This window comes from Mchenga conophoros, linkage group LG1, assembly GCF_057382185.1.
Source record: "Mchenga conophoros isolate Kocher_MC1m ecotype Shallow Benthic linkage group LG1, M_conophoros_male_GT1.1, whole genome shotgun sequence".
In the NCBI taxonomy this organism is placed as follows: domain Eukaryota; kingdom Metazoa; phylum Chordata; class Actinopteri; order Cichliformes; family Cichlidae; genus Mchenga; species Mchenga conophoros.
Genome location: NC_140526.1, coordinates 25,646,362 through 25,718,450, shown reverse-complemented (window position 1 = coordinate 25,718,450; position 72,089 = coordinate 25,646,362). Strand labels below are relative to the sequence as shown.

The window sequence follows — 72,089 nt, the reverse complement described above, 5'->3', positions numbered from 1 at the left end:
TATACTGTAGGTGGAGAAGGTAGGCGTCACAATTGGCTCTATCACTGATTTCTGAATGGTAACAATACACAGTCTAAGCAGCTTTGTGAAGCTGTACTTCTGCACAGCGATGCTTTGAGTCTGCGAACAGTACAATTCCTATTAATGTGAATGTTGTAAGTGTGGCAGATATATGATCATTGTCAAACTGCAGAAATCTTCAGTGACAAATCACATGGCTAAACAGCATATATATACACACACAGTCATGTGTGTGTGTGTGTGTGTGTGTGTGTGTGTGTCTTGCTTATTTTTCTGTAAACTCTATATCTGTTACATCCCATTTGTCATTCTCCTGTCTTGTACTTAATATGGGACATGGAGCACTAATCTTCCCCAGGGGACACGCAGTCACTTGCTCTATTACCTGCCCATTACTGGGCAAGTTTCCAGATATATGTGACCATGCTGTGGGTAGAGCTAATCCTGTAATGACACAGACAGTTAATTGATTGCAGTCTGATCTCTATCCAAGGCTCTCCTGCAAAATGGAAATGTGGGCTTGTGAGAAAAGAACTTAACCTTCTCTAGGTGAATTGATTTGAATCCATCCAGGCTCTGAAGCGGATAAGCAGCATTACTTCTATGACATTTTGTCACCAGAGCTGCACAGCCGTGCTGTCGTTTCATGTAAAGAACATGTATTAAAATGTAGAAATGTGCCAAAACACACAGTGTTGAATAACCAGACATATTCTTCAAGATTCCTGTGTTTTGCATTCATTACCAGTTCCATATGGCATTATACATGATGCAAGATCAAGCAACGCTCTACTTTAAAGCAATAAACCTTAGTCTTCATCAATTATGCACCAGTTTTACGTCAACAAATTTGGACCACTCAATAGAATCTCTGTTCTGCAAAGCCTGGTGAGTTCACCGTGCATTGATCCCCTTTGACAGAGAAAACATCGTCTATCAAGCAAGAAAAAAAACTCCATTTGCAAAAGCACTGTTCAAAATTACAAATTTTAAGGCTAAATATTTGATAAGACCAGAAATAAAGATGTCAGAATAATTTGAGAGGCAGAGCCTACACCATCAACATTAGGCTGCATGGATCCAACAGGCATTAAATCAAAAACTAATGTGAGCAAAATTGATTTTAATGAAATTTTACACATTTATAAATTCATACAGAAACCCCCATCGGGGATCGGGCGCTTTCATATTGACTTGTGCAATGCCTCTAAATCAGGCCCTGTTACACTGACAGATTTGAAGTCTTGAAACAAAGAGGTCGTATCTGCTATAGGCTAGCAGCTTGCCCAGGCTATACCCACATCTCGGCCTGCAGCCGACCCCCATGACCATAAATTGGATGAGCAGTTAAGAAAATGGATGGATGGATGGATGGATGGATGGATGGATGGATGGAATTAGCTGTACTGTCTGTCTTATTGGCCACTTGCACTTGGAACTTCCTCCCACTGCCTTCTTGTCTTTTGTATGTCATTTGTCAGCACAATGGATCATCAGATAATGGCATACAGACTCTCAGACTACTCAAAGGCACTCGTGGTGTTGCTCTCAGCTGCACACCTCAAATGTGTAAAATTGCGAGGAGAAAAAAAAAAGCTTCTGGAACAGGTTCAGGACTTGGTCATCTCCACACAAAAAGCCAAGGCTTGTGTAGTAGCCATGCTTGTTGTATCGTTGAGGTCGAAATGTCCTCAGTCTCCCCTCAAAATTTCCCAGTGCAGAAAAGGGCTTTCAGAGTCCTGTTTGATGGCCTAGCAAGCATCTCTTATAAGGATACGGATGTCATCGAGTGATGGAGAACACACTGAACACGATGGCACGATGGAATACAGTTTTGACATAAACATCCTCTGTGTTCTGGTCTGAACCGCATTTTCTTTTGTGCTTAAAAGTGCATGCCGACTGAGCCGCTCAGTCCCAGCCTTGTAAAACACCAAAGCAATTTGAGGCATGACGTAAAATCCGGCATGCATTTATGCCTTAAATAGGTGTGACCTTTAAATACAGGAAAATGTGTTTCTACGTAAGGTCTTCCACAGTCTTTAAACAAGGCTCATTCCACTGAGTCATTTCAGAATAAAGCATATTTTATTTTACAAAAGTGGCTTAATAAATTTATGGCAAAATATCAGCAAGTGCTTCAGTAACTGTGGCTGGATCCATTTTTTCTTTTTCTTATTCTTTTTTTCTTTCCTGCAAACGTTTTTATCACCCAGTAGATGTTCTCTGAGCTGTGTGCAGTGATTAATAATACCTCTGTGAAGGGTTACCTCAGGAATAACAGATAAGAGATGCTGGTTAGTTCCAGTGTAAACTGTGAGGGTTCAATTAACACTGAAACAAGTGTCCCTGTGTTGCTGTGCAGCATAGAACATGATTGACAGATGGATGTGCAGGAAAAAGGTTACAGGGGCTTTGGAGGCAGAGGTAGAATTATGGGACGGGAGGGGCCGATCAGGAGGTGGCGAACACAGATCACGCTCAAGATCGTACCGCGCCATCCATACCAATGGGTTCATACAAATCTCCAGTTCAGTTCAGTGCACACATGGATGCATCTGCAGGCGTAACACAATTCAACACAAGGAGATAATGTTTCTTTTTCCCGACTTCCTTTTCTCTGCAGATCAAATTTACAAATGCACAGAACTAGACATGCATAGGCACAAACAGGTGAGATCGTAGGTTAGAGGAACCCAGTGTGTCCCTGGTTACAGAGTAGCCGGGCTGGGTCATTGTCATCTGTGAACTGTGACTCACGCTGACATCGTCGGGATGGTCAGCTGTGATGGGGTGGCATGCTGCGACAGGCTTTAGGTGACTCGAAAGGAGAATAGCAGGGGATGTCAGTTTACAAGAAAAATAAAAGCGAGAAAAAGACAGACACGGACAGAGCACAGACAGGAAAATTTGCAGAAAGATGGGGAGGCTTTTTTTGCAAGGAAGGGTGAGCAAAACAGATGCAAGCGTTACATGAGAAAAAAGGCAGGAAGAAGGAGGAGGAGGAAGAGGAAAGGTTTGATATTGCCAGGGAAAAGCACAAAAAAGAGAAATTGTGGCAGAGCTACAGCAAAAGCGAGACAGACTAAGAGAGAGGGGGGGGAGGCGGGGGGGGGGGGGGGGGGGTAGAAGAACATATTTTTATTTGAATAAAAAGCCCAGTGTCAGGATGAGCTGAATAGTGAGCCACGGTCTTGTCATCATGTCCCTTTTTCTTCCCAGAACACCCTGTTTGATGTGTACAGAGTAATATGGCGAGCAGTGGGGAGCATCCAGAGCATCAAAGAGAATTTAAACCACACACTGGCCCATTACGGTGTGCTTGAATGTGTGTGTGCTGATGTCTATGTCTCTGTAACTTCATAATAGCGACTGACTGCAGTGCACATGCAGCATATCACAACGCTTGATTGTATCCCTTAGCTGTATTGTGACAATTACCGACCAGCAGGTGTTCTTAGCATGATGTCTTAACTACCAATCAATACTAACCCCCCCGTCTGCTCCATCATTGAGTCTAACAGTGGAAGTAATAACAATGAACTCCTCTTGATGATCCATGACAGTGACAACCAGACCAGGGACAGCTTTGTTTTCTGAGAGGGGCTCCTTCATGGTTACTGCCTTCACGCATCAGTAATAACACCCTGCTCTCTGGTGGAGGGAGGAGGTGTTGAACAGTGTGAGAAGAGAAGAGGAAGTAGAGAGTCACTTGTGTCTGGAGTGTGGTGATGGATGGTCCATGCTGTTTGGCTCAGAGCTCACATGAATAAACATATAAGGCTGCGTTTTGTTGCACAGCTTGGAGATGCAATGAGATGATATTAAAAAAAAAAGGGGGGGTAAGTGGAAAAAAAGGTGATTTGATTATGGTTACTGCGCCAAGGAGATTGGGTTATGGCTGAATTGCCGATGATGTTTTGAAGGGTACAGTCCTGAACCGTGGATATTTTTTTTCCTTTCCCAAATGAAAACACCTCAAGTGACTACACCTTACTCCTTTACTTTACATTGAGATTTTATTTTAAAACTTTTGTTTTGCCTCTTACCGAAAACACAGTAGGTGCAAAATGTATGTAATCACCTGATCGATAGTTTCAATCGACATCTCTGCAGAAGATTCTCCGACCTTCTTGCAGTGCCTTACCGCTCTGCTCAGTGAATTATGGACATTAATTTTCCTTCATAATTATGAAAAATTGATTTTCTGGTGTAGCTTCTCTGCATGTCCCCCAGGCAAGGCCCACACTGAAACTCAATCTTGTTATAGTATTGGCCGACAGTTCAAGGCTGTCGTCGTACTGGACAGCTTGCAAGGATTAGTATTTGAATGTGGCACACTGGTGAAAAATGACTGTGCACCGTCAAAGGAATGATATCGACGGGGTATACGTGACTCTTCGTGCTTGCAGATTGTTTTTAAAATTTACATTAACATTGACATTTTTGGACACATCTGTGCTCTGAAACAAGATTGATCTCTGTCCAGATCATCCAGATGGTTCCTTTTTTCAGAGCCATGTGAAAAATCAGTTAAGGATCAGTCCCGACCATAGAATGCACATAGCTTCAGCTGTGCGGGGCAGAAGACACCCAGATCTCCCTCTCTCTTGCCATCTCCTCCTTGTCTTCTTGTGGGATCCCGAGGCATTCAACCTCAGGAGTGGCTGTGTTTACAGGAAGTAGAGCAGGTCATCTACTAATCCGAAGGTTGTTGGTTCAATCCAGTTCAATCTATCCTTGGGCAAAATACTGAACCCCTAGTCGCTCGTGAGGCATTCATTGGAGTGTGAATGTTAGATAGAAAGCACAAGCACAAAAAAGTGTGTGTATGAATGTCTGTGGGAATGGGCAAATGAGACATGTCGTTTAAGTGCTTTGAGTGCTTGAGTAGAAAAATCAAAATACTAAAATACTTCACCTAGGAGGAATCCAGGAGGCATCCTAATCATTTTCTACTGTAGAAACATCTACAGGTAGAGAAATGGAGGCCACAGTCCTGACTACTCATCATTGCTTTTGTTACCTGGGCTGAGGTCACCAACGGGTGTCTGAGCAGACTCTCAGCTTTAACATCACATTCATCAGTTAAGACTGTGTTAGCATGCTGTTTGTGCAGATACTGACAAGAGCTGATAACCTGCTCGGTTCAATTCAAATCAATTGTACTGACCAAAATTGCATAAAATGTTTAAAAGACTTTAGATGAGGGAAAGATATTAAAAAAACCACTAATAATACATTTTTAAAAAGTCACTTAGTTATTAAAATAGACATAGATTAAATAAATACACAACCCATCATACACATCCCCACAGAGATGGATATATAAACTTAAGTTGGAGAACACTGCACCGTTTCTTCTTCTCCAACTTAAACTTAAATCAGCTGATTATTGCAAGTGAACAGGAAGAAAAAAGAGTCGTTATTTATTTTCTTAGTAGCCACCATCACACAGATATCTTTTGAAAAAAAAAAAGTAAAGCAAGTAACAACACAATTGTAATTGCACTGATTTAATTTAGCACACTAATGCATTGCATTATTGCATTATAAGAACATACAATGTAATTCACGTCATGTGCCAACCTGCTGTTCTGTATCAACCTGCAGAAAATAATGACAGGAGAAAATGACAGGAGACTGGTCAATCACTGAGCTTCTCAGAGTAGTTCAGGTGCATGGTATAAAGAGTAAAAAAGTCTACACAGAAGTAAAAAAAAATGTGGTGGTGACATTGTTAAGTAGAAATATTTTACCTGAGATGTGGTTTGAATCCTCAGTGAAAACTAAATTCAGCACTGTCGTATTTTTGGCAGTGAGAAGTCTGTGCTTGTCTGGTGGGAGACTAGAATGTGGGGAGAGCTACAGGAGGAGCACAGAGAGGACACAGCAGCAGTTGATTTTAATTGTAACACTTAATATGCAATAGAAGTTTATTTCGAGGGGTTGAAAAAAATGCTTCAACTCTACTGAAATTACTTTGCACACACCTTATCTACACACTAACCCTTTTATCAGCAGCTCAGATGTAATTGGTCAAATTAACACAGTAATAAGTAAAAAGCCTGTGTTTATTACTTTGTCAAGGATTCTTTTCAGGCAATGAGTCTCTAAAGTCTAAAGTACATATCACCAAAGAATGAGTGTCTTCCTATGTGCTGTTTTGCAAGGCCTTTAATCGTCAGTTATTTGTTGGTGGGTGTTTATGCATTTGGTTTTGTGTTCAGTGAGTTAAATGCACGTGGGATCACGTTCAAGATCTTCAAATAACTCTGGGTTGTTTTCACAGTATGCTTTGAGTCACTGTCCATCTGTACTGTGAAGCACTGTCTAGTCAATTTTGCTGCCCTTTGGATGAATCTGAGCAAGAAGTGTAGCTGTACGCACGTCAGGCTTCATCCACCTGCTTGTCTTTTGTCACATCATGAATAAGCATGTGATCTCTGTAGAAACCACACATGCCTGTGCATCTCACTGCTTCTGCTGTGATTTAGATTTGACACTGTATGATCCGGATTATGAGCCATTCAAAGGCTTCTCCGAGCTACTTTTCTCTCGTCATTTTGTTAAAACTTGAGCTTAATCTTAAGCCAAATAAATGGTTTGCGCAAGTGCCGTTCTATCAGGACAAACCATGTCAAATCTAAAATAGCATTAAATTGAAACACACCAAAGTAAATCAATCTTGTTTCTTTAATCTCAGAGAGCACTGTCATAAAAGTCCTCGCATGTTGCATCAAGCCTTTACATTACTGCCATCTTGTGGCCGCAGTCAGCTGTTGTCATCAAAAGCTGCGCTTATTTCGTGCTCATTGGAGACTGTAACTCTCACTGACATACCACATGTCTGTCTCCTGTTAGCAATGATTGGAGCCGAGAAAGCTAAAAAGGTAGTTTGTGCAAGCGCATTGTGGATAAACCCCTGGTATTTTACGGTAAACTGAGGGGGGAACAGACTGTAAGACTAGCTAACGCTTGTCTGCTTTCACTGTTCTGAGATCGGTTACAATCTGCACTTTTTGTGGAATCACAGTTAGCATTAGCAAGTAAATGATCTTCAGTGATTTAACATTGAAACAGAGTTTCCTCTTGCTAACCACCTTGGCTAACAGGTGTGATGGAGAGAAGATGGAGTTTCTAACTGCTAACTGCTTTAGTATAATAACAAGGAAAGTTGTGATGATGATGGAGAGAGGATGGCAGCTCTGATGATGTCCAGACTGATAAAACAGCCAGGTTGAACAGGTGCAGGCTCAGCAGCAGTTTCACATTGGCACCTATAAGAATCTCTGAATTTAATATTTAACATTTGACCAGTTTCTCTGCCAGCACTCCACCTTCACCGGTTTTTGATATTTTAATCCCATCCTGTAGATGTTGACAGTTGACCATATCAAACACTAGCCAAGCCTTTTAATTCAGCTGATTTTTTATTATTAATTAAACACATTAAAGTATTGAAAATGAGCTCAACCTTAAGCATATGCAGCACTAATATTAATTCATTTAAAACTGATGGGGAACATTTTAATAATTAATAATTAATTTTACTTTTGATACTTTATGCATAATTTTTCAGTAATACAGTTTTATGTGTACCAAGGTGTTTTCATTTCAGTTTGATTGCTTCTTTTCCTAAAGGAATGGTTTGAAAGATTCATCCACCACTTCCCACTGTCAGCTAATAGTAAATCACTTTTGGTGGGTGATATTTGTTTATATTTATTTAACTATAGGAGTAATAATATTTGGCAATTCTTCAGCCAGGAAGGAGTGCAGAAATGTGAAGATGTCCAAGTAGTGAATAGTGAATGAAGATGTTTTTGTTTGTGTTTATGAGGGAAATGGGACGTCTCTGCTTGCCTTTCTGTAAAAGTCATCGCGCGCCACTGGTTTCCACCATTTGGTGCAACATCTGTATTTTTTTTCTCATGGTTTTCTCTTTAATGTAGACTGAAAGATGGCTGGTTATATCGGGAAGGCTTATCATCATGGAAAGCCTCCTATGATCAACCACCATTGTTTTCTTCTGTGAACTTCTTGTGTTGCTGCAGTGCATTTTCTCAACATGTTTATGTTTTGACTGCATGTTGAAGGTTCACAGCAACATCTTCCAGATGTAAACCCTGCACTCAGAATCATCCCCGGCTTAATTTATGAAGAAATAATGAGTGCACACTACACACTTCATCATGCAACAGCTTCAATCTGTTGAATTAAAGCTTCCCTTTAATTGAATATTGATTCTGTCATTTTAAATCTATTGTAATTGATTGTTTTTGTATGGTATACTAAAAATTTCCACAACTAACACTATTGATTTATTTTCTCTGATGTACTGCTATTTTAATTTGAAACCAGCTTTAAGGTATTTATTGGTCAAATGGGAGCAATAAACACAACACTGAAACCTTTGAACTTCTTTAATGAGATATAGAAACTTGTCAGTTGCCTGTTTACACATGAAGCTATAGAGAGCAACATGCAACAAGTTGCACATTCATTAGGAGTTAGTTTAGCTACATTTCGTAAACTAACAAGTGCTAAGTGCCAGTCAAAAGTCTTAATAACTTTACTCATTTAGAAGTTCGTCTTTGTTCTCTTTTCCCTTCTTTTTTCTACAGAGTAGAACAAAAAACAAATACTATATAATACAATGAACACTCTCAGTGGAGAGCTCCTAATGTACAAGTTTAGCTGAAGTCAGTTTTAGCTGTTAACCCAGTGTTGAAACTTTGATCCTTTTTGCAAGGGCGATAAAATGGTGATTACAAGGTGATGACAGGAACACTTTGAAAGTCAGTTTTAACTATTGCGGAAACAAAGCGCTTAAAATTCCAATAAACACCTCGCTGTCTCAGTAACAACAAAGCTGTGCGCTTCACAAAAGCAGTGCGCTTCACAAAAGCAGTGCGCTTTGTACTGTGTTTAATCGCGCAGGTGTTAATGTTACTGTGACCACGCTTTCAGATCATATTGTTGGCTGGACTGTTTAAAAATCCGTCTTCCAAATTATTTGCTAATTAATGCATGAATTATTTTAATTACAACCTCATTAGCACACCTGATTATGTTTAATATATCGTGCTGATTATAGTAGGACATGATGTTTTGCTGATTGTGACAGCACGACAGCTGAGAGAGTGAGAGAGAGGCACCGGGGGACTCAGAGGACATGGCTCTGTGGGGTTTTCACCCTATGCCAATAGGGTTAACGACATGCAGGTCAAGACACACTTAATTCTGGTTAATCTCAGGCTGCTGCACCTGAATTATAAATAACATTTTGTCACTTAGCTCTACACGGACACACAGGTAGGTTTTGTTGTCCAGTTTTATCTCCAACCCAAAAGCCCTGAAGGGATGCTGACAGAGATGAAAAAGAAAACAAAAAAACACAAAAATATAAACCAGAAACAGTATCCCTGTTACTCTGATAAACTGTCAGCCTTTTCCATATGGGACTATTTGTTTTGTATAAAGTAGCTGTCTGTTTCACCTGTGACAGACACAGAGTGGATGCAGACAGGAGAGAAGAGGCAAAACTGAGCTGCAATGAAAACAACTGCAGATAAATCAACTAAAAGAATAAATAAATAATAATTTTTTGTGGTACCTGTGGGTCACTCTCATCTATTTATAAATGTGGGAATGGGCAACAGCTTTAAAGAGAAGGGCTTACATTTATGCACAAGTAAACTAGCTACAAAAATGTAGTACAGAGAAGCTCTGATATCTGTCTGCTGAGGACACTGCTAATTCAATTCAGTCCAATATAATTTATATAGCAATAAATCACAACAACAGTTGCCTCAAGGCATTTATATTGTAAGGTACAAACCCTACAATAATACAGAGAAACCCCAACAATCAACCAGCCCACAATGTGCAAGCACTTGGCGAGACGAGGAAGAAACCTCCTCAGACTCAGGGAAGGACATGGGGGGGGTTCAGCTCTGAAAGAGTTAAATACACACATAAAGTCAGCAGCCAATGTAGGTGAGGCCAATCAGGAGGCCGACCACGCGGAAGGCAGTGGCAGCGACCAAACAGGTCCAGGGGCCGGCCACGCAGAAGGCAGTGGCAGCGGCGAGAGAGCAGGTCTGGAGGCCCAACTAAAGACTTGGAAGGTGGCCAGCAAAGGCAAGGCAGTACGAGCCAAGCTGGATCTGATGATGGTGTAGCAATTGCAGGACCAGACGAGGCTGGACCAGACGAGGGTGGAGACACAGAGGCTGGACCTGATGGCAGCGCGGCGGCTGCGGAACCTGCAAGCGGCGATGCTGCAGGCGGCGATGCTGCAGGCGGCTATGCTGCAGGCGGCGATGTAGAAGTCGCAGGGGATGATACAGCAGGTGACGGCTGAACAGACTTCTCCGGACCATCAGCAGACATGAGGATGTGCTGGCTGGGTCCTCCAGGACCCCCAGCCAACGAGGCATGGTGCTGGACGGGCTCCTCGGGCCCTCCAGCCAACAAAGCAGGAAGCTGGCTGGGTTCTCCTGAACCCCGAGCCGACGAGACTTGAGGCTGGACGGGCCCCTCTGGCCCTGCAGCTGGAGCAGATGCAGGGCCAGAGGCAATTGGGACCCCTGGCTGAGGGTGAAGGTGAGTGACTGACTGAATGGGTGAAAGCACTGGGGCCTGAACTGATGACAAAGTTAATGATTCCTCTACAAGCTGAGCTACTGACTGGGCTATGGACTGTAACAAAGTTTGTCTGGTTGTGGTAGTGACTGAGCGGCTGACGGGGCTGAAGACGGGGCAGGGGACACTGAAAACTGAGCTGAAGGTGGCTGCTGGGCAGGGGACACTGAAAACTGAGCTGAAGGTGGCTGCTGGACAGCTAACTGAGCTGAAGGTGGCTGCTGGACGGCTAACTGAGCTGAAGGTGGCTGCTGGACGGCTAACTGAGCTGAGGACTGAAACCCATCAGGTTCTACTTTCTCCAGGAGTCCAGAGTTGTCAGGTATCAGACAAAAAAATTGTCAGGTCTCAGAACACAAGGTACCAGAGAGAAAATCTTCCTGCAGGTGGCGGTGTTGTCATGTCCCACCCAGTGTTGCCAACTTAGCGACTTTGTCACTATATTTAGCGAGTTTTCAGACCACCTTTTTTTCTGAAACGCGACTAGCGACAAATCTGGCGACTTTTTCTGGCGTTATTAGAGACTTATTTATGACGACTTTTTGACGTGAAAGCGCGTATCGCTCTTACTCTCAATAAGCAGCGGGTGCTGCGGTGGGCACCTCGCCCGTGCCAAAGCACTCACAGGCGGAGGATAGTCCTCCCCCAGCTGCTATCAGGGCAGGGCTCCTGCACTGACTGTAATGCAGTCAGTTCTTCTTTTACTGTTATGTTGTTTTGTGGACCACAAAGTTTAAAACTACACACACACACAAACACACAATAACTCCACCAGAGTGCCTGTTTCGGGTCACTTTTGCCGGTCCAAGCCCGGATAAAGGAGCAGGGTTGGAATTGTGACATTAAAAAAACAATAATTACTAAAAGAAATTTAATTTGTAGTTCTAAATAAATTCTAAATGCATTTAAGACGTTTTTTACTGACTTTATGTCTCTTCCACGATGTTATTTCTCTCTCCAACAGTGTAGGTTACAATTACATTAGCATGACAATTATGCAAATTAGGCGATGACATCATTTAGCGACTTCTAGCGACTTTTAGGACAACCAATAGCGATTTTCCTTACTGAGGAGTTGGCAACACTGGTCCCACCCGAATTGATTTCCAAATACCAGAGGTGGGACCAAGTCATTGTTTTGCAAGTCTCAAGTAAGTCTCAAGTCTTTATCCTCAAGTCTCAAGTCAAGTCTCAAGTAATGTCAGGCAAGTCAGAGTCGAGTCTCAAGTCACTGGTGTAAAAGTCCGAGTCAAGTCACAAGTCTGAAACTTTGAATTTCAAGTCCTTTCAAGTCTTTAAAAAAAAAAACGTAAAAAGAATGTTGCAGTTATGCTAAATGTAAATATTAAACCATGTAATTTTAAAATCTGTGTTTTTCTCAACACATGACGAAATAGTGAAGTTAGAAAATATACACAAATTGTGAAATTGCACCTCTTTAAAAAATGCAGCTCAATTAAACCTAGCTCCAAGAATAATTTTCACCGACAGTTCTGAGATAAGCTGCATGTTATTCTTGGATGCGGTTGTAGGACCAGCTTTAAAATCGCATGACAAAAATATCATACATATTAAAAAAAAAACTGCATCACCAACGTAGCCTGGACAACATTTGCTAGTTAGATGAAGTCAGCTATCTCATCGTAGCATATTTATATGCATATTTATAATCATACGGTTCTTGGAGTGAGTGCACACACTCGTGAAGTTTAGTAACTTCAGGTCACTGCAACAAGCCCAGGTACAGTTTACCGACGGATGGGTACAGGACCTTGAAATGCACCGTGTAGAACGAAAGACCATCGTACGTATCATAAGTTTACCAGTCTCACAAATTGTCGTCATAAATACACATTCCTTAACCGTTTATTAATATAACCTTTGAGCTCAACGGTAATCAATTAGTAGTGGAAATAATTTCTGGTAGCATCACAGAAATGTAGCAGTGACAATAATACTGTATGCTGTAATCATACTGGGCAATTAGTGATACAAAAACCCTGTTTTATCCTGTGAATAAAACTATATGTTTTTGTCAATGTACCATAATAACAGAAGCGAAACGCAATATTGTGTCAGGACAATTCATTATTTATGCACAATAAACAAAGGAGCATAGCGCGACAATTTCTGTTCAGCGCCAGACTTGCTTGTAACCTATATCACTAATTATGTTAAGAAAAATGACGTATTAACTACTAAAAAACACTGACCTTCGTGTAAATGCTTGGAGCAGACTAACCTGTGAGCTGGAGTGTTCTGGGACGTTATATTTGATCTTTGAATGGCTGCAATCCAGTCGCGTCTTTGTTACTTCGGAAACATGGCTCGAACAATTTCTCTTCAACGACGTAATCCGATAACAACCGATCTCTTTACCCGTCGGCTTCCCGTGGCTGTCATGCGACCGGCTATTGCAGTTAATAATACAACAGCTTCTTGACATTTTTGTGTTTCTTTTTATCGCTGTATAACTGATTTTAATTGAAAGCCTGCGTGCGCTAGTACCGCTTGCCACGAGTTCCCAGAATCCTTTGCGGTTCTACCCGTGAATGACGTCACATTTTCAATCTCTATATAATATGCATGTTAAATTTTATATTTGGGGTAAAATATCAAGTCTTTTCAAGTAAACCGGTTCAAGTCCAATTCAAGTCCCAAGTCATTGGTGTAAAAGTCCAAGTCAAGTCACAAGTCTTAGAACATTTTTTCAAGTCAAGTCTAAAGTCATAAAATTAATGACTCGAGTCTGACTCGAGTCCAAGTCATGTGACTCGAGTCCACACCTCTGCCAAATACGTCATCAACGTGTGACAGTGGGAGAGCGTAAGGTCATTGACCTCACCGGAGTTTTACTGCGGTTCAGGCTCCTAACGACACAAGGGCTGTATTCCAATTCAGGGTCTGCAGCCTTAAAGTGCGCAGCCTTAACAGTCCACAAGGGCCGCGTACTTAAAGTGAGAGGCTTGTGAAATGGGACGGTCTAGCCTCCGTCGCGCTGCCCTGGATGCCTAGCAACCATGACACTAACAGCTGGAAACGTTTCATACAGCTTTGTTTGACAGAAATGAAGGAGAAAATCTTTTGTTCATTTGTTTGTTTGTTTGTACATGAGCTTTGATTTGATAAGTATCTGAGGCTGACTGTGAAATCATGATTATTGGGCTTCACTTCTGTACTGAACAATCATTTAAGATTACCTAGTAAATAACAATTAGCTAATGTTGTTCATGAGACTAAAGTCATCTCACTTTGGTAATGTAAATATAATATGGCCAATATTAAAGTTATAATTTCAATCATTATTAGTTATTACAGCAGTGAATGAACTCTGTTTCAAATACTGAGCTTCAGTAAAGATTCAAGCTGCATTTATTTATATTGTTTATATTTCCTGTCACCTTAAATCTTCACTCAAAGACAGGTTTCTTTGACACTGTATATATAACTGTGTTATATATATGAGAGACACATATTGTTCTTTTAATATGTTGGCATTACTAAATTTGTCTCAGTGCTTAATTTAAATATCCATAAAATCATCACATTCTCTGTAAGATTAAGGTCAACTATTGAACGGCGTATATTTTAAAGTAAAGGCTTTAAAACAAAGTTAGTACAAACATCGCTAATGTCACATAACTTTGCCGACATTTGGCCAACAGTAATGTTTTAATGTTCTTCGTTATTAAACATTCGCACATAAATAAGTAACATAATATTCAGTACTTACTTTTAAAAGTTTACTCTTCGGCCGCCCCTCTTCGGCCATTTTTTTTCCGGCAAAATTATCCACACCCACCGCCGCGCTATGCATTCTGGGATATGTTGGGCCACGAAGTCTACACTGCCACATCCTTAAAATTCAATTAAATGAAGGACGCATTTGAGGACCGCATTTCGAGCAGCCTTTGAATTGGGATAGCCTTCGTCGTGTCGCTGTGACGTAATTGGCCTTAAAATGCGGCCTTTAAGGCTGCAGATGCTGAATTGGGATACAGCCAAGGTAAGTTTAACTTTGGTCATGTCCAAATTCATGGGCTGCATCCTCCTGAGGCCGCATTTGTAGACCGATTGCATCACAGCGACGCGCCGAAGGCTGTCCAAATTCGTAGACTCCTCCGAATGCAGCCAACAAATGCGTCCTCCTTTTCCCCGAATTTGAAGGATGGGTCGGGTGTGTCCTTCGTGGCCTACCATATCCCAGAATTCATAGCGCGGCCCAGCCAAACTCCAGTTTCCAACAATGGCGGCTGCTACTAAGTTTTAAAATCACTCATACTAATCTTTCTGGGTCACAAAATAAACTTTTAACATATTTTCAGGTGAGATGTATGTATGCTATGTAAAAATCAAATATCTGCTCGGTTTATGTTAAAATCCAGTGGCACCAAGGTATCATACAATAAAATAATGTGATTAATACATAAGTAAAAGAAATTCCTATACATGCTCCTTCCTGATTTCTTATGTTTTAACATGTTTGTTACACGTACATGTTTCCAATTTCAAATGTTAACACAGATGTTCAGAGTAAATACAGACTGTAGTTTTTTACATGATGATTTCATTTAGTTTGGGGAAACAGCTCTCCAACTTTACCTCATGTAGAAAAACTCATTTCCTTCTAAACCTAATAAGTGGTTTTGTCATCTAGCAAGAACTGCAATCAAGCATTTGCAATAACTAATAAAAAAAGCACTTGGGACAATTGTGTTGGTGACAGCTTTTGTTATAATATCAATAATATTTATATGAATATGGGATACTGTTACGTGTTTGCATAGACTTTTGTGAAATATGGAGACACTCCTGGCATTATGTGAGCAAAGTGAGACTCATTTTTTAGGGTTCGTGGAGATGAGTGTGAAGATCCAAACAATCCCTGTCAGTGATGGAGAAGCTTTGATGAAAATATTTGGTAAAAAGTTCACCAGCATGAAGGAAATGAAGTTTCAAACTTTCCTTAGGAGGAGCCCAGCACGCCTGCTTAAAGAAAAGTAAGTGTGGCGATTTGGATGCTTGCAGTGACTGCTGTATAGAGACCATCCTGCTACACATGAAACACATCAGAGTCATAATTGTTATTTTAGTCACGTGTTTGTTTATTATCCTTATTGTTTTATCTGGGACTGTTTGCAGACATCTCAGAGAGAGGAGACACCAGCATCTGAACAGAGACTCAAACCAGCAACCTGCAGCTCCCTGCTTGGCTGCTCCAGTTTTCTCCTCACTCATGTTGCCCACCAGTGATTTCTAGCTGCCCACCCACACAGCAGGCTAGAATATGCGCTTAGCCTCAGCACCCAATACTTGGACATGTTTTCTTTATTAAATAATGAACCAGACCCCAAAAAGTAAACAGCTGTTATTCCTAGGCAACGGGAGCAGCATTTGGCAATGCAGCACCTGACATTCCTGACCATGTGGGCGGAGCATGCATGAAATGGAATGTTCAGTAGAACTGTGCAACACAAGCACTTAGTTACAGCATGTTTCATTGTATCCAGACACAGCTAGAGACACATCTACAGCAGCATCTCTGTGCAGGACAAACGACAGTTGACGAAGAAAACATCGAAAACTTCACTTCACTCCTCTACAATACGTTGGCTCCTTTGTTTAAAAGGCCAAAATGAATCGAGGGAGAACGAGAAGAGAATCGGCGAGTGCTTCACCATACAAGTCAGTACAGCTGATTAACCTGCAAGAGGAATTTCAAATGATACAGGCTGAAAATGTCAAATTAAAAGAAGAGGCAGAAAAATCAAGAGGAGAAGCTAAAAATTCAAAGTTTGAAACTGAAGTAGTATTGCAGGAATTACTGCATGTGGGTCTCAAACTTAAAGGAGAGAAAATGGGAAAACAACAGGCAGAAAACGAGAATGAAAACATGAAGAAAGAACTGTTGGAAGCTCAAAAAGCATTGGAGGAAGAGAAAAGCACAGCACAAGAAGCCAAAAATAAATATCAAACTGCAAAGAAGGAGGCAGAAAATGTGATGCAGGAATTACGGGAGGTGCAGGAAGCTTTTGAAGAGGGGAAAAGGAAAATGCAGTTGGCAACACAAGAAGCTGCAAATGTAATGGCTGAAGCTGAAACACTAAGGAAGGAATTACTGCACGTAAAGCAACAACTTCAAGAGGAGAAAAAACGTAAACATGAGGCAGAAAATGAGATTGAAAATTTGAAGAAAGAATTGTTGGAAGCTCAAAAAGTGTTAGAGGAAGAGAAAATTAAAATACAGGAAGCAAAGAAAGAAATGGAAGATACAAAGAGTTACACTCAAAACATGAAGAAGGAACTGATGAAAGTGCAAGAAGAACTTGCAGAAGAGAAAATTGAGGTGAAGGTATTCAAGGAAGAAATGACGGTGACCAAGAAAGACTGCAAAGACGCACTTAAAGAAATACGAAAGGACAAAAAGGAAGCTAAAGAGCTCCTCAAACAGAAAGTGAAACTGGCAAAACAGCAGCTAAAAGAAAAATTTAAAGATGCCGAGGAGCAGCTCAACAAAACCTTAGAAGAACGGAAGGCAAAAGAAAAAGAAAAGAAAGCCAAGGACAGGAGGGGATTCTGGAGCAGACTGCTGAGAAAGAACTGACCCAGCAGCATCAAGTTTGAGGAGATCAATAGTTTCTTCCTCCTTCCCCCTCTCTCCACCTTTCTTTCACCCCATCCTTCTTCTTGGGACGTTTGTTTGTTTTTTTAAAAACTCTTATCTAAATACATGTACTGAAATACACAAATAAAATTTCCATAACTTGACCTCATGTTGCCTGCTTCTTTTCTTGTGTGTCTGTGGATGTAAAACAGTAACACACTTCCTGCTCTGTGTGTCTTTAATTGTAAATAAATGCAATATGTTTTCATTTTAAAATGCAGTGCAAAAAACTTCTGCTCTAAATCTTTTTTTTTTAGCAAAAAGCTTCTTTTTTGCCTGTTGTGGACGTTTTCCATTTAAATAAAGCCTGCAGACGAGCGGTGAGCGGTAGCTAACATTCTTTAATCAAAACACACAAAGAACAGACAACCAAGCTTGATGAAGTCCCTGCATGACTGCGGGACAGACGGTCAGCAGAGTCTCCCTGAGCCTAGCATGGCTCTCAGTTAAATACCTTCTCCAGGAACAAAAGGCAGTACACAGCTGTTTCACACCTTAACACTAGAATTACTGAGCCTTTTTTCCCCTGGTGCGAGTCCCTACTACTAGATTTACTAGCCCTGCGCAAATTTGCGTAAATTCCCCTGGCACTGCGTTGTCTTTACAGTCCCTGGCACAGCAGCTGCAGCAGCTTCAACAGCCTGCGTCTGTGCTAATATTTCCTTGTGCTACATGAATCGGCAACGAAGTTCCTGAGGTAGAAGACTCAGAAACAATCTTCTTTTGCCTGTCCACCCTGTACATGCCTTGTACAAAATGTAGGCATTCACCGCCACCAGGTCCAGGATATTGTAGAAAACCGCTACTGACCACCTGCGTGTTGCTGCTCTTATGGAATACATCCACACAAGTTGAGTAAGTTCACGCCAGACTTTATTCACCGTGCCCCATAACGGCGTTTTGCGCTGCAGCAGTCTGTGCGACAGTGACAGTGAAGTAAAGAAATTGTCTGTTGTGACGTTTCTCCCATCATCCAAAAACGGCTCCATCAGTTTCATGACCACGTTCTCTGCCAGCCTCTCTCCCTTCTGACGACTGGGGTCTTTTCCCAAGTAAGGAGATGCACTGCAGACATATTTGGTGTCCAAGTCCGTGGCCATCCAGAACTTGATCCCAAATTTGTCTGGCTTGGTTGCGATATACTGTGTGAATGGACAATGAACCTTGGTAGGGAACAGCTGTTCATCTATGGTCATGTGTTCTCCTGGAGTGAAACTCTTAGCACAGTTCTTGTTGAAGCGTGTCCAGATGTCGGAGATCACCGCAAATTTATCTCTTTTCACCCGTTCTGCCCGCGTGTCCTTGTCATCAAATCGAAGGTGTTGCATAATTGAAATGAATCTACAGTATCTCGGGGCATTGTCTCTTTGATTACTGGCACCAGAAATCTTTTTGACCAGCAATCCACAATGGCACCAACAGGACACAGGATTGCTCTTACAAACAGGATTGAAATGAATGCCATCAGTTCATGAACTGACAAATTCCAGTCCGGCTCTATTCTGTGGGCTTGATGGACCGTACACTCCTTGATGGTCTGCAGCATTCCCAAGTCTAACAGGCAAAGGAAGCTTTGGAGCATACTTGTAATCTTTCGCTGTCAGAAGATAAACAAATAGAGAATGGTAAATTTACATGGACCTCACTCTAAATGGGTTTATATAAATATCATATGTAATATGGCAGTGACAAACCTTAGCAGACTCTGTGGGTCCAGCTTGTACAGTGAAGCACGAGCGATTTGCTACTGCACTGGACATTCCAATGTTTTTTCTTGAGAACTGAGACCTGACATTTTTTTGTCTGATACCTGAAAAAAAATTTCTTGAGACCTGACGATGTCCTAAAATGTACACCGTACCAGAGGTGGCAACAGACACAAATTCAGCCTCTGGGGAAGCCCTGGGGAGAATCTCCGTCTCTGTGTAGCCTGACTGGGCAGACAGGTCCTCTATGACTGCTGCCTCAACTAACACCACAGGTGAAGGTGGAGGTGTGATGGGGTGAGGATGGCGAGGGTGCAGCTTCTTCTTTAAGGGTGGATCGAGTGATTTGGCAATAAATAATGATGGGAAAGGCCGCTGGTGCCGAGAATACCAAGCGGCGATGGCTTCCAGGATGGCAGCTGAACTGTCCTTCCCCGGATTGCCCATGCTAAACAGTTTGAAGCTGAGCCTCGCTCTCAGATCAATTATTATTTGTTTTAATCTTTTTATGTCCATAAAGCTGACAGTGGAGGTAGGGGACAACAAATAATGATCAAAAAACTACATCCAGTTGCCTCTTGAAGTGATCCACAGAGTGAAGTATGCGCTGGCAATAATCCCTCAGCTGTGCGAGATACTCCTCCTCTGAGGCAAAACATGAGTCCGCTGGATCCATTACTGGTCGCGTCGATCTGTCAGGGCTCTGTGTGCGGGCAGACGGAGATGAGGATCCAAATGCAGGACTCGAAGACAGAATGCAACTCAAAACCACAGCTTTATTGCTGGCATGAAAACAAAACATGAACTAAACACGGAATGCAGAGACCAAAAACACACAGGTATAATCTGAGGGTACGACGCAACAATGAGGAAGGACAAACACAGGGCTAAAATACACAGGGACGTAATCAGGGAATGGAAAACGGGAGGGAGACACAGCTGGGAGAAATTAGACTAACGAGACAGGGGAGCAGTAAAACTGAGCACACTGACAACAGACTGTGACTATCAAAATAAAACAGGAAACACAAAACCGATCACAAAGACGCAGACTTAACACTAAACTAAATCTGCAATAATATCAATAATCAAAACAGTATCACTAAATAATCAGAACATAAATCATAATTCAGAAAAAACACCAAAACCTAAGAAACAGAAAGGGCTGGGTCAAACTGATCCAGAACCGTGACATTTTCTTGAAAATGACAATACATTCACTGTACTCAAATATGGCCTCCACGGTCACCAGATCTCAACCCAGTAAAGCACCTTTAGGTTTTCGTGGATGTCCAGCCGAGCTGTGTGATGATATCATGTTGATGTGGGCTAAAATCTCTGAGAAATGTTTCCAGCACCTTGTTGAATCTATAGCATGAAGCATTAAGGCAGTTACATTCATATTATTTATTCAGTCTCATTAATTTCTTTGTTTGTTTGGTTTGGGTACTGTTTTTCTGTGGCAGGGAGCTGGTAGGAGGATATCTAACTATATCATGCTGAGTTCAGAGGAATAGTCTTTTGCTTCCTAAACAGCATAATAGTAGAGTTCATTTAAATTGGTTAGCTTCCTTTCAGTGGGCTTGACGTCAGGACTTTGTAAGACCAGTCCAGAAGCTTAATGCTAGCCTGCTTTTTCAACTTCAAACAGTTTGATGTGTGATTAGGATCATAGCTGTTGATATGAGATGAAGATGAAGAATTTGGAAGTAGTCCTTCTTCATCTTCATGAAGATGACTTGATTATGTCCTTCTTCATCATGTGGATGCTACCACCATCTTGCTTGACAGCTGCTAATTTTTGCACTTTGCATCTTGTACATCTTGCAGATGAGGACAGAATCATTACACGCCATATGAAGAAGTAATTTTAAACATTTCCTAAGTGCAAGAGTAAGGAAGTTTTTAACACGGATTTTCCAAACATCCTATATTTATTTTGAATGTTTGCACTATTTTTACTTTACATAAGGAAAATAAATAATTTAACATTAGCCCACCTGATGCTAATAACTAATTCTGTATCACTTTTGCTGCAGTTATCTGTAGTTTTCAAGTCTCACACTTGAAGGTTTGAAGGTGTGTCTTGTACAGAAGTTGTTTTTCTTCGTCTGATACTTTGCAGTCCATTCTTGTGCAGGGTTCTAGTGATTATCTTCTTTGAGACTATAATTCCTGGCTTGGCTAAGTCGTTCACTCGTGTCCTGGCAGTTGCTCCGGGGTCTTTAGGCACATCTCTCACTAGTTTTCTTTCCAGAGTCTTTGAAATGTGTGACTTCCTACCTCTTCCAGCATTGTTCTGTACTGTGTGGCTCTCTTTTCGTGATGCTTATCACTCTAGTTCTTGAACTTGAAAACATTGTGATAACTTTGTATATCCATCTTCTGCTTTGTGAGCAGCAACAATTCTTTTTCTCAAGTAAACTGATTTCTTTTGTTTTTGGCATGATGCTTTCTCAAGTGACTGTTCAAACCCCCGTTGAACACAACCTTCACATTTAACTTGATTTTAGAAGCTTTGAGCATTACAAAGTTAAAGCAGATCATTGCGCAGCAGTAGTTTTTGCTATGGGTCAACAAAAATGTCAGTTTTTCAGCGCCTACTAATATTGATCCTGCTAATTTTTGTGTTTCTGAAATAATTCTGTTATTGTGTGCAAACAGAAATGCTTTAAGCTTTGTAAAGAAAGCTAAAATTCTGAAATGAAATCATAAAATAACCATGCTCATGGTGAGTGAAAGTAAACTTCTGACCACAACTACTCATGCATAATGTACCCTGGAGTCAGGAAGTCGCCAAAGGCAATTTTATTAACCTGTGCAGTGGACCACGGCACAGACCTTCAGACTGTTATAAGTGCTGCGGCTTGTGAGCGACTGGAGTTTTGGGCAAATGTTGGGTTCATATCATCTGGCAGGGCTGCACCTAAATCTACACTCTTGCAGCTTGTGCTGACATATGTCAGGTGTAGGCTTAGCCCGTGTTTTCTTTGCACTAGTCGAGACAGCCATCACAACTGAGACAGCTGCGACAGCTTGCAACGGCACTGATTTAGTCAACTGTGCAGGATCCAGTCACAAAACTTCACAGATGTGTTGTTGACATCAAAATGAAGGACAGATCAAAGATGTGTGTGGTCCCACCCATGCATACTAAAAAGCACTTAGTAAGCAGGCAACAGAAAAATCCCATTATGTAATTTATAACTCATATTTATTTGGTTTATAAAGATATTTTTAACTGCCAAATTAGTATGGCAGCCTATTTGAAAAAAAAGACATGAACATTTACATAATTTTTTATATTTTATATCGTGAGAGGATGCCACCTGTGCACTAAATATTCCCCAGTTAAAGTGAAAGCGATTGAGAACGACAGCAATGCAGTCATGAAGTTGTAGGCCACATAAAATCACAGAGCAGAGTGAGTGGATGTTGAGGTGCATAGTACACAGAGGTCTCCAACTTTCTGCACAGTCAGTCACTACAGACCTTCAAACCACATGTGGCCTTCAGATTGGCTCAAGAACAGTGTGAAGAGAACTTCATGGAATTTGTTTCCATGGCCAAGAAGCTGCGCACGATCTGATATCGTCGTGTTGGTGTTGTTCCCAGATCAACATAGTAAATGTTGTTCCAGGATCAACATTGCAAGTGACCAATCAGAATGTTGCAACTTTTTGCGACTTCGCAACAAAAAACTGTACTTAAGTTGCGAGAAACCGCCTCTGGCCGCCGATCAACGGACCCTGACCCTGACCCTAACCCTAACCCTAGCCTTTTAATAAACGCTAAGCAGAATTGATATTGTCCTTGCAACATTGGAATTTCATAAATGCACAAATGGCTTGGCACGCCAAAGAATAACGTCACAACAATGTGATTGGTCACTTGCAATGTTGATCCTGGAACAACATTTACTATGTTGTTCCAGGATCAACACCAAGACAATATCAGATCATCCAGAAGCTGCATCCAAGCCTTACATCACCAAGCAGAATGCAAAATATCGGATCCAGTGGTGTAAAGTACGCAGCCACTGGTCTCTAGAGAAGTGGAGACGTGTTCTAGAATGACTTTTGACATTATGTGGATTAGACAAAATCCAAAATAAATTCAAACTTGTGCGCCTGATTCTTGTTAAAGTCCATAGGGATGTATGCTGTTAAAAAAATTCACACTAAACAAAGAGCATTTCAAAGAAATCATTCAAAGCCCCAAATTACCATGACATAATGCTGATTATGAGTTTATGTAACCACAACTGTACGACACTTTAAAAAAGGCATCAACAACATCATTTGACACATTAACCTGGGCAGTCAGTTGTACTGTTTGTAGGAATTGTAACATGGGTGTGTGTAGATTGAAAGGTATCTGGTTATATGTCAGCAAGCTTACTCGTAAAACAATAATAAACTAATTCTCAAAAAAATTAAAGGGACAGTTAAACTACATATCAGATCTTAATGAATGAAATATTAAAGTTTTGCTGACATACACTGTCATTTTCTTAAAACAAAATAAAGTAACAAGGGTCAGTGGAAACCAAAATTATCATTCCTTTACGGGCTGGGTTTTAGGAGCAGCATGGACCTCATGGAGATAAATCTGACAAACCCCAAAATCGTAAAAATATTGCACCAAAGTTTAATGATAATGACATTTAAACATTCAACTTGCCTCCACCTCAGCTCAGGTCTTGACACAGTGAAAATTACTCAAATGTAAATGACTGCCCTGATGCATTTTTTCTTGACAGGTAACTTATTCACATCCCATTTTTTAATAAGGCATTTAACACCGCGTGGGGCTAATGCAGTATTACACAGTGTTCAGCGCCACCCCTTAACTGCATATTGATCCTATCTGTGCAATTTAGAACTGCCTCTCTTCCCTCCAACTTGCATCCACAATGCAGCCTGAACACACAGTTATATTTACGCATAGACGCACTGTGTGTGTGCGTTGGGGGGGGTTCACACTCGAATACATGACTAATAGACTGTCGACATAGATAAATGACTTTTTAAGCAAAAGAAAATTGCTCTGTGTTCCATTCACTGAACAGTAGTTTCCTCTCGTCTCTCTCTCTGTGTTTCCTCTCAGTCTTTCTCCACCTTGTCCTTTTCCTTCTGCCTTTTCTCTGCTCCCTGTTCATCATATCTCTATCTCCACACCCTTGCAACGCTGGGTCCTTTCTGTTCTGCCAGTTCTCGTGTTCTTGCCCTGCTCTACTTCTGCTCACTTTTCCACCCGTGTTGCCAAAGCAACAAGTTGCCGAGGTTTGAGAGGAGAGTCGCCTCCTTTCTTTTTCTTCCTTTTCTTCATTTTGTGTGAAGGAGGAGATAGAAAAAGATCTGGGACATCACAATAGTGGAATTATGCAAATTAATCCACCCAGTGACAATGGATTAGAGCGGCCTCTCTCACAGCTGACAGAAGGGGTTTAGAGTGAGCTCTGAGAGTCACTTTGAATGATTCTTGTCTCACAAATCAGATTCACATTCACGCTAATATTTCTGTGTCCACCTTTTGCCTTTCTCCAGCCAGGATGTTTGAATGGCTTCTGTATCTGTGCACCATGTAAGGAGATCTGACTTTCTTTATAGTAGATGCTGACAGAACCTTTGCACTGAATAAGAAGACATTACTATAGCATCTCGAGTAACCAGCATATACATGTTTATGCGTTTGCCCACTCTGTGCATGAGTGCTGAGCTGTGACAAATTAGAGTTAGAGGAGTGCATCCAACTTATTTGTTCCCAGAAGAAAGAAACCAGACATACCTCCTGCCTCCACACATCACTTTATGTACTTCACATCTCATTTCCACCTTATTCTGCGTGCAGCACCTGGGTAATATTCTTTCAATGATCCATATTTTCCTAACAACTCGCATTAGAGCTGCATTTTACAGAAATAGGATGGTTTGAACTGGCAGCATTTTGCACAGCAAATGCAAAATGATTTCTCTTTGTTACGAACATCGTGGGCTCTTCAGAATCCATAACAATGCCAGCACTGCTTCTTTTATTTTTTTAAAACGTGCCTTTGTCAGGAAACGTGCCGCAGGTGGCCAATTTCAATAAAGTTACTAATCGCACACGGACGCTGTTGTGTTATGTTGCAGTCTGGGCAAACACAGAGGGAGAAGCACAATAGAAGAGATCAAAAGTCATCAGCAGCCTCACAACAATTTTTTTTTTTTACTGTGTGAGCATTTATTTTTGCCTTGTGTTGATGCTTTTGGGTGTACATTGATTGTGCATTTACACTTTTGCCTCTCCAAGGAATCTCTCACTGCCTCTTGGGGTGGTTTGAGAAGGTAGATCTTTACACATCCCATGTGCACACCATAGGTGTTTACACTTTGGCATTTTATACTGAAGTTCATTAAAGATTTAAACAAGACTGAGACCTGGCCAGGCTAGCTGCACTCTGAGGCTTTACTCTGACAGTTAGTTGCTCTGCCTGAGTAAGCACTGCTAACATGCTGATACTTAGTATAACATAAAGTTAGCCTCATAAGTACGCTAAACATGGAAATGATGTCACTTTTTGATCATGAAAACTAAACATTAGGTACAGGTAATACAAATATTTTCACCTAGCTGTGACTTGGTGACCATTAAACCTTAAATTTCATTGAATTCCAGCAGTCTGTAGCATTGGCAGGCTAATCGTTACCACTGCAAAGCAGGGTTACCGAGTTAAATGAATCTCAACTTTGAAGCAACCAGCTGAAGCCACTACCAAAGTTCTGATGACTGACACACGATGGAAGGGGGAAATACACAAGTGGATTACCTACACAGCTGGAGCCTGTTCACTGAAGTCCAACTTCAAAGTGGTGTGTGATGAGCTAATGGGATGGGGCTTTAGATTTAGTAGGCATGGATGTCTGCAACAAATTTCATAGCATTCCTTGAGGCATCCATCCATCCACTTTATTAACATCTTATTCAATTCAGGGTGGAGCAGGGGGTTGGGGGATGGAGGCTATCACAGTTGTCACAGGGCGAGAGGAAGGGTACACCCTGGACAGGTGGCTACTCTATCACAGGGCTTCCCAGAGACATTTCACGCAAAAAAAAAAGCCAGAGCCAGACAGGAGTGCTTTCAATTTAGCAGTCCATTTACATTCCAACCCTCAATAATGGTCATGAACTTAGGGTAGTGAAGGAAATTGTGGATGTAAGCAGCTGAAATGAGTTTTCTAGCACAGGATGTCTGAGCTAAGCCTAAGAGAGCTCAGACATCTGGAGGGAGCGCGGAGTGGAGCTGCTGCTCCTTTAGCTTGAAAGGAGCCAGCTGAGGTGGGTCGAGCGTTTAATTAGGAAGCCTCATGGGCGCCTTTCTTTGGAGGATTTCCAGGTGTGTGCTGGAGAAGACCCCTGACTAGACCCAGAACCTATTGGCAGATCATACAGTCTGGGGGCACCACCAGAGGAACAAGTGATGCTAATGCTATCTAGCTTTTATAGCAATATTAAGTTAGGTAACGGGGGTCGTGCTAAATCTGGCGGCAGTCGTCACTGTGGCACGAGTTCTGCTGAATCCTGAACACGAGACTGACAAAAAGAAAAAAACACTTTAACAACATAACTCTTTAATTCATCACCGCACAGTTCATGTTGTTTTTAATGTTTTCAGTCATTATTTTTTGCCATTCATAATGTCTTCAGAAACAAATCTCTGAATTTCGTTCACACAGTCTTTGAAGTGTAATAACAGTCATGGTTAAATGAAACCAACATGGACAATCTCCCATCACACTGACAGGAGCTTAATGATGTGTTCAGAGAGTGGAACGCTTAACGTGACTCTTGCTGTTCTAATGAAATTAGTGGAGGAAGAAAATAGGAAAATATTGGATTTATCAAGACAATAGCAAAACAAAAAAGGAGGGGTGAGTGGAAATAAAGACCTATTTCTCATAACAGCCTTGCTCTTTCTGTCAGTGAGGAAAATGAAGGGCACTGTCTTGTTTTTGTGCTTTTGTTAACTCCTCCTGTAGTTTCTTCTGTTAACGTTCTCTTTCTAACTTCACTTTTATGCAAAAAAGAAGAAGAGAGCAAAAGTTGCTGATCATGGGCTGTATATAAAAGATGGAAGTATGCATAGTGACAGCACCCGTTGGTTTGTGAAGCCTCACACCACAAACAAGTGGTGGATCTCGCTCTGAAACCAAGGAAACATATGGTAGTCATGTCCCACACCTTAAGGTATACTCTCAAAACAGGACCACAGTTTACAAAATGAAAATCAGGTTATATTAAACAGCTGACTCGGATGATAAACCCACAAAGGAAACTGATGATGATACACGAGGTGATTAGAAGAGTTGCTTTCTTCATAAATACAATTAGGTCCATATATATATGTTTAATGAAACACATTCCAGTTATAGTTATGTAATAGACATGGACATAATGTGTAGACGCTCAGCTTTCATTTCAGGGTATCCACAATTAAATTGGATGAAGGGTTTAGGAGTTTCAGCTCCTGTGCCACCCTCTTTTTAAAAGGACCAATAATAATTGGACTCAAAGACTATTTCAAGAGCAGGTGTAAACAATTCTTTTGTTATGTCATTAGTAATTAAGCAGATAAAAGGCCTGGAGTTGATCTGAGGTGTGGTGCTTGGATTTGGAAGATTTTGCTGTAAACAGACAACATGTGGTCAAAGGAGCTCTCCATACAGGTGAAACGAGCCATCCTTAAGCTGCGAAAACAGAAAACACCCATCAGAGAAATTGCTGTAATAGTAGGAGTGACAAAATCGACAGTTTGGTGCATTCTGAAAGGACTGGTGGACAGTGGTGGATGATCGCAAAATCATTTCCAGAGTGAAGAGAAACTCGTTCACAGCAGCCAACCATGTGGACAACGTTCTGCAGGAGGTAGGCGTATCAATATGCAAGTCTACCATGAAGAGAAGACTACATGAAAGTAAATACAGAGGGTTCACTGCAAGGTGCAAGCTATTCATAAGCCTCAAGAATAGAAAGGCTAGAGTGGACTGTGCTAAATAAAATATTTTTTAAAAAGCCAGCACAGTTCTGGAAAAACATTCTTTGGACAGATGAAAGCAAGATGATGAGAAGGCATGGAACAGCTCGTGATCCAAAGCACACAACATGGTGGAGGCAGTGTGATGACTTGGGCATGCATGGCTGCCAGTGGTACTGGGTGACTAATGTTTATTGACAAAAAGGTCCACAAACAAACAGCAAGAAAAGGCCTGGCAGAGCAAAGGTGGAAACCCAGCATCTGGCGATGTCACTTATTTTTCAGTTATTTAATTTGTTCAGTTTCTTCTTAAACACCCGAAATGAAGGGATTGCATTTTTTAAATGCTTTAATTTCTCACATTTTTATGCAGTCTTTTTGTCCAACCCACTGAATTAAACCTGAAAGTCTGCACTTCAACTGCATCTGAGTTGTTTCATTTAAAACCACCAACCGTCCAAATAGCAATCGACCTGCTCTGCCTCCTGAGCCACAGCCTCCCCAGATGCATTTGTCTGCTCCTTTATTTCCCAAAGCGTCGTCACAACAGATGGATTCACACAGATTTTGCACCAGATGCCACCCTCACATGAATCCAAGCCTGGGACCAACACCGAGAGTACACTGACTTGTAACCCACTGAGGCTGAGTTCCAAACAGATCTCAAACCGGCTATCTTAACCACTCCACCGTGGAGCCAATGTTTTATCACAGCGAAATGGAGGTTTAATGCACTACTGGGTTAGCATCACTTTTTTGTGCCATTTTCTGTACAGCGTAAATGAGACTCCCTCACAATTAGCACCGCAAGGAAACAACAGCAGTGGCACGATAATGAGAGAAGCCAAAAGGTTTTACTATGAAAACTATTGTTGTGATTTAAGGAACCAACAAAAACAGGCAAGCGTAATTACCTAAATGTCACCTCTGCTCCTCAGTGCTGTGGATACACCCAAAAGAGATGTTTTTTTCCAGTATTGCTTTGTTTTAACTCCTATTTGATGCACAAACGATTGTATCTGTTTAGTGTCACGTGCAGGTTCCCCGCCATGCTGTGTACAGTACCCGTATTAGCATTTTTGTGTATGTGCACTAATGACTGACGTTTTTCTGATGTTTATACAGCATTTCTTCAGCTGATGTCCTGGAATGATCTGTGTGCTCAAGTAACTCGTTTGGTGCTTTGGTGCAACCTGACAGCAGGTTCCTGGCATCATGATGCAGTGCGTGCTGCATGCCTTCAGGTGTACATGTATATTTTCATGAGATATCAAACAAGATTAGTACCATTCCTTCTATGATGAAACAATTCCTTTGTGGAAAGTGTGCAGAGAGACTGCAGGCTGTGTTGACTGAAAAACAAGGGCACAGGTGGCACCATACTAAAGAGAAGGCAGCATGAGAGAAGGAGGTAGCGGGGTAGATAAGAGGATGCTATAGGAGGAAGTGAGAGAGACTCAACACTTGTATTTTGCTCTGCATCTGGCTATACCCTCCCCCCCTTGCTTCACCGAAGGTCTGATAGGGAGCAGATTTCATAACAGCCTAATAACACCCTCCAAGAGGTCACAAGATACAGCTATTCTATCTCCGCAAGAGCTGCCATCATCCTTACCTCCACAATCCAGCCCCTGTCAACAGCCGTCAACCCATACAACCCCTGAGCCGACTGATATTGACAATAAAACAGGAGGCAGGATCAGCAGGTTGCGTGAATGTGTGCACACATGCGTGTAAGTTTGCGTGATGGTGAAAAGGTCCAAAGATTGGACACTCATTCCAGGCACCACCACTCAGAGAAGGGCTCAGTGTGCACCTGGTAGCTATACTCTCACTCGGCAGGATAAAGACAGATTTCATGGAGGCATGGAGAAGAATACAGAGAGGCAGCAGCACTGAAAGAAAAATGTATAATGATCCCCGTTGTCACAGGCGTGACTTTTGGACAGCTCTGGTTAGTCATACTGTGCTGCAGAGGCGAGGGAGAGAATTGCGAGCCTTGTCATGCATCATAAATGTAATACCATATGGGAATGTAGCTCGCGCGCACACGGCAGAGAATAGGAAATCTGTGCTCCACATGAAGAAGAATGCATTGCCTTTTATGAGGTAGTGAAGGACATATTGTGTGGAAGGGCCTCATAAACATATGCATGTTTCTCTTATGAGTTTTTCCGGGATTTGAAGGAAGTCTGCACAGAATGACGGAGCCGGATTAAGAGGCGGATAAGCACAGATACTATTTACATTGAAATGGCTCCACTGTTTGAGAAGGAAGACGATGAGCAGGAGAAGTGGGAATGGAAATAGATGGGAATGAGATGATGTGATCGGGAATCTGAATGTGAATAGAAATGAGGCTGAAGGTGCAGACAAAAATAATCAGGTATAGGACGTTTGCGCTGATAGATACAAGATCAGCATGCATGGCATTTCACTCACCCCTACCCCAGAAGGGCTCTTCAGTGGCAATCTCATTGCTGCCTCTCTTTTTTCCCCTTCTCCTCCTAATATTTGCCACAGAGGTTTCAAAGAAAAAAGTGGATTTTGCGAGTGTGGAGGAGTTTTCATCTGTCTCTGGTGGGATTGTTAAAGCAGACAGTATCTATAGATCTTTTGGGGGTGGGGGGGTCACAGCATTCAGAAACCTCCATTTGTTCGTGCCATCATCCACTTGGTAAAAAATAAAGGACAATCAATGTGTGTGAATCAGCTTGTGGCAAGAATCTGGACCCCTGCACCTAAGGGTGAAGACCCTATCATCTTTGCTTGCTGCAAAGCTCTGCAGAGGGAACGGCGAAGCTTAAGACATCATGCCCAGATTTGGCAGCGCTTACTTTCAGTATATCTGCCTATTTCTCTGTCCTCTCCCTGAGACTTAGCAGCATCTGCAGTGAGACTGATCAATAGATCACACCAACAAGAGGTCTTGAGGCCAATTAGGCTGGGCAAGATGGGCTGGGGCCAAGCTGGTGTCAGGCTGTGTGTCAATACTGAAGCTTGTCTGCCCTTAGGAAGAATGGATAAGGAATAAAGGCAGACACATATTACTCTACACGTGTGTGTGTGTGTGTGTGTGTGTGTGTGTGTGTGTGTGTGTGTGTGTGTGTGTGTGTGTGTGTGTGTGTGTGTGTGTGTGTTTGTAAGAGACAGAGTGTGTGTCCTGTGCACTGCAGTTCCTGATTTACATTAAATGATCATCACCCGAGCAGAGAGAAGTTCTAGCACATTTTAAGCCCTCGACCGCACCCTGTTCTCAGTAAATGCCTTCTTTACTGTCAGGTCTGCTCCTACATACCAAATAGAGCAGAGAGATGAAGGGCCACTGATCAAACATTATTGTCCCGCTTTCTTGCACAATACTTTAGCACCCTCTGTCGGCATGTTCGGTCACAACAGGGTTTGAGGAAAATGAAAAAATTGAAAGAAAAATCTCCCATCACCCGACCTGTTTATGCATCCCAGCTTATGCAAATGATCTTCAGTGTGCAAATTTTCAACAAGCTCCTGTCAGAAAACAACTGTCATCCCCTGAACCCAAACCATTACAATATTAGTTTAATTTACCCTCGACTTTAGCAGAAAATTACTCCAAGTCTTCGCAGTCCTGAGCTATAATTTATCTGTGTCTGATGCCTATCTTTGATTAATCATGAAGGTGAATTCATTAACCTTAATTGCAAAGTTTATGTGGTGAAAGGCCATGGGTGTGGCGGGGGAGGTAATATCCAGTTCATTCAGTATTGATTTGCAAAAGACTTCTAGCCGAGCAATAACTGAGAACTGTCTCTCTGTCACACACACACAGACATATATACATATACATACAGGGACACACAGCCTAACGATCTATGACAATCAAGTTAATTAAAGGTACTTGGAGTAAAGACAGAATTAGTCACCCTTGAGCCAAGCACTTTAAATCTTAATCAGACATATGCTAATTAAACCTCATTTCAGCAAATAGCCTCAAACTTGGATAGATGCATGTGTGTGATGCTGTTATATGGCCCTACTGTTTGTTTGTTTTTTTAAAAGTGGACATATTCACCATGACATCATCAGTTTTTTTATGGACCTGAGTTTTGTAAGTTTTATACTGGGTGGTACGGTGGTGTATCGATTGTCACAGCAACAAGTTCCTGCTTCAGATCCTCCGCAGTCCAAACGCATGCATGTTAGGTCAGTTGGTTCATCTAAGTTGGCCGTAGGTGTGAATGGTTGTCTATCTCTCTGTGTTAGCAGTACAACTGGTGACCTTTCAAAAGCGTGCCCCGCCTGCGCTCTATGACAGCCGTGATAGGCTGCGACACTACTGCAGCCCTGAAGGGGAGATGGATGGAAGCTCAGGAAGTCATGGTTAGCAGTGTCGACGCACAGCAAGAAGCTTCTGGCTTCCGTCCTGGTAAGAGTAGCAACTTTCAGGCTAAAAAGTGAAGCCGACAGAGGGAAGTACCAAAAACCGCATTTGGCTCCAAAAGGGAGTCTGTCTCCATGGAAACCCAAAATAGCTTTGCATCATTAAAAAGCATGTTTGTGGGTGCTGGTTTAGCCCACAGGTTGGGCAGTTGAGGTCCAATTGAGACCCGATGTCCTTTGCTGTGTGTCTTCTCCCTCTTTCTTTCTCTTTCTCCACTTCCTGTCTTTTAAATAAAGGCATTTACAGCATTGTTTTGGTCTCTAGAGACACTTGGGATCAGGGGATTGGCCACTTTGACTGACAGGTGTCCTAACACAGGCAGATCAGTTTCTACTAATTTATGATTCTGTATATAAGTCATTAAAGTATGAAAGGACTAAGGCACAAGAACTGGTTCACTCCACTTCTGTCTGCTGCAGGCACGGACTGCTACAATTTAAGGTCTTGCATAGGCTCCATCTGTCTAAATTGAAGGTTTCAAGGATGTTTCCAGGGGCCGATTCAAGATGTGACCGATGTGGCCAGAATTCTGCCTCATTGTCACATATGTTTTGGACATGTCCTAATATCGCTACCTACTGGTCTAAAATATTTAAAACTTTGTCTGATATTTTTTAAAAACAGCTCCCCCCAGACCCAGTAATGGCACTATTTGGTGTAGCTACAGTTAAAAACTTAAATAATAAACAAATTCATGCTCTGAGTTTTATAACATTGCTTGCAAGACGCCTTATACTTCTAAATTGGAAAAATAAAGCCCCCCCAACTCATTCTGCTTTATTAAGAGACACAATGTATCATTTACAGTTGGAGAAAATTTAATTTTCATTAAGAGATAATGTTAAACAGTATTACCTAATTTGGCAACCCTTTATAGATTACTTTAATAAGTAAAACTGAGAGGTTTGGCCTCCTCTCATATCTGCCCCAAGATTATATATATGGGTCTACGCAGGTGTTGTTTTTTTTTTTTGTTTTTTGTTTTGTTTTGTTTTTTTTTTTTGGGGGGGGGGGGGGGGGGGTTCGTTTGTTGTTGTTTTTTTTTTGGTTTTTTTTGTTTTTTTCCCTCTCTCCCTCCTTTGAATATACTTATTTAGGATAATAAATGTGTATGTATAGACATAGATATGATTGTTTATATAATGATAATTATATTTTATGTAAAAAGGATGGGGAGAGGAAGGAAGGGAAGGGGAAAAAGAGGGGAGGGGAAGGGAAGGGGGGAAAAAAGAAAAAAAAACTATGTCAATGTAAATGAGATATATATTTTGTTGCCTGATTTGAATAAAGAAAGGAGAGAGAAAAAAAGTATGAAAGTATATGCTAAAAAATGTGGTACACACTGAATGAGTAAGATTATGATCCAGTAATATATTTTTTCAGAAAAAGACCATTTGGCTTAAGGAGTACTTTGCTGTAGTTACCTTTAGTGAAGTTGGGCTACTTAACCAGGATTATGACTTTTACTTCAGGAAAGGGTCTAAATATTTATGTCGCCACTTTACTTTACTGTATTTCTTTCGGATTCAAAATTTGAATTTCCTCCGTGCACACCGCCCTGCTCCACTTAAAAACTCTTGGAGACAGCCTTCCTCTTACAGTCCAAAGAACTGCATGTTAGGTTAATTCGTGATTCTGAATTGCCCATAGGTGTAGGCTGCGAGAGTGTGTAGCTGTCTTTCTATCTGTGATCTTGACCTTTCTGGGGGTGTATACCCCACCTCTCACCCTACGATGGCTGGGAGAGGAGTTCACAGTTTTGGAATGAGAGTGTGTTGGAGCCCGCTGAGATCCTAATGGGTATCGCTCTTTAAAGAGCTTCTGCAAAGATGACTTTTTCCAACCCTGGCAGCAGCCTGTGGAGATGAAAAATAAAGCCCAAAGCTTAAGTGCAAAAAAACTGCAATTCTTCTAATAACCACTTGGGATTGGCTCCCAATGTGAGTCAGTTCACATACACTCTTTATAGCAGAAATAAACATGTTTATTGCTGATACAAAAAGAGGTTTTGATCTCGCCTTCAAAACAACTCCACAGGTGGTAATTTGTGTGTGTGTGTTTTCCTTTTTATATTTTATTTATTTATTTATTTCAAAACTCATTATATATATATATATATATATATATATATATATATATATATATATATATATATATATATATATATATATATATATATATATATATATATATATATATACATTATATTTTAAAGTCTGTCCATTGCCCAAGTGCCCATTAATCTTCATATAATGAGCAACAGAAGGTAAAATTGACTTTTCTGATCTCCTTCTCCGCTCCAATGAATAACAGGCCTATAGACTTGCAAACTTCTATAGCCATTTGTATGTTACTGAAGATAAAGAGAGTTAAAGATAAATCTTTTCATTCCAATCTTCTGTCTTTTTATATGCTTTAAATGCAATATCAGAAATGAATTCTGAAAGCAGCCACCTTGACATGACTTTCTGCCCAGTTCTTTTGCTGTAGTTTGTTGAAGGACTTGTAGCACAAGGTATACTGCGACACCAGATGGTATGAAGAGGCCAATGCAAAAAATTAAAATAAAATAAAGAAATAAAAAATAAAGAAATATGCCAAGGGAAATTAAGCTTCTAGCTTGTTTTTCAAAGCTTGACTAACCAGTTATGTCACAACAAATCCTACTCCAGGCAAAAAGCTTTGGTGTTGCTGCTTTGGCATCGCAACTGCTTTGCATGTCAGTTCAGGCTGGGCAGAGCAATCCAGTCATTCTCAACCTGAGGGACTCTATACCAAGAAATTCAGCTCATGAATCATGCACACCCAAGGCTCCAGCATAAAATCACTCATTTTTTCCATTTTTTTCCACGAGACGAAAAAGTTGGACAGTTAATGCCAGGAGCAATTGCAAAAATAGGGATATTTTCTACCTTGTAATGCTTTCAGGAACTACCCACTTCACTCACATTCTGTGAATAGATAGGAGATTGGGAGCATGAGTTAGGTGCAAAGTAAAGAAGAATGGAAGAAATGCACACCTTAATTTCTCAGAAATAATTTCATCTTGCTTGTGACCTCATTTCCTGGAAACTGCCTAGCCTACAGAGACGGCCTCTCATTACCAGGTTCTTTTTTTCTAATCTTATTAGGGTTGTAAAGTTTTACAGCACAGAGGTCTTAGTGACATACAGTTCACCACAACTAAGCTGTTGCTGGCAGTCTTATTCTGTTTTACTCCAGACCACTTAAAACAAAGAACAGGTAAGCTTGTTTGTTTAGTACCACACTTGTAGCCAAGAATAATATACCATTCATTCTTTTATGGAAGCTTCAGACATAATTTTAGAAGTTTTAGGGCTGCAGTTTACATACTCTGATCGTACAATGAAAGTTAAACATTACTTCAACGCAAAACAAAGTCAGTACTGCCATTCTGTTTTCCACAGTCGATCTGATTCTGTTAGACGTGTGCAGACAAGAGCACAAGCTGAAAATATGTTGTTGGCAGGGAAAGCAACAACATAATAGCAATGCTAAATAATGACTCAGGTAAGCTGCTAACATTCCTGTGGACTAAAAGACAATGGCCTGAGGTCTCGTGTAAGTGCGTTACATTAGTGTCATTATCCTTTAAATGCCTTTCGACCAACACTTAGAAAAGAAGAAAAGATTCACTGAATTGCTGTATTGCAGCTCAGATCCTTTCATTGAATTAAATTGAATTGTGTGACTGATATTTGCATTGAGAGCAGTTGAACCAAACTGGCCAGGAAGTGCAGGTGCATCTTATAAGATTATATGTAGTAAATATAAGATTATGTGGTATCAAAGGGAACTGTGAGTTTATTTTTATTAGTTTATATTTATGGTTGGGCGGGGTCAATTTTCAGAAACTTTTAGTGAATAGTGTTGCAGATGTTCTTCAACAAGAACCCTCGAGGAAAGACGTGGAGGACGGAGACCGTTTCAACTTCAAGTCCTTCTCATAAATTATCAAAGAGAAAAGCAACGCAAGGATTTTCTATCAGTGTCTTAATAATGATTTATAACTAATCTGTGCAGTCATAGCAAATAAATGCTTTTGAAGATCTGAAGAGGATCTGAAGTGAAGCAATGACGATGTGATTCAAGCGCACACTTCCTGCTTTAATTCCAGAAAATTAACTTTTTTGACCCCTCAGCTGTAAAAAACTGATGGGGTATTGATGTCGTCCTGCCATGGAACTGGACGGGCGGGCAGGTGGAGGGCGGCATGGATACCCAAGTTTGTGAATATGATAACTCGAGAAGGAGGCAACGTAGGATTTTGAAATTGATACCATAGGTGCATCTATAGTATAAATCAGACGTCAAGTGTTCTGAAAATCTTGCAAACAAAATCGAGGATGATGTCACCTTGGATTTTTAAATTGATATCGTACATCCATGTAATAGGATGCTGAGGGGGAATCCTGACAGCCATCAGAATTTTTTTTAAACTGCAGCCATTTTAATGAGCTCAGTAGGCAACGCCATTTTACTGCATTTGGAGATGACTCAAACACATGGTGTAATTCAAGTGGTCTGAGAGGGAACTAGACTAGTGCACTTTTTCTTGGCTCTGTTTCCAGCCTTTGTAAAGTAAACACTGGCTAATTTTTAACCTGAAAGAAGGACGTGCCCATGGCGCCGGTTTGGCTCAGTGGGTGAGCAGGCGACCATATGCTGTATGGCCGCAAAGCAGTAGGCCAGGGTTTGACTCCAACCTGCAGACCTTTGCTGTATGTCTTTCACTCTCTCTCCGCTTCTATCTACACTCTCTCTATCCAATAAGGGCTTAAAGTCCCAAAAATAACATCTTAAAAAAAGAAGGAGGACACGCCCGTGCTCATAGTGAAGGATGGGCAGGGGTCTATTTTGGGGCATTTCGTTGTCATGCAGTTTTTGATTGGTTAATTGTTTTTCTGTTTGATTTGTTTCTAATTTTTTTTTCTCCCACATTTCTTGAAGCTGAATTTTCACACTTTACATCGCATTTTGTTCACTTGTATTGAGGCACAATGACAAAACATGAGCTGTTTTCCAATATATTTAAGGACCTGACCATACATCTCTCCAAAAAGATGCCACAGTGGATAAGGGCCACATTGTTCATGGGGCAGCAGAAAGAAACCCCGCTGCACTGAGATCTCTGCTGTTTCTTTTCTTCACAGGCTGAACGAATAGTCTGTGAAAGCTGGTCTCACCAAACAATCATCATGAAGAACACAACAGAAGGTGATTTATTCTTTAATAATAACATATTTGAAGCTCCACCCCCTCAGCAGGGGTTCATTTTCAGTTTCACTTTACAAATGAGACATCCTCTTCGTGCATTTTTATTAATGCAGTGATTTACCACGGGCTAAGTGCCTCCATCCTCAGTTCTTTCCCTCTGCCCAGCTCATATAAAGGCCCTCTGGGCTTTTTTTTTTTTTAATGGGATATTTAATTTATTTTTTCCATTTATTTTTGTTGTTGTCGATGGTGTTGTTTTGTATTTGTGTTTGGTTTAATGTGCATACATGGCATTGAATCTGTTTGATATGAACAACTGTTTCAGTGTTTCTGCACTTTGCCTTATAGGTAATTCTCTCCATTGTAATTGCAAATAGTTTATTATTAATTTAATTACATTGCATTGGGAGCTCACAGTTTTACTGGCTAATAATGTCATCATTATTGTTTTCACCTAGACCACAGACTCCTAAGTAGTCCCTTTTCCTATCCGTAGCTTATCTTGGCATCTTTTCTTGACCAACAATCCATTCTTGTGTTTTACTAAGTTAGTAATTAAATATATTTTCTATTAGAGAAAGGTACAGTTACTTTATGTGCATGCCTTCATCCAGTCAAATTAACTTGAAATGGTTGGTTTGTTCCTAGATTTGTCATATTAAAAATTACAGTGGTTGATAGCAGCCTGTCCACTGCTGCTCAATTTTTCCTTCCCATTTTCTGAAATTCACTTCCGACTGGAGAACTTGTTTCCCCGGTTTCAGTTTGACTTTGCACTGATGTTCTGCAGTATGTCAAACAGTTTAGCAGCTTTGGATTACTTGGTAGGAATTGTGGGGACTCTCTGAATAAGACTTTACGTTTAAAATGCATGAGGATGTAAAATAAGAAAACCATGATGCTCTTTCTTTTTAATTTTTTAGATGACATATATGCATACGCACTGTCCAAGACACTTACAAAAGTCTCATCACCTTTAACTGTGGGACTCTACGCTTCATGTGAGAATCGAATCAACATGATCCTCAAACAAATGCAAGGTAGGTTTGTCTGGCCCAGCCTACCAGGCGCTAACGACAGGATGCTTATTTTGAAGACAAACACGACTAAATTCTCCGTGTTTTGCATGTAAATACAGTTTTGAATCTGTTTCTTTATCGCAGTGCCAACAGATGGCTGTGAACATGATTGCAGTGTGTAGAACTATAGCATGGTGACTATAAAAACTGCAGCTTTCGCAATAACGCTGTGGTGTATAACAATATAACATTTGCTAAACGTGCTGTTTTGTTTTTGTAATGAGTCAAAAAATAGAGCTCTTGCTTCCTCATATATGAACTGACTATAGGCAATCTTTTTCTCACTTTACAGACTGACTGAGCTTTTTTACCACACTTAAGCTGTTGTTGTAAAAGAGATAACATGACATCAAACATTCCACAAATGAGGACATAATCCTGTTGAGTATAGTTTGTATATGCAGGCATTTCAACATGTAAACAAATAACACGAGCAGACTTAATGAAGCAGGTTTATTAGAGTAGCATTTTTTAAAACGTAGGTGTTTTATGGATTTGATACTAACATAAAATACTCGTAGAATAATGAAGCTTCAAAATGTTGCAGACAGATGATATACAGTGTTATTCATTAACTCTGTATATGATGGATTATTGTGTATATTATATTTTCTTGTAATAACCAGTAGACCAGTAGACATGTATTTTGTGGAGTAGGCATTCGACAGTGTCCCTCGGAGTGTCCTGTGAGAGGTGCTTCCGGAGTATGGGGTGTCTGGCCCATTGCTACAGGCCATTTGATCTATATACAACCATTGGAAGAGCTTGGTCCGCATAGCCAGCAATAAGTCGGACTCGTTCCCAGCGGGTGGTGGATTCTGCCAGGGCTGCCCTTTGTCACAGATTCTGTTCGTAATTTTTATGGACAGAATTTTTAGGCATAGCCAAGTGGTGGGAGGCTTTCACTTGGGTGGTCTCAGAATTTCCTCTCTGCTTTTTGCAGATGATGTGGTTCTGTTGGCTTCATCAGGTGATGGCCTCCAGATCGCTCTGGAATGGTTTGCAGCCGAGTGTGAACCTAATAGGACTTGTCCTTGTCAAATTAAAACAATGCTGAACCTTGAGCACCACTTATTAAAAGATTTAAGTGACTGTATATATACAGAGCCTGTATGCATACTTGTGTGGATCAGAGAAAATCTTAAATAAATTCAAACTTGTGCACCCAGTTTTTGTTTTTAAAATCATTAAAGATGAATGCTGTGCTTGTTCCACCCTGGAAAAATAACAGTTCAGAGAAACTATCAAAAGCCTTAAATTACCATGACATTCAACTCTGTGACCACAACTCTGTGCCAAATAACCATATTTCTGCCTTTATTAATATTATTCTTAAATGTAACTCAACCATCAGATACCTGTGTCAGTATTCTATTTGTTTTGTGTATTTTCAGTGTACATGAATTCAGAGGCTTCAAGGATTGAGCAGGAATATGCAAAAGGATCCAGGCCTCGTTCGGTTAAGCCTTCATTTATCGGCTTTTTTGCACTTATTGGACGACTGCTCTTCTACAGGCCAATCTGGACAAAGGAGAACCAGCAGGAACGAAACGTCAGATTCATTTATGTGCATTTCAGTGCTTGGCATTTTGCCGGTAGTGACCTGCTTTGGGCCGGTATAGCTATACGGCTGATTGAGGCCATGCAAATGAACTTTGGAAAATTACAACTTTTACTCTACCGTGTAGCTCAACATGATGAAGAAGAGGAAGTCAAGAACAAGGTTTGTCTCAATAGAGCTACATTTTTGTCTAATTGTTGAGAGCGGCAGATTATTTGCAAAATGCTAACATCAACCTGCTAACATGGTCCTACTGACAATTTGATCCGATACAGATACCAATATTTGGTGATTTAAAAATCTGATATTCCTATATATTGGCCAATATTTTTTTTCATTCAGAAACACAAAATATAGATTTCGCTAATATAATAACATAATGTGTAGCTATTTTTTTACATACACTCCACCCGACTCTGCTCATACTATCTGCTTAGTACAATGTTTCCCAACCACTGTATGTGCCACAACAAATGATCAGGTGTGCCTTTATCTGGTTCCACCTGATTAGTACTCTAAGTGTACTCCGTGAGTAACGGGCAGAGCAATTACATTCTCTTCTACTAGAGGGCAGTACAACTTCCTGCTCTAATTAAATGGGTTGTCAACTGCCAGTAAAACAGAAGAAGACGAAGATGAAATTACATAATAGTCATGCTGTGAGTGAGACAATGCAGTGTGCAATAGCAATAGATAAGTATTTGAAAAGAGAAAATAGACAATCTGACCTGGGTCCAGGAGAAAATTCTGACCCAAATTAAGGCCCTAGCATGAGTGGTGGTCAGTAGAAAGCAAAAATGGTATACGGCAGAAAAACCAAGCCAATTCGTGCCGTGTGATTTTTCTAATGTGAAATATGTGGCGTGGCTCCAAAAGGTTGGGAAACACTGGCTTAGTGTATCTGTGGCATTCCAAAATGTGTTGTCAAGTTCCAGAGTGCCCTCTACTGGGCAAACTATGCAATGTCAACACTCACAACATTAGTGGAGGGTGCTTTGCGCATCCTTTTTACTTTTTTTAATTTTGCTTTTTCAACCATTATAAATCTCGATAATGACAAACGTGCCAATAAAATCCGCTTGACAATAATTCTAGAGGTTTATAACAACAATCTTTTTTATTCTGATGTTATAAAGATCATGTTCAACATAGTCATATCTTAGTTAAGCCTGTAACTATAAACCAGACTTTTCTATGCTGTCTGTTTTTAACACTGGTAGAAAGAATTCCCAAGAAAAAATGTTAACCAGAAGGTGTGTTGGTTTTTGAGACCAGGTAACTAGTTCTGTAAACTGTCGAGTCTCATGAAAGTAATCACAAAAAATGTTTTGACCTGATCCATAGAGGCATTTAAATATCTTTACCAAATTCCATCAATCTAGCCAGTAGTTCTGGAGATATTACCCAGAACCAAAATGAGAAATAAGACCTCATGGTACAGAAAATGTAAGAACATGAACCTCATTTGGCAACTCTGAATCCATGTTTAAAAGCATGATAATAATGTATGTATATATGTATGTTTTTCTCTATTTTGCTTTGTTTTTGTTTTAAAAAAAACTCAGATTGTGGAGGATGGTCCTAACCACTGGAGTTCCAAGAAGATTTGCTGCTGCCCACTGTGGCTTTTTCTCCTTTCCCTTCTGGTGGTACCACTTATCATCCTGATTATCCTGTTAACGGTTGGCTTTCCCAAATTTGGACTGAAACCAGATGAGGAGGTGGATGACAGCAATGGCCAGGTGGGTGTGCTGGAAGGCCTGGCAATTGCCACATTAGGGGTCCCTGCAGTGAGCATACTGAAGTTTATCATTCTGATGGGGAAGAACTTCATCTTCAGCCAGACACTGAACATCAAGAGAGGGATGGACAATGAGCGGCTCAGTGGTCAGTTGGGCTTCATGAACGAAGTCAGGATGGAAATGTGGTGTTTGTCCCGCTTCATCCAGTTTATGGAAGTGTTCGAGAGGAGAAGGATCCGAATCGTGCTGAATATCACTAATCTGGACCGCTGCTCTCCTAAGAAAATTGTTGCAGTCCTGGATGCTATGAACATTTTGCTTTCAGATGAAGAGAGCCCATTTATTTCCATTCTTGCTGTAAATCCGGAAGTCCTTGTAGAGAAAGTGAACTTTGCAGATGGATGCTTGAGCAAAGAGGACAAAGCATATGCATTGCTGAACAGCATAGTGACTCTGCCCTTCACAGTCCCACCACTGTCCAATGATTCAAAGCGCAGTTTACTTTACAGACTTAGTAGCAAGTCAAAAATTCAAGAGGATTCTCCCACGGTTGAAGTCAAACACAGAGGAATTCCTTATTCCTACGATTCCTCCAATTCGTCTCTAGAGAAGGTTACATCTGAAGCAAAGGAGATGTACCCTCTGATCAATACAAAAGCAGCAATGCTGGATATAAAAGATGAACTAGATAACTTAATCAGAAGCATCCTAAGCAGCAATGACAGGAATCTAAGCAAGTACATGCTAGATGATGTCATGTCAATGAGAAGAGTGATCAACTCTATTCGAGTAACTGTGATAATCATGAAAGCCTTAAACCTAGAGCTTCCTCAACCAGAATACATTGCAGCATGGGTGATCCTAGCCAATCACTGGCCCTGCCGACTCAGCTGGATCCTCCAGTGTGTGGAAGATGCTCAACAAAGGGCAGATATTGATGGTGAGGCTGGGCCCAGCGATTATGATTCAAAGACCTTATGGCAAGTCTTCAGTGTGTCCCAAGCAGAGCTGTATGTAATGAGTGGACAGATTGAGGACTTCCTGGAGCAGGATGGAGATGCTGAGCTGTTCGAAAATCTTCTCAAAGTAGATTTCCAGTTCAAGGTAAAAGACTTGAAGACATTTGAAGCAGCAACAGTGAACCTAGATCATTCAATTAAGAATGAGCTGGCTCACATCAGAGGGACATCCAGGCTGAAAGATTCTGGTTGGATGAGGAACCTAGCTCCACTGCCAATCACAAAGATCATTAATATGAACACCGAGGATGTATGTAAAGAGGTAAGAAATTCCTTAAAAGCTATGTTCTGTAAGATTTCAGTCTTGGCTGACCTCTCGTGACATCTTGAGCAGCTGATTTTCAGTAATGCATAAGAAAACACACCTGTTCAGACAACTGGTTCAATGCTTTATCATCTCAGGGCATCACATAAAGTCATTCTATTAGATTATCTGCATCCTAGCATCCATCTGTGATGGGTTTAGAGTGACAGACCCATCTTTCCGTGCCAAAGGACATCTTGTGCAAATCCATGAGATGCCAGCAACTTCCCCAAAATGGCAGTATTAGATGGTCTGGGACTGGGACGGTGTTCTGGTTCCTATATAGTCCAGTCAAACTTGTGGTTTGATAATAATGAAGAATCAGTCAATAAATACCCCTTTTCTTTTTTTTTAATCAGGTCATATATAACCTCAGTTTTTCACATGGTGCGACACTGGGCTAGGGTAAAAGGAGTTTTACCTGAAAGATTAGAGTTGTGTTGCCTGCCTGCAGCTCTTCCCCTAATAGCTCACTTTATTGTACCATTACTCAGATGCTGTATAAAAAAAAGCAGCACAGTAAATAAACATTTTGCAGAAGCGTTTCTAATGAAGGCTTGCTTTTACCACTTTGTGATAAATACACTGAAAATCCTGACTGCAGCACGCAGTATTTTCATTAGAAAGAACTTTATAAGGCACAGATATGATGTAGAGAGAATGAACAGCAATGACACTGGTGTGATTAAATTACCAACTGTAATGAGTATTTAATTGCATGCACCATTTACTATCCTTCCTGCTTAGGTTGACTGTAAACATTTAACATTGCTATATAGAGGGAAATGCTAAAACGTAGGCTAATTACGCTGAAGGGCTTTTGCTGAAAACAAGCAGTGTGGTGTTATAAATCAATTAAATTATTTCAGGAAGGATAATATTGCTCAGTTTCACATTTTCTTTTTTTTCCTAGCTGGAGAGGATGCGATACCCCAGTAAGTACATCGACATTGTGAAAAGCAATGACCTCAATGGGTCAGCGCTGGTCTTCGGCGATGTGGAAGACCTTAAAGACCTCCTACAAATGACTTTTGGTGAATGGGCAACATTCAGACTGCACTTCTTGGGGTTTCCATCACATCTGCGACCACAGTACAAAAACATGGCAACAATACCTTCTCACTCTAAAAACCAGTTATCGAAATTCCACCCTCAGGTTTCTCATCATTATCTGTCTAATCCCAATCTGGTTAACATGTAACATGGAGTCAATCTGTCTCCAGGAATTTTTTTGTGCACATATAATTCTAACATGTTTATACTGCTGAATTAATTAAAAAGCCAGAAAGGGCTTTCAAATCTATATGCTATGTGAAGCTAGCTAGCAGGTAATTAGCAGGTTATAGCATAAAGGCTAAACACTTGTTTGTCACAGAACTAATAAAACCCGCAAATGACTTTTTCATATTCCCAATTTTGCATAGATCAAACAAGCAGTATGCCTCATGTTTATTAGTTACTTTGAGAGCCTTACATTTTTTTTTTAGCAGAGCTAGCTGTTTTCCCTTAGTTGCTCCTGGTCTGTTTCCTGTGCCAGCTTAATCACGTTTCTGGCTCCAGCGCCTTATTCTTTGCACCCAGACATGGGTTTGCTATAGATTCTGGCCAGAAAGAAGATAAGTGTTTCCCCAAATGACAAACAAGCCCTTTATGTCCCCATTATCTTATCTGATTGCTTCTGATTTTATTGATGAACTCTGCTTTGTTTAGAGGTTAGATTATTTACTACAGTTTGTCAGGAAATCATCTGTAAACCAGTTAACTGTCCCCCACAGACCTCTTCTTGAGCAGGCTATTTGTGGCTTTTCCATTACAGTAAGCTGAACAGTACCACTGTGTTTAACATCTCAATCTGAGTTAATGGCCGTGTCACTCAACGCTGTGACTTCTAAACTCCTCTTCAGTTCTCTGCGAGATCTCATTTGCTCTCTCCTCAAACATGTTCGACCTGTTCTCCACAGTGCTCTCGTGGGATTTTAACTCTTCACGCCCTGTACTTTCACCTGCTGCTCGGTGCCGGGCTGAGCCATTAATCTTTAATCACAATGAATTGCCTTCCATTCGGTTGTGCTTTATTTGTAATGAGTAGTCTATCTGAGCTGGATAGTTTGAGTGTATCACTTTATCCTAAACTTTTTGTTAAATACATACAGTTCATTAGGTTTAGGACGAAGTAGCTTATGGAAACCAACCGCTGACTTGTAGCTCAGACACAATAGATTAAAAACAGCAACAAGGAAAAGTCATTGGTTTGGGTCATTGGGCTCTTTCTTTTCTTTTTTTGCTTTTGATGACCAATAGCAAGTAGCTGCTGCAACCAGAGGCTCAGTGTTGCAACATGCTCAACCTGTGGAGGACTGCATTTGTCCACAAGGCGATTGCACAAGTCACCTGATGGGAAGCAACCTGTCTCCAATCAATGACTGACTCAGATTGAATGCAATCACTCTCAAACAGACTGGTTGAAGTTTACAAATAATTGTTATATAAATGCAGAGAGATTGCCAACACATTCATCATCAGCTGATAAGCACAAGTCATCTGCATTGGATCTTTTTGCAATAAGGGATTTAACTCAGCTACTTGCCAACTGGTTGTATTCTAGTTATGGCCCTGTATAAAAAAATAGGTTGTCATTTTGCAGTTAAATTGCTGTCTATGAGCAACTACGTCACTGTTTGTGGATGAAATTATATTTCTATTTACAAGGATCTGGTTGGACTCTGAATAGAAGAAGTGAATGTGCCTTTCTGTGTATGCAGATGGCAACAGAACTGCAATTTTCTCCCATTTATCACAGATTGTATGCATGTATTTGCCAACTTGACAGCAATCAGTCACAAACTGATGCAGACTGAGAGTAAACTGACTTGATGCACCAAAGTCACTCTGAGGACAGCGACTGACTGCAAGTGGTCAAAGCAATGATTTCAAAGACAAGATCGGAAAGTCATTGCACACCATCACAATAATCCCAGTCGTGCTAAAGTGTGACTGTAGCATTACAACAATCATACAACAGTCAGGTGTGAATATATCATCCTAGCTTGTTTACACCTTATAAAATTTTAAGTAATGTATGAGTTAACATTCATGAAAGACTTCATTTCAGTCTAAAGCAGCCACACTGCGGTTATTCAGGCATGCCTTATTCCATAATAAGGACCACATTTGTTAAATAGTAATTGAGCAGTCTGTTAAACATGAACTCTTTTTAGTAAATTCCTTGTCAGACCTTACCTAGAAATTAAACTATTTAATTTAGTGTAACCGAAATGAATAATTACACTCGTAATGTCAATTTGAGGAAGATGACTTGAGCAAAGCTAACTGTAGTGTTGCCTAGATACCATTTCAATGTCATCTGCTCCAGTGTCAGGTGGCAAATGTAAAAGTAACATAATGAAAGCTGTGAAGAGATTTTACTAATCATTATAATGTATTTATATACTAGGGGTGCAACGATATTCGTATCGATATTGAACCGTTCGATACAGTGCTTTCGGTTCGGTACGCATATGTATCGAACAATACAACATTTGTAATTTATTTTATCAATTTTCCTTCTGACGATGCTGTCTGTGTTGAGCGCTCAGTGAATCTGTGTTCGACTACTCCGCCTAGGCTGCACTGTGGAGCGCAGATCCACTGAGCGCTCCACACAGACAGCATAGTCAGGAGGAAGAGTGCAGGGCAAGCTAGCGAGACAGAAGTTAAGCTCTCAGCAACATGGACCTCCCCCACTCTCATTCAGATCTGGCGTTTGGAATTATTTTGGTTTTCATGTGACGTATGACCCTGAAGGTAAGCGAGTCATGGACTAAAGTAAAACAGTATGTTGGATGTGCCATGCAATGCTCAATTACATTGGTGTGAACTAGTGTGTTAGCGCAGTTAGCTCGTTAACGTGTTGGCCGTCTAGCCCCATGCATGGGGCGATCGGCGGTAGCTCGTTAACGGAGATTTGCCGTGTTGTGGCGTTAAGGTCATTTCAACGAGATTAACCTGAAAGCACTAGTGGGAACACAACGAATATGACTGCACATTTACGCCGACATCATCCTAGTGCAAAGACAAAAACAACAAGCATGCTACTAACTTTAGCCGAGTCATTTAGACAGCTGTTAGCACATGATTCTCCTTATGCTGCTGAGAATATAGCCCAGAAGAAGCGGATAGTATAGCTTTTATTTTGGAAAGAGCCATTTCTCTGTAATAAACTCTCTTTTCCAAAGATGAGTGATTCCTCAATCAGATACAGGGCTTGCAATATCGCTAGCCCGACGTCCCGGAGCTAGCGATTTTTTCAGTCGGGCTACCAAAATCTATCTCTTCCCTGCCCGTCAGGCTATTGTAGGAAAAATATATGTCAATGCTTTTGCATTCTTTCAGAAATGTAGCTGGGTAATTATGTCATTGGCATCGGTGAGCCACTGTCAATATGTGACATATTGAAGTCGCGTTTGAATTTGCGCTTGTTTTTTTGCTTTCACTTTGCAATCGTGCAAACTGTGTATAGAGAGCGACAGCACTGATCTGTGAGTGATGATAATTTGTGCACCAATTCCTCTGACATCGTCTTATTAATCGTTAGCTTACTATGCAAACATGACAAGTGAAATCTCCTGCAGCAAGCTTAAACATATGAGAGGTTGATCGCGCAGAGAATCGCTGAGCTTATGTGAGTGCGTGTGTAAAAGCAGCAGGAGAAGTTATGACAAATCAGACTATAAGGCAAAAAGAAAGTGCAGCTTTATGGTTTCATGGACAAAATAATTTCTGTGGCTGCAATATGACGAGCTAAATAACCAGGGCTGCACATAAGTGGTCCGCAGGTGCGCATTCGCTGTCAAAATAAAAAACACGCACAAGGGTTAGGGTTAAATTTAAAAACTGTACTTTTGAGTTAAAATATATATTTATAATTTTAATAAATGACAAATTAAAAAGGCATGAACATTTTTTTTGTATCGAAAAAATATCGAACCGTGACACCAAAGTATCGAACCGAACCGAACCGTGAATTTTGTGTATCGTTGCACCCCTATTATATACCTTATTGTAATGTAAGTTAAACCTTTACATATTTGTATTGTTACTGTCTTGTTGGATTGCCCTTTTTATTGTGTATTATAACATTTATTCTATACATGGAAATCTGTGAATGTTGAAAATGATCTGTTTAAAGTGCCTATGCCACAAGTTTTAGAAACTTGTGCTATTTTATAAACTGAATATCAGAAATGTTAAGAGAGGACTCATTTGAACTTCTTTTCTTTTTTTTCTTACCAAAGGATGAATCCTATTGCTGTTGGTGAACCCCATCAACTCTGGCACCGCCAGAGGGTTTTTGCTTTGACATCTAAAATTATATTCCATGTCCCACAGGAACTGCCACCAGACTTCAGAGTATTTCTAGTCCCAGGGCAATGTATTCAAATGATTTTAGTAATTCTATTGCTTTTCATTCATTGTCACATTCAGGTTCACTTTGGTGGTGTAAGAAACATCTCAAATGTTATTGGATCATTTGAAGGTTTGTGATATTAACGTCAACATCAGGATGAACACTCACGGAGGTCTCGCGGTGAATTTTACATGTATTGCGATCATTACAAGAACATTTCATTATTTAATTATTTAATAACTTTATCAGTGACAAAATATTTGTGAATGGGAGTAACATTGGTTTTCATCCCATTTTCATTGTAACTTGTGATTTACTCATATACTCAGCTCATCTACTAATCAAAGTTTGATGCTGTTTTGCGCTTGTTAGTTTATTTATGTCACATCCTGTCCGGGAGCTTTGCAATTTGAATTGCGAACTGAATGCATGGTGGTGCCAAACACATTTAGACAGTTGGATTTTAATTTTACACCGTCTGAAAAAACATGAACATGTTTGGCGTACATACACTCACCTGTCCATATTGACATGATAGCATAACGCAGTGGATGCAGATTTTTTTGGCTGCACATCCATGATGTTAATCTCCTGTTTCACATCCTAAACCTGCTCTACTGATGAGATCTGGTGACTGTAGAGTACATATAACATTTTCATTTTCAAGACACCAGTCTGATGTGATTTGAGCTTTGCGACAGGGTGTGTCGTCCTGCTGGAAGCAGCCATCAGATGGGCGCACTGTGGTCATAAAGGGACCGACATGGCTAGCAACAGTATTCAGGTAGACAGTGGCATTTAAGGGCTGTGAAGTTGGTACTGAGGGGCCCAAAGTGTGCAAACAGAATATTACACAACAGGACACCACCACCAGCAGACTGCAACTTTGATACGAGCATTTTGATCCATGCTTTCTTTTCTTTCATTTTTTTTTCCACTTCTAACCCTACCCAGACCAATCTGGCACCAACAACCATGCCATGTTCAGTGTCACATAAATCACCTTTCTTCCCCATTCTGATGATCGGTTTGAAAACCAGCAGGTCCTCTGATCATGTCTACATGCCTAAATGCTTTGACTTGTTATCATATGATTGGCCCATTAGATTTGTGTTAATTATCAGCTAAACCAGTGTGCCTAAAAAGTGGACAGTGAGTGTTTTTGAAATAAAAGTCACGATAATGTATTCAGAAATACTTTATTGATCATTCATCCTGATGGTAAACACTGAATATATGCTGCCATAAACTGTAAACTTTTTTTTTTCCCCCCCAAAGTATTTCATCATTCGAACAAATGCAGTTTGTTGTGTGGCACTTAATTTTTCAAAAAAGATTTGCTGTTGCCAGCAAAATGCTGACACGGCAAAATATTTTAAACAAAGCAGGTTAAATATTCAGCTGAAGGGTCATTTCATTGGAAATCCATTGAAGAGTTTTTCACAGGAAGACGCAAAATGTTAATTTGTCTATAGAAAAAAATATATCTGATGAACATTTACCGTACGAACAACCTTACACAGCCACACACAATGAAGGCATAGAGAGCATGCTGACAACACTTTAAAAGACAAGGCTCGGATTCTGTAGTAGCAGCACCCTCTGCTGTTCCCATTTCTCCCAAAGGCCCAGTTTTAGTCATGTAATAATTCTCTGAATAGCCTGTCGGGCTGGTACAGAGGTGGTGCCAGAGACTATGCAGCTGTTTGTCCCAATGCAGTTTCATTAACACATAATGATGAAAATTGCTACTAGCTCCCAAAAATAACAGCTCATTTAAGATTTTGTTTTCCCCCCAAAAAGAGGCACTGTTACAATACTCTGAGGAACACAATGGTCCCCTTCTAATGACTCACACTCGTTAAAACAAATATAGGAAAGCATAGCACCACATTATAGTCATATTACATGTTCAAATATTAAAGGCACAAGTGTAAAGATCAAATTTTGTTCCTTGTATTTTTCTACCTTACAAGAAAATGATCACTTTGGCTAATTTAGGAATGTATTTAAAAAAAAAAAAAAAAAAGGAAAAAGCTAAAAAGCACATTAATGAAGCACATTTATGTAACGACCACAATGGTTTAAGTTTCTAATATTTATGTACCGATTAAATGCCAGGCTCTTGTTGTTAAGCAGTAGTTCCCCTGGATATTTTACCACCACATACATCACAGACAAAAACATCCAGGTTGTTTGGCCTGAAGCAGCTCATTTGGACTCTGCCAGCTTCTTGAGCCTTTTCTTGAGCTCCAGAGGAAACTTCTCATAGCACTTTTTACAAACAGGCTTCATGTCAAACTCAACAAACTTGTTCCTGCAAAGAGAAAGGATTAAAAATAAATAAATATATAAAATCACTGCTGACCAGATACAACAAAACATCTGAACCTTGCTTTTTTCCCCCCCTTTTAAAAACCCATCGGCTGTAGTGAAAATAAGCAGCAGTTAATACAGAATAAGTACTGCAGTCCTACTAAAGCATCAGCTGAACCAAACTCATGCGTAAACATGTACGCTTTAGAGGTTTTGCTCAAACACCACTCACACAAAATAACTGGCTTTGCAAAATAAATAAGAAATAATAACATGCCACACTGTCGGGGGGGGGGGGACAACGAGCACAGCACAAATAAAAGTAGTAAGTAAGCGATTGCACCAACCAATCGATGGAGTGGCGAGTTGTAAAGAATAAGATTTCTACTGACAGACAGCAGACTTTTTCTTGCGCTCTTTGGCATCGCGCTCACGTCGGGCCAGGCGGCGTTTCAGCTCCTCGGGCATGCGGTCATAGCAGTGCTTGCACACTGGCCTCAGGTCAATTTCAACAAACTTATCTCTGAGTTACCACAGACGCAGCAAGTGAAGCATGTAAGAGAAGAAATTGGAAGAGAAGGAAAAGAGCCAAAAGAGGGAAGAGTTGTCGGAGGAGAAGTGAATAATACGCGCGGACAAGTGTTAGGACTCGATGCAGAGGTGTTGGAGAAAACTGAGGACGGCGACAATCAGCTGGCTGTAAATGAGCACTTCAACTTACTTGAGAGTGAGTTTGGTGTTGCAGGTGGAGCATGAGAAACAGCTGACACACCAGGCCTTGTTGAGAGCGGACACAACTGGAGGGATAAAGATGTAAAATATAATAAAAAATGTGGACAAATCTTAAACATGGAGCTCCTCTATCTTCAAGCAGCACTTCTTAAAAAATAAAAAACACTGCACTGATTACAAGCTTTATCACCCTGATACTCACCATCGCCTTCAATCACACGGTTGCAGTGATAACACACATCACCGAAGAGCTTGATAACAGAGAAACAAGGAGATTAGGCGTTTATCCAGCAAACACAAATTCTTTTATGTGCTGCTGGAGTAAGAGGTTAGCGCTGCTGTTTGGGGGGGTTTTCTTGGTTTTTTTAGACTTCACTGTCGTGTTCTCCAAAGCCAAGATTGTACTTGCAGAGCTGTGTTTTTCTTTCTTACCTGGTTATAATGAGTCTCACAGTATGCCAGCCCTTTTCTCTCATAATGGCGATGACCGAGGAAAGGCTTTTCACACTTGGCACACACAAAATGCTGCAAAAAAGAGCAAATACTGCTGAGGGTTAAGGAGACCTCTTAAAAAATAAAAAAACCCAGAAAGCATGCCAACTTCTCTAACGGTCAGAAACATGAATATTACATGAGCAGAGTATGTTTACTACCATATACAGAGACCACAGAAGAAATGGTTACTGGAAGAGCGCTACCGCTATTTTACGCCGTTTGTTTTTAAGATGCGGTTATCTCTCACTGTTGTGGAGAAACTGCCGGTGGTGTGCACGGAGTGTTTTTAAAATTCTTCTACTTTCCTGGCACTTGCCAGCTAAACTCCTGAAGTGGGTAGAATCTAAATTAATTTTGGCTAATTACCATCTTTAGCATTAAATTGAGTGCTATACGCCGTTGATAGCTTTTTGAACAGTACAAAGCTCAGCAGTCTCCATACAGATAAACACACAATTCGATCTGCCGCGCTCTGCCTCCGGAGAAATAAGCTTTTTAAAAGCGCTCACATCTCCCAAATTAGCTCACTTACAGCATTTTGGTTCCAAATTGGATATTTAATTAACTTAATTTTCTTATGCATAAGTAAGAGTAACTAAATATGAGAGTCATTATAGATTTTTATTATGCTTTTGAGGAAAGACTGTTTTGCACATAAACTTAACAGCTACAGCATTAAAAACACCTCGAAAAAATCTTTGAATGACTCTGGTCATGGACGCCTGACCTCTGGATCGGGCTTCTCCCTTACGCTTGACTAGACTGGGATCTGAGGAGTTTGGATAATAGGGGAAGACTTTATTCGTTCCTGATCCGTTTGTGATGTATGGCACAGGATACCATCGTGCTGGACAGAATGCAGCTGTTCAGCAATGCTGTTGTGTTGGAAAATCTTGCCAGAAGCAAAGGTTTTCCAACAATGCTTGTAATGAGATGATTGATGTTATTCACTACAGCTGTCAGTGGTTTTAATGCAGTGGCTGAGCAGTGTATTGCGAGCAAAGAGAAGGCGGCCAGCATGACGTCAGACACTATTATGAACTTATCATTAGTCTTTGAGACATTCCTGTATTCTGACTTGTGATGTTAATTTTATAGAAGCACTTGTGACACTCACATAAGTTCTGCCTGAATTACTTTAATATGATTTTTTTCATATAATAAGCAGTTAGGAAGATGGATGGATGGATGAATGGTTTTGTCATTACTTTGTGTTTAATGGCCTCTTTTGTAAAGCTCCTACTCTGCAAGGAGGGAAAAAAAAATCATCTATCACCATTTCTTTTAAATAAATATCAAATCAGGCTCACATCAACACGATTCCTGCAGCAAACTCCTAAAATCTTTGGCTTTTCTTTGAAGGAGCAAGCTGCTTAATCAAAGCCATGTTACCCCTGATTTCTTTTGCATGACTGTAACTTTGTGTACATAAACAGGCCTGTTCTCGTTCACGAACCTCCACATGCCACTGCTTGCCCATGGCATTGACAACACGCCCCTCGATAGGTCTCCTGCAGGCACCGCAGATGGGTACACCCATCTTATCGTGGCAGGGCAAACAGTAGAGCTCTCCTTTCAGCTCCCTAGCATCTGCTGTCAGCTCCCTCCTGTGCAAAGGGAAACAATGAAATGCATGATGAGCTGCCGAACACAGGCTGAACACACTAATGAAGACGGTCTTTCTATGAACCTTGAATGTATTCTGAAGCGTGTGGGCGGTTTTCTGCACTAAAACCCTGGTGTGGAGTGAGAAGACTGACCCGCAGTTGGTGCAGTTGAAGTGGTCCGGGTGATAGGGGTCGTTCTGAAAGATCAGTGGCTGCTCCTCGATGATGGCATGGCACTTCTGGCAGATGTACTTGCCCAGGCCTCTGGCTTTTTCGCGGTTATGGCACGGTCGGCACAGGTGCCTGAGGTAAATGGGGAAGGGATGTGAAGAGAGATCGCTGCAGCTTCAATAACTGTTTTGACACCCTCCATCATAGCTGTTTTGTTAGGATGCAAAAGCAATCGAGTCAGCAGCTTGACGTGTGTAACCACCTGTTTTACAGGCTGTCACTGTCTTATGACTGTAATCAGATGGGACGCTTACCTGCCAGCATTCTTGACAAAGCCCACATCTGCAAGCACAGCCTGGCAAATGTCACAGCAGAAGCAGTCGGGGTGCCAACTATAGTTCATGGCCTTGATGACACGACCAATGATGAACTCTCCTGAGGGAAACCATATGTGAGAGATCAGCCTGAATCAATCCTAAGATTGACTTTCAATATTTGTTGGGCCTAGATGTTATTTTACATGATGTTGTTTTTGGTTGGTGTACAGGAACACAATTATACAGTTTTGCAACAACACACTACAATATTTTCTATATTGTTCTCTTAGTGACACTTAAAATAAGACTACTGTTAAATGCCTTTTAATTTTCTGCATAATTAAATTAACAAAGACTGTGTTTCCCTTGACATGGATGAGAAGCACTTGAGTTAAGCTTATGGGATAGATCCAAGATGCACTAAAAGGCATCTTGGATGACCTAAATACAAGCGGGAAGCTCTAAATAAAAGTATAAATAGCCCTAAAGCCCAATGTGGACACACTGGGATCTGATCTAAACAAGGACCAATACAGAAAGTGAGGCAGAGTAAACAGTGGACGCTTTAGGAGACGCTACACATCATGTGAAAGGTCTGTTGCATGAAATCTGAGCAGAAAATTATCCACAGGGGTCGTTATGTGCCAAAAAAAAAAAAAAAAAAAAAAAAGTGCAGCATGAGCACATCAGTGACAGCAATAAATGAATGAATGCTTAATTAACCACACAGACAGTTTATTTGAGAAAAGCTAAACAACAGTATGGTTTCCACCAGTGCACTGCGAGCCTAAGAAACACGTCAAGACACGGGGGATTTTATTTATTCCCCACTTCCAACATGAAGATGAATATGTATATACTCCTGCAGGAGGGCACGGTTCACATAGAGATGAATGATTTAGCCTGAATTGATTAATACACTTCTGTGCAAGGATATCAGTTGAAAAGACAGAACAGTTTTCTTATAGTTTTTTTTTTTCTTTTGTGTGACAACAGATAATGCGGACTGCATTCCAGTAACACCCTTAAGCGAACTTAACAGCTGAAGCTATTCTCACATACCCTGGAGGGATGGCTCAACATAGGCCTGGCAAGGCAACAGGCTTGTAACACACTGGTGGAAACCCTACAACTATCAGGAAATAAAAATGAGCCATGCAAATGTTATAACGCAATAACGTTTGAGCTTCAGGAGTCCAGCTGACATTAATCCGCTTGTTTGCATTAACTACGGTGGGCTGAATCATTCATTCCTATGTGTGAAAAAGGTTAACAGTTATATGGTGCTCTCCGGCTGGTTGAGCCTATGTTACTTCCCCATGGTCCCTCGCTCTTCTCCCATCAGCAGTAAATGAAGTAGCAGTTTGTGCCACACAGTATTAGTGTTAGCCACCAAGCCAGAAACAATGAATTAAAATCCCCACAGAGTACCAAAAAGCCAAAACAAACCACTCCTACTGTTGTTGCACTGAGTGCAAATGTTTTTTTTTGTTTGTTTGTTTGTTTGATTGATTGATTGACTTTCACCATGATTTAGTCCAGTTGTCACCACAGAACACAAGTCTAATAAAATACCAACTTGAAGCCATGTAACACTCACCACACTGGTGACAACAGGGAGCAAAGAGCATCTGGAAGTCATGTTCACAATATTTCCTCCCTTCAAACTGTAGACAAATAATAATTTAAAGAAAAAAAAAGTCGTTATATAAAGAAAAGAAAAGGGGACAAATATTTCCACACATGTTTATGAGCTATACACACTGAGCTTTGTACTGATGTAGTGTAAAATGAGCAGTGACTACTAGAGGATGTCTACCTCGTAGAACAGCCCCTCTGGAAACTGCTGGAAACACTGGGCACACACGAAGCACTGCTCATGGTAAAGCTCCCCATTACTGTTGACAATCTTCTCAGTCGGAGCGAAGCCGCTCTTGCATCGCTCGCAGGCTGCACTGGCCAGGGCATTAGCAATGCTGTTGCATGAAACAATAACACATACATTAGGTCTGCAACATCCTCTGACATGCAGGGCTGACAAATGACTGCAGTGCAAGTTTAGACTAGTGTTTATCATTTCTCACATAACTCCTATATCATCTCCTGAACTTCCTTCATGCAGCTGTCACCATGGAGAATGGAAATAATATTTGAACCCACTAACACTATTACTCACTGCAAAGTCATCACCTAATTTGGTAACAGCACAGAACAGTCAGGGGTTTCTCTGGCTGCAACTTCCCAAACACACAACCACTCTACATAGATATGTATATATAATTACTGATACATGTGACAACTAAATTATCTCACAATTTCTAACATTATCCTTTACAGTACTATTTACATGTAAATAACTAAAACGAGTCACTTATCTACGCACTATATCTGCTGCCATATCAATCAAAGACATGTCTAGATATATATGGTTGTTTGTATACCCTCCTGTTGTTTATACATTTCTATTTTATAGTTGTTGTTTGTTTGTTTTACTGTTTTAGGAAAAAGCTATTTTTAGCCTTTTGGTCAATAGTTCTACAATTTCAAATAAATAAGCTTAACAATTTTCCTAATTATTACAGTATTACAACTTTCTGACATTAATCCAGGGCACATGAGATACATTTATTTATTTTGTAAATACCAATAAAGCGCTGTGAATGATTGAATGATAAAAAAATTATGTGAGTTTTGAAAAAGGAGCTATACAAATAGCGAATACAACTAACTTAGCATGCTAGCCGTTGGCACCGTGTAGCATAGAAAAAACTAAGCTAAGTATGTGTAATGAAATCCGCAAACTCCGCAGAGTAATCTCTACACTTTGTTTGCCTTGTACCAAAATGTGGGGTGTGGTGATAATTATACTTGTGTTGCGATAATTATACTGTTTTGAAAAGCGTCCTATCTACTATAGAGAAGCGATGAGCTAACTTCTCCCCAGAGGTTGGCTACGCTGGCAAGCTGTTAGTGTTAGCCTGCTGGCTTCCAAAGCTAACGGGCTATTTAACCTCTACGCGAGTTTATGTTTACGCTACACACACAAAAACGTACCTGCCAGGCATTCCAGCCACACCCAACATCCTTGAGAGTAGAGCACCTTGAAAGAAAACTGTTATAAAGCTAACGTGCTCGATCGTTTCCCCAAGTAAAGCAACTTCAGAGAGCTCTGCTGCCCCTCCCAGCTGAGGGGGACTATCCGGCGGCAGTGACTCCGTCCTCCCACGGTGGGAGTGACCGGAGAGCAGCATCCGCCTAACCTCGACTGAGTTTATAGAGACACGACGTATTAAGTTACTGCAGAGCTCCGTGCATGCTTCTCATATATGGGTACATAAAACCATATTTAGAAAATAAATGTTCATTTAGGATTAAAAATACAGAGGGTGTTGTTAAATTACTTTCGTGAAGTGTGTGGTTTAATAATTAATACAAGAAACGAATTTAGTAAAATGTCTGTGAAGGTTCAGCAACTTAAAGAAGTCCAGACGCTTTTCTTTGCAAGCTCCTTTGACAATTTAGTAAAATGAATTTCACTTGCAAAATGAATTCACAAAAGAACAGGACACTGAAGCTACAGTTCGCATGGGCTCATCAAAAGATTCTATAGCAGATTCCCTGGTCTGATTTATCTCAGTTTCTGCTGCAAAATTCAGTTGGTAGGGTCAAAATTGTGTAAAAAAGAAAAAAAGCATAGATCCATCGCACTTTGGATCAATGGTTCTGGCTTATTTTGGTGTTGGTGTCGAGGATATTTTCCTGGTGTACTTTAAACTCTTTAGTTGGATTATTGCTGGCCATGCCCATCAATTCATGACCACAGTGTACACATGAGTTCATTCATTGTCATTGTCACAGCTGCCAAAATCGCAATTCCAATTTAGAATTAAGATTGTATTTTTGTTTTCTCCCATTCGTTATAGGTTATCTTTAATATTACTTTACAATATGAAGTGTTTGAGGCAACTGGCAGGGGCGCCACCAGGGGGGCACCCCCAAAATTTGCCGCCCCAGTAGTGTGCCCCAATGTTTTTAGTGGCCCTCATATGGCCATCCCTATGAAAAAATGCTGGAGGCGCCAGGGGCACCTGATATTGTGAACTGGCACTATTTAAATAGATAAAAACACCAATTACATGGGTAAAGTTTATAATTATACATGTGTTAATGCTCAGAAATGTACTTAAGCACATATTTGCACATGAAGTGAGTAATTTAAAGAACTTTAAAGAAAGTTTAATCTTCCCAAACTGTGGATCTTGAACCAATAATCTGACTTCATCGGCTCTTAGTCCACAACTCAGGAGCTCAGAGCATTTCCTGTTTAAGAAATATCACTTATTGTCCTTTTAAATCCTGAGACCTAAAAATTTAATTAGCTGTGGCTGAAACACGAGACAGCACCGCAGGTTACGTCTTTTATCTGATTTCACTTAATGGAACTCTTACTAGATTGTGTCCTCTCTTGCTCGTGTCTATTTTTATGTCTTCATGTTTACTGCTGTTTATAAAGCTGCTTGAAAAGCACTTGGCTTGGAGGTAATTGCTGCATAAATAAAGTTTTGCTCGCTTGGTAATACACTTTATTCCTTTTTTCTCCAGTTTCCTCGCAGGGATGTTTGAAGTGTAATTTAACCTTTTTCAGCATCTTGCATAGCAAAATGAAAACGAGGTGACTCGCAGCATAAGCATTAGCGTGGGCCTATTTGTGGTGGTAGCTTATTTTTAAAGCTAGTGATATGAGTGATTAACCTGCTCTTCTTAATAAACCTTTAGCCTTTCTAAATAAGATATTTTGCACAGACTGTCAAATAGAGGACAAAGGATAGAGAGAAAAGACTTAAAGAGGGCTAAATATGGATTAAAGAGAATCCAGTAACAGTCTGCTCCTAATTAATACATTACACTCAGGGTATCCTTAACAACACTGCATTTCATTGCTCTCAGAGAGTTATGATAGCATCTTATGAAATCTATACTCACATTTCTCTCTGATTTTGTAGCACAACAGCAACATTTTTTCTAACTTTAAAATAGGCGTATAGAATAGATACCTGCTCGGATATGTGTGCTTGTATTATCTCTCCTAATGCATTTAATATACACATAAACCAACAGCTTAGTGAAATGTCTTCTAGTATATTTTACTGTACATAGCAACCATTTGCACATCATAAAAATGGACTTTTTCATATTATTTTTGCTTGTTTTATTTATACACTGTCTTTTTCTTCCTCATTTGGTCTCATATGGGCAGCACGGTGGCACAGTGGTTAGCACTGTTGCCGCACAGCAAGAAGGTCCTGAGTTCAATTCCACCTTCAGGCCGGGGTCTTTCTGTGTGGAGTTTCCCATATGGAAAAGATATATATAAATCTTATAAAGTTTGTATTTGTCTTGTGTGAAATTTGTATGAAAAGCATACGAGAGTGAAAACAGATATAAGATCCCTTGAAAAATTATATAATGAAACTTGTATGTTTTGGATACTTACTAAAACAATGTATGAAAGTAATGAGAAAGTGGCCACTTTCATGAGTAAATCATGTAAGCCTTATATGGTTTACTCATGAAAGTGGCCACTTTCATGAGTAATCACATATAAGTTTTTACGATTTCTTTTCCATATGGGTTGCATGTTCTCCCCGTGTTTGCGTGGGTGCCCTCCGGGTACTCCGGCTTCCTCCCACCCACCAAAGACATGCAGCTTGTGGGGATGGGTAAATTGGATAATCCAAATTGCCACTAGGTGTGAATGGTTGTCTGCCTGCCTCTCGCCCTACGACAGCTGAGATCGGCTCCAGCGCCCCCCCGTGACTCTGAATAAGGATAAGTGGAAGCGAATGGATGGATGTTCTCATATATCTCTAATGCCTTTTTTTTTTTTTTTTTTTTCTTACTGAGCTTTGTGCTGCTGTAACTTGTGAATTTCTCCAGTATGGGGATTAATAAAGTCTATATCTATCCAAATACCTCACTGAACTCTGAATATGATCTTGAAACAGTTCAAAGAACTTAAATCCATGTGAACCGAAGCACATCATTGTCTTTATAGTACAAATTTTTTTTTTTTTTTTTTAAAGATTTTTACTGGAATGCTTCATCTCTTTGGGAAAAGAACGAGACATTACTCTCCAAAAATCTTCTCAATACAATGCAGCTTTATTTAGATTAAATATAAACAACATGTTGTTCTCTATACAACTGCAGCCCTTACTCGGCCAATTTTCTGATGCTACGATAATCATGTGCAAGCACAACACAAATGTGGTTAATATTAACCAACAGACGGCATATTTACATTTGTATAGATACACCATAAACTGTACTGTGCGCTAGTAAAGGATAAAGTCCACTGCCAGGCGTGGCAGCTTCGCAGAAACAGAAAACTTGCAAGTAAGATGTTACAGGGCCTGTTACAGGGTAGAATATCAATATAAAGGAGTGGCTCTTCTATTAACATTTGCCCAAAAAATAAAAAGTAAAAAAACAAAAAAAAACCAGATAAGGTGAAATATGAACCTCATAAACTCGGAACATAATGACTGACAGACTAAAAGGTGTCCAACTTAAATCAGCTTTCAGCCCACTGCAAGAAAAACAATAGAGAAAGATAAATATTTCAAGCTTACACATTCATGAAAACACTCGGCTACATCAACATTCAGCTGCCATACTGTCCCGTCTGCAGGGCTGCACGATTTCAAATATCATCTACAACCACCCGCTTCATTTCTGAAAGTCCACTGTGTCTGCGACAGGCTGAACAACACAGCCCTAACGTTACAACGGTGCGCACATCAATCAAATAACCTTTGAAATTCTGAATTTGATTCCCAATTAGTTACAATTTTCCTGAATCACTCTAATATTTCTTCAAGTTAGAAATAGAAGCATAATCAGTGACTGTGCTGTATCGAGGGTTTTGGTTTCCCAGGATGATTTCTGTGTGTCAGTTAACAAAAAAAAAAAAAAAAAATCCACTTTAGGATCTTATAATCTCAATGTTTGTAAGAAACGAACCTTGTAAAATCAAGTTAACTACAAAAGGTGGCTCAGAGTTATTAGACTGGAGAACCGCTGCTAAATCCTGTGACCATTTAGCTCCAAAACTGTTCCATTTCCTTCCCTAATGCTACTCTCGGGACCTTCATTAGGGTAAAAGTGCATCGAAAGGAATCATTAAATGTACAGATATATGATTAGAATTTCTCTCTTACATTTGTTTTTAAATATAACAGATTTTATATTTACAATTACAGGAACGTGGGTGCAGGCAATGCAGAAAATAAATTATCGTACATTACGCGTGCACGCACATATATGTTTATATATACACATATTTATACAGTATATGAAGACAAACGCGATCATGGCCAAAGCGACCAAAGAAAACTGCCTCCACAATTTGCTGTCCAAAATCAAACACAGGGCAGAAACATGAGGTTCAAAAGCACATTCAAATAAAACTGAAGTCGTGACACAGTGATGGATGGAGCAGACAAAACAAGGAAGTACTGTCTGTGCCGCTGCCTCCCTCCTTGTAGTATCACATGATCAGCAACCACAATCTATAACAAGCTGTCGCCTCACTGTGAAATAAAAAAATCACTCATTCTTGTGCAGTCACAACTTATTACTGCAGCTGTAAAGAAACAAACAAAAATATATCAGAAAAGCTTCTATAACATTAATTTGGGTGGCTTTGAATGAGTACTAAAATACATTAGCTTATAATGGTGATCATCCCCTTCTAAGACTAAACTGCCTGGCTTCAAAGACACTGGGTTCAGTGTGGTGATGATAATCTCTTTTTAAAATCTGCATGTTAACTCGCTTAAGTGAAATTAAGCTCAGTGCTTTAAAGTTTCTGATTTATATTAAAAGGATTATATTTACAAGGCAAAAAGGAATCTTTGTTACATGCATCTTGTGTGTATGAAACTAATTAGGTGCATTTATGCTCGCCGGACCGGTGGTTCTGCACGCCAACTGTGACGTCGCAATAGCGCATCATTTAAAGCAGGATTTGCTGCAGGATTTTCCTGAATGATAGGTGTCACCACTGACGTAAAACATCCACATTCACTGTGGCACAGGAGAAAAAGTCAAAACCAGAAGCAAAACAATTGCAATGATAGAATTAAACAAGAGGTTTACTTCTGACACGAGTGCACTCCCAAACCAGCTGCTGCAGCAATGGCACGGACACCTGTGTGAAGCTACAAAAGTTTGTGGATTGACCAGAATGACGAATAAAAGGCGCGGATTGCCCGGTGGATGTGATGTCACTTTCGTCGTACATCACCGTTCGTGAGGGCAAAAACGGCGAGCATAAACGGGCCATTAGTTACCAGACATATTTGTTAATCCCCCTGGAAAAGTGACACTCCCAAACCCTCCTCAAACACTATATTTATCCAGTATTAAAGGGCTGAAGAAAACAACATACTAAATGTTACAAATTACGTAAATTATAATCTATAAATATACTCCTAAATACAAAAGTTATATACAGAACTTTGTAGCTGAAATCAATACATGTTAATAAAATAAAATCAGTTTTCTTCATGTTTGAAAGATGAGCCTTCTACCAGAGCTCTACCACGTAGGCATCATGTCTGGGAACCAGACGCGACCCAAATGCTTTGATACCTCCCAGTGGATATCATCCAACCCATAGCGATGATCTGGAACCAGTACTTCCTCCATGATGGATAGCTGCGTCAGTCTGTCTCCACACATCTTGACAAACTCCACGAAGGCGCTGCAGGACACTTCGCACTCTCCCAAGCCAATGGCAGACAGCTGCGTGCAGCGCTGGGCGATGCGGATCAGCTCCTCGTCCAGCGGTCGCAGCCCGTTGGCGCACACCACCAGCTCGACCAGACGCGGGCAGTTGAGGCCGACGCGCCCCAGCACGTCTTTGCTGACGGAGCGGCCGAAGTACAGATGCGTGACGGGGATTTCGTCGCGGAAGAAAGGGCCAAACTCATCCTCGTAGAGGTAGAAGTACATGACCAGATTAAATTTAGGCGAGTGACGCTTCATGGCGTCCCAGCTGCTCTTTTTGATGGTGTGAAACTGTTGGCCGGGATTTTCACTGACCACGTCAATGCGGAGGTGCTCGAGATGCACGTGCTTCTCCGAGGAGAGGGCGATGAGAAGTTCATCGCTCAGCAAATGGTAGTTGAGAGCCAGTTCTCTCAGGCCATGGCACTGATCAGCCACACACAGGATGCCTGGAAATACACGCCCAAAAAATAAATGCAGTGTTTACTGGCAACCTGTACAGCACGTCTATAAATCGCACCCAAGCCCCTGAGAAACAAGGGAGAAACCTTACAATTTCAGCGATAACAGTTCTCAATCAATCAATCAAATTCTACACAATGACTAATTAGTCATTACTAATCATTAAGGCCCCTAATTTCTCTCATTTGTTCCATTTGTCAGTACCTGCAGGTGAAACGTGAGGGCAGCTGCTCATTTTGAGCAGTTTGAGCGTGTCGCTGTTATTGGCCACCAGGACTTTAAGAGACGGGTCATCCACAGGCGTGTCATCAATCTTCAGGGAGGACAGGGATTTAGAGTTGACGAAAACCACAGTCAGTGCTGAGATGAAGTGGGACTGTTGAACAGAGAAGAGAGAGAAACAATAAGCAAACATTTTATTTAAGAAATCTGCAGACAGATCTAGTAACAAGCATCTACTACACATACACACTGAAACTTTCAGCTTTGTCTAGGAGCAGATGCACATTTGTGCAGGTAGTTGTAAAATAAAAGCTGCAAACAAAACAAGACCGCCGCACAGCAAATTACCATAATTCCACAGAGTTTCTTTTACATTGTATGCATCTGTGGGATCTGTCTTCTGAGATAAAGTGTCAAAGAAAACAGGGGCTGAGTACAAGATTTTGGAGATATCAACTTGTAGACCTTCCCACAGGCACTTGACTTTAATCAGACCAGCTTCCTTTCAGGCATTAATCAAAGGAGCTCTAAAGCGGTGGATTTTCAGATCTCTGCGGTGCGTTACAATTCAGAGACGCTCATGTCTGAGTGCTTCAGTGGTTCTCAAATCTTCTCAGTCATGCCTCATTTCTAAGGCTCTGCAAAAGTCCACCTTGTGGTGTCACGTCTGTTTTCTTTTACTTGAAAATGCACACGATGTAACCCTGTTGCTGAGGCTGACCTTAGGCATCTCCATGAAGCTGGGCCTGGCTGTGGAGATGAGCCCCAGAGTTTTCAAAGAACAATTCACCAGCTGAGAGAGGATGTCGCACGCTGCTTCTGCAGACTCTCTGCTGCTGTCCACCTGGCAGCACACAGAGAAAATGGCACTGTGAGTTGGGCAGCACATAAAAATCCACTTCGCTTCATCACTGAACTGCTGTAACCTCAAACTGCCCCCCTCTCTTTCGTACCTTGAAGCTGACATACTGCAGGTGGTCCGAATGCCTCTTGATGATCTGTTTGATGAGGTCTGGGTGTGTGGCCTTCAGGTAGGAGCTGGCTGGCTGGTTCAACTCAAACTCAAAGCATCGCCACAGTTCTGGCATGTGAAAGGCCTCGTTCCAGCCTCGGCATACCTGCAGCAACAACACAAACTTTTCAATTTTTCATGCTGAAGACAAAAATACTTCTTTTTTTTCATCCTCAGGCAAGAGGACAAAATGTGACTCAGAGAAGAGAAACCAATAATTAATCTTAGAGGTGTCACCCTGGCACAAATGTCGAGGATATGACTTGTTGAAACAGGAAAACAGCAACATTATACATCTGCTTGCTTACTGTTTAAACTCCTGCTGAGTTACGTAATCATAATGCTCAGAAGTTATTTGGAAAAATAGGAAAATAAATACCACTAATATTTTGTAGCAGTAGGTAGCATCTGTTTGACATGGCACAGTAAACTGGTAAATAAGTATTTAATATTAATAATGATTTTTTTAAAAATACTTGACTCCGAGCCAACAGTAAAGCATGTGTGAAGCCGTAAGAACCTTCAAACATGCTGCATTGCATCAACTTCCTTAGCCAACTGGGTGTGAAAGGAAATTAAGAAGTGTCAAAATCCTCACTGCCTGTTTCATGGGTGTAAATATATACATAACACATAAATAAAATATTTCTTATGCGTTTCTGCTGCTGGGTGCCCTCTGCAGGATTGTGACTAATTAGTTTTTCTTTTATTTTGGGGGGGGGGGGGGGGGGGGGGGAGAAGAGAGACTACCCGGCTTAAAGTCACGAGACAGTGGAGAGGTGAAGTGTGGCCAAAAGAGATCACTCAATTTTGGTGTCTAACTACTTTTCTTTTTTAACTGCAAAGCCTTAGCCTTAGAGAGAATCTCCCACCTCGAAGTTGCAGGATCCAACTCAAACGTGTGCAGCTGGTTCCTTGTTCTGCTCTATTAAAATGGTTTGAGCTGGAAAATGACTCTAATCAGACCTCGAAGCACCAGAAAACTGACTGGCTTCTCTTCATTGGCTCCCTGTTAAATTCACAATCAAATTTAAAATCCTTTTCCTTACATACGAGGTCTTGAATAATTTTAAAGACCTGTTCTTGTGATTTGATATAAAAATTGAACTGAACTGCAGCACGATGAAGTCAGACTACCCTGAGGTGAGATCTACTGGTGAGACAGTTGATTACTTTATATTGCTTTTTTAAAATTTTGTACATAAATTAAATTGTGCTCATGAACAGTATGACTTTATAATACTCCAATGCATCTGGTCTCAGTCCACTGAAACAGCCGTACTGTAGCTTAACAAACAAGTGGATTGGGGAAGTTCTTTGTCTGCAACAGCAAAGCTGTCAAACATTCAAATATTATATGCTTTTGCATTTTCCATTATGTTTACCACTTAGATGCTCATGCTGCATTTTATTTGTGCAGAAAAACTGAAAACATCTTGTTGATCTCCCTCATGAATGAGTAACCTTCCATTAACGTGTTAACAGCAAAATGCTGCAACTTTAAAAAAGAGATAAACTGGCAGCAGTTCGAATTGAGGCAGTGCTTTGAAACATGACCCCATACCCACAAACTAACAGAACCCTGCTTTACCTTCTTAGTTTAGCCAAATGAAGACCTCTCTCATTATATGAACAAATACAGCATGTATCACAATCAAAGTCAAGCTGAAGCACCCACTTATGGCCTTTAAGGCTCATAATCCTCCATCAGATAAACTCAGCAACCATTAGGTATAATAATGCCAATGTAGCGTGTAAGTAAAGCAATACAAACGAGGCTTACACATGAGTATGAGAGGGGGAAAAAATGTGACTGTGCTGTTCTAGTTCTTACAACTAATAAATACTGCCCCCTGCTACATATTGTAAACTAAGAGCAGCTATAAATGCTGCTTTATTATTATTATACAGGTACCTGGGAGGCAAAAGCCCTATCCAGTAGAGGCAGGTACTGGAAGACGTGGAGCAGGATCTCCTGTGGCAGACACTCCCAGCGGACTTCCTCATCCTCCAAATCTTTCTCCCTCCTCTGCTTGCGGGACCGTTTAAGAGTCTTCTGACACCCACCGCTGGTTCCACCTCCATCCTCCTGCTCGTTCCCTTGGAGACCTCGTTTCATCCTGGGTGAAAAGATGAGGGTTTAAAATCCAGACAGATGAGCTGAGTTTTTCTGCTCGCCGTTGTGCATGTTATCCCAGTTGTTTTTATTTTTGCAGCCCATATATGGAAGCCTGACACATGACCCTAAAGCCACAAATATTTTTATTGGGTAATCTGGTTAATTATATATAGATTTGCTTATTTTGGGTCATGAACTAGTAAAGACAAAAACAAAAATCATTTCACAGCAACATATATAGCTGTTGTGATAAATATGTGAATCTTATGTACCCATTTAAAAATTGACCAGATGACAAAACTACCAGTGCCTATAGATTATCAATGAAAACCAGGAGGAGTGCTTCTCCTTTCTAAATTTAGACTCCAAGCAGGATCACAATCCCCCATGGTTAGGTCAATAACTTGGTGTATTTGACTGAATTCAGCTAGTTAAAAATCAGCAGTTGATTAAACAAGACTATCTAGAACATATGAGCACAAAGGTTTCTACAGTACAGTTCTACAGAGGGGCTGATGGCGCGATATGGCAGCCTCGCTTCTGTCAGTCTGCCCCAGGGCAGCTGTGGCTACAACCGTAGCTTGCCTCCACCAGTGTGAATGCGAGAGTGAATGACTAGTGGAATTGTAAAGCGCTTTGGGTGCCTTGAAAAGCGCTATATATATTATTATTATTATTATTCTTCAATAATTATTTGTGCAAAACTCTTGAGTTACCCCTTGTTTCTTTATATTTTGCTTAAAATGAGCTCAACTTCCTTGTATTTTCTTAAGTGCGTTTGAATAATAGTTATCCAGGCTTTAAGAAGGCCTTTTGCAGTTCTTTTCTGGACATTGGTTGCTTTTTCATTCATTCATTTTCAGTCCATTGTACTTTAATGTGCCTTTCTCTTATTTTTGAAAACATTTCTCTTGTTTGCCATTTATTCATGCCGTTTACCATTTATATTTTATTCCTGCACAGTTGGTGGGGAGCACCCATAATCTTGCTGCACATGCACAGTGATAATAAAGAGCTATTCTGTTCTATTCCTTCTAGCTGACCATTTTAAGAGGAATGTTTTTGCTTGTTTGTTTGTTTAGACTTTTAACACTGACCATTCAAGCATAAAAAGGCACCTAAATTAACAGTGTTGTGTCAACACATAACAGACAACTTAGCAAAGAACCAGTTTTACATTGCATCTTGGGCACTTCATTTCTAGTAGCCTGTAAGAAAGACACAATTTGTTTCCAATGTACTGTATTTAGCTCAATCTGTGAAAAATGCTTAAGATAGCATCATCTGCTAACCATAAAAAATTTATTTTTGCACCAAGGTGACTTCCAAAGTACTATTAGACAACAACTTCTAATATCTCAGTATGGTGTGCAGAGTGTCCTCAAAAGGTTTGAGAAAACTGGACAAAAAAAATTTCTCTAACGTTCACTGAAGCTCAGCAATGGTCTCATAGGAAGGGTGGCTGAGAAGAAGCCATTGTTAAGGAAGGGAAATGTGGAGAAAAGACTGAGGTGTCCCAAATGATACAAGAACTGGTCTGTGGATATATGTGAATATATCCAGATATTACACGAAAGCTGTTCAGGCTGTGTTGAATAACAAAGGTGGTCATACTAAATATTGATTTTTAAGCTTGTTAGAACTGTACAAACTATTTTGCGTTTTACACTGTATTTCCATGTATGTTTGCACATGTTTACATACAAATGCAAAGTTATATATAAATACTAGGGGTGCAACGATATTCGTATCGATATTGAACCGTTCGATACAGTGCTTTCAGTTCGGTACGCATATGTATGAACAATACAACATTTGTAATTTATTTTATCAATTTTCCTTCTGACTATGCTGTCTGTGTTGAGCGCTCAGTGAATCTGCATTCGACTACTCCGCCTAGGCTCGACAGTGCAGCCTAGGCGGAGTAGTCGAATGCAGATTCACTGAGCGCTCAACACAGACAGCATAGTCAGAAGGAAGAGCGCAGGGCAAGCTAGCGAGACAGAAGTTAAGCTCTCCTTGTAACAGGCAAATTGAACCTCATTCAGATGTGGCGTTTGGAATTATTTTGGTTTTCATGTGACGTATGACCCTGAAGGTAAGCGAGTCATGGACTAAAGTAAAACAGTATGTTGGATGTGCCATGCAATGCTCAATTACATTGGTGTGAACTAGTGTGTTAGCGCAGTTAGCTCGTTAACGTGTTGGCCGTCTAGCCCCATGCACGGAGCGATCGGCGGTAGCTCGTTAACGGAGATTTGCCGTGTTGTGGCGTTAAGGTCATTTCAACGAGATTAACCTGAAAGCACTAGTGGGAACACAACGAATATGACTGCGCATTTACGCCGACATCATCCTAGTGCAAAGACAAAAACAACAAGCATGCTACTAACTTTAGCCGAGTCATTTAGACAGCTGTTAGCACATGATTCTCCTTATGCTGCTGAGAATATAGCCCAGAAGAAGCGGATAGTATAGCTTTTATTTTGGAAAGAGCCATTTCTCTGTAATAAACTCTCTTTTCCAAAGATGAGTGATTCCTCAATCAGATACAGGGCTCGCAATATCGCTAGCCCGACGTCCTGGAGCTAGCGATTTTTTCAGTCGGGCTACCAAAATCTATCTCTTCCCTGCCCGTCGGGCTATTGTAGGAAAAATATATGTCAATGCTTTTGCATTCTTTCAGAAATGTAGCTGGGTAATTATGTCATTGGCATCGGTGAGCCACTGTCAATATGTGACATATTGAAGTCGCGTTTGAATTTGCGCTTGTTTTTTTGCTTTCACTTTGCAATCGTGCGAACTGTGTATAGAGAGCGACAGCACTGATCTGTGAGTGATGATAATTTGTGCACCAATTCCTCTGACATCGTCTTATTAATCGTTAGCTTACTATGCAAACATGACAAGTGAAATCTCCCGCAGCTTAAACATGTGAGAGGTTGATTGCGCAGAGAATCGCTGAGCTTATGTGAGTGCGTGTGTAAAAGCATTTCAGTTCTGCTGAGCCAAATAAGACAGGTCAGGGTGAAGAAGTGACAGCCAAAGAAAAGCTTACCACAAAACGGAGAAGTTATGACAAATCAGACTATAAGGCAAAAAGAAAGTGCAGCTTTATGGTTTCATGGACAAAATAATTTCTGTGGCTGCAATATGATGAGCTAAATAACCGGGGCTGCACATAAGTGGTCCGCAGGTGCGCATTCGCTGTCAAAATAAAAAACACGCACAAGGGTTAGGGTTAAATTTAAAAACTGTACTTTTGAGTTAAAATATATATTTATAATTTTAATAAATGACAAATAAAAAATGCATGAACATTTTTTTTGTATCGAAAAGATATCGAACCGTGACACCAAAGTATCGAACCGAACCGAACCGTGAATTTTGTGTATCGTTGCACCCCTAATAAATACATATAAAATCTAAATAATCAAAACGTTTGCATACTGCTGCAGATGCAAAAAATAAAAAACTGGCCTTTAGAAAAAAAAAGCATGAAAACAGAAATAATATTGCATTTTTATATCACGGAATATATAAAGGAAGTATATTTAGCTGTCATTCTTGTCAAAACATAACGGTTTTCCAATTTCATAGTACTATTTTACTATGTATGACTGCGCAATGACAATAAAGAGTTATCTTAATTCCAGAAAAAATAAAACTAACAGCTAAATTAATGAAAACTAATGCTGAACATGTTTAATGAATAAAAGGGACACGAAAAAAAGCAAACCAAAACTAAATCGAAAAGAATTTTTTTTTAAAAACTTCAAAGAACATCACAAAAGCATATTTACTCTGCTGTCCACTAAAGTGTGTGTGTGTGTACTCTGTTTTCTAATGATACATCTTTAGTTTTAACCTGTGGCTGCATGGATACTGGTTAACTAGTTGACTGGTTTTCTAAACAAAAACACTCGTGACGAGTTTCTTTAATCATTAACAATTTAAAACAGCTTACTGCCTCTATCGGCTTTCCCGTTCCCCCAGTATCGGTCGATTCTCACAGGTACGCGAGCACCAAGTTAGAAAGCAACGTGTTTATTTCCTGGAAGTCTGTCCTGACTACTGTGTGCACTGGACCATTCCGCGTGTTTTGCCTCACACACGCTGGTGATTAACTGCAAGAACAGCCTACGTGTTTCCTTCAGCGTTTCTTCTGCCCACCTGAAAATGAAAACAGTACAGATAGAGGACACGCCTCCCTCTGCTTCAACCACCAACACCGTGTGGTCAAGCTGCCTCAAAGTTAGCTTCTCCTCGCTGATACTGTCTTTTAATAAAAGCGCCTTTTCCCACGCATAAATGCCAAGCTGTGGACGCCGTTTAATGCCACCGCAATTTACAGCAACAACACACCCGTCAGGAGTTAGCTTAGCTCAGCCCAACTATACATCTTGGCAACTACTTAGCAAAGTCTACCCACTTAACATAAAACGGTGACTAAAAACAGCTCGATCAGACACTTACAGGTCTACGGTAGTTATTTATCTTCACCCTCCTCACCTGGTTATCACCTCCTCCGTGGGGCTGTTTATTTAGAGACGGTCACTCAACGTCAACCGGGACCGACACAAGAAAACTGCGTCCGAGCTGGCCGACCGATCAAACACATTGGACCATACGACAGCACGGTGTGTCGGGAGGTTAGCGAAAACTGCCGGGAAGCTGGTGAAATGAGGTTTTCAAAAGTGTGCTGGCTTTCCGAGCGCCTGACCTAGTTTCGCTTCTCAACTCTCAGCTTCGCTACTTTGCTTGTCAGCTAAAGATGGCGTTTGTGTTGTTGTGCGGAGCAGCCAGTGGGCTACAGTCGTTCCACGGTTACCGTGAACGGTCAGCAGGGGGAGCAGTTTCACCCTAAGATGTTTTCATACAGAGATATGGGGGTATTCAAATGAGAAGAAGAAGAAATTACATTTTTAAACAATAATATGAAATTGAATCCAAAGAGTGACATTTATGCTATGTCATTTAAATATCCTCATTAAAAATTAAAACATTTTACTTTCC

At 40.6% G+C, this 72,089-nt stretch overlaps 3 protein-coding genes across 6 annotated transcripts; 1 reads left to right on the top strand and 2 right to left on the bottom strand.

Annotated features, from left to right (window-relative positions):
- The first annotated feature begins 35,622 nt into the window (after window positions 1-35,622).
- Window positions 35,623-50,871, top strand: nkpd1 (NTPase, KAP family P-loop domain containing 1). Its single transcript, XM_085272008.1, has 6 exons — window positions 35,623-35,720; window positions 37,652-37,715; window positions 38,639-38,755; window positions 40,189-40,517; window positions 41,921-43,378; window positions 44,334-50,871. The coding sequence occupies exons 2-6, from the start codon at window positions 37,697-37,699 to the stop codon at window positions 44,619-44,621; spliced, it is 2,211 nt and encodes a 736-aa protein (XP_085128134.1). The 5' UTR covers window positions 35,623-35,720; window positions 37,652-37,696; the 3' UTR covers window positions 44,622-50,871.
- Window positions 50,032-57,700, bottom strand: LOC146583462 (LIM and senescent cell antigen-like-containing domain protein 1). Of its 2 annotated transcripts, XM_085272030.1 has the most exons (11): window positions 57,520-57,700; window positions 56,285-56,441; window positions 56,066-56,132; window positions 54,463-54,583; window positions 54,131-54,280; window positions 53,827-53,977; window positions 52,308-52,400; window positions 52,078-52,126; window positions 51,865-51,940; window positions 51,491-51,666; window positions 50,032-51,144 (listed from the first exon to the last, which is right to left on the bottom strand). In XM_085272030.1, exons 1-10 carry the CDS (start codon window positions 57,546-57,548, stop codon window positions 51,528-51,530), a joined length of 1,032 nt encoding a protein of 343 aa, XP_085128156.1. In that variant the 5' UTR covers window positions 57,549-57,700; the 3' UTR covers window positions 50,032-51,144; window positions 51,491-51,527. The 2 variants fall into 2 exon arrangements, with proteins under 2 accessions (XP_085128156.1, XP_085128147.1); XM_085272021.1 differs by lacking the exon at window positions 51,491-51,666 and having other exon boundaries at window positions 50,036-51,144.
- A 2,906-nt stretch (window positions 57,701-60,606) lies between these two features.
- LOC146583461 (F-box/LRR-repeat protein 3-like) lies at window positions 60,607-71,888 on the bottom strand. Of its 3 annotated transcripts, none has more exons than XM_085271986.1 (6): window positions 71,550-71,888; window positions 66,870-67,074; window positions 64,896-65,060; window positions 64,664-64,786; window positions 63,925-64,096; window positions 60,607-63,707 (listed from the first exon to the last, which is right to left on the bottom strand). In XM_085271986.1, exons 2-6 carry the CDS (start codon window positions 67,071-67,073, stop codon window positions 63,067-63,069), a joined length of 1,305 nt encoding a protein of 434 aa, XP_085128112.1. In that variant the 5' UTR covers window position 67,074; window positions 71,550-71,888; the 3' UTR covers window positions 60,607-63,066. The 3 variants fall into 3 exon arrangements, with proteins under 3 accessions (XP_085128112.1, XP_085128105.1, XP_085128121.1); XM_085271979.1 differs by having other exon boundaries at window positions 71,586-71,887; XM_085271995.1 differs by lacking the exon at window positions 71,550-71,888 and adding an exon at window positions 71,041-71,225.
- Window positions 71,889-72,089: the final 201 nt, after the last annotated feature.

Coding starts and splice junctions, on each gene's coding strand:
- nkpd1 (XM_085272008.1), top strand. Junction 38,756..40,188: donor GATCCTCAAACAAATGCAAG/GTAGGTTTGTCT, acceptor GTGTATTTTCAG/TGTACATGAATTCAGAGGCT. Junction 40,518..41,920: donor AAGAGGAAGTCAAGAACAAG/GTTTGTCTCAAT, acceptor AAAAAAACTCAG/ATTGTGGAGGATGGTCCTAA.
- LOC146583462 (XM_085272030.1), bottom strand. CDS start 57,548: ATGTTGGGTGTGGCTGGAATGCCTGGCAG. Junction 53,978..54,130: donor TTCAACTGCACCAACTGCGG/GTCAGTCTTCTC, acceptor CCCTTTGCACAG/GAGGGAGCTGACAGCAGATG. Junction 51,941..52,077: donor CCGTGTGATTGAAGGCGATG/GTGAGTATCAGG, acceptor TTATCCCTCCAG/TTGTGTCCGCTCTCAACAAG.
- LOC146583461 (XM_085271986.1), bottom strand. CDS start 67,073: ATGAAACGAGGTCTCCAAGGGAACGAGCAGGAGGATGGAGGTGGAACC. Junction 65,061..66,869: donor ATAGGGCTTTTGCCTCCCAG/GTACCTGTATAA, acceptor TTGTTGCTGCAG/GTATGCCGAGGCTGGAACGA. Junction 64,097..64,663: donor GCTTCATGGAGATGCCTAAG/GTCAGCCTCAGC, acceptor TCTGTTCAACAG/TCCCACTTCATCTCAGCACT.